Genomic DNA, 72,089 nt, shown 5'->3' with positions numbered 1-72,089 from the left:
TGCCATTGCATGATCATGTAGTTGACATCGTATTTGTGGCAAAGCCACCATGCATTATTTTTCATACATGTCACTCTTGATTCATTGCACCATCCCGGTACACCGCCGGAGGCATTCATATAGAGTCATATCTTGTTCTAAGTTTCGAGTTGTAATCCTTATGTTGTAATCAATAGAAGTGTGATGATCATCATTATTAGAGCATTGTCCAAACAAAAAAAGGCCAAAATAAAAAAAGAAAGGCCCAAAAGAAAAAAAAGGAAAAAAAAGAAAATAAAAAGGGCAATGATACTATCTCTTTTTCCACACTTGTGCTTCAAAGTAGCACCTTGTTCTTCATATAGTGAGTCTCATATATTGTGCTTCAAAGTAGCACCTTGTTCTTCATGTAGTGAGTCTCATAAGTTGTCTTTTTATACTAGTGGGAATTTTTCATTATAGAACTTGGCTTGTATATTCCTACGATGGGATTCCTCAAATGCCCTAGGTCTTCATGAGCAAGCGAGTTGGATGCACACCCACTAGTGTTCTTTTGTTGAGCATTCATACCTCTAGTGCATCCGTTGCATGGCAATCCCTACTCCTCATGTTGACATCAATTGATGGGCATCTCCATAGCCCATTGATTATCCTCGTCAATGTGAGACTTTCTCCTTTTTTGTCTTCTCCACACAATCCCCATCATCATATTCTATTCCACCCATAGTGCTATATCCATGGCTCACGCTCATGTATTGCGTGAAAGTTGAAAAGGTTGAGATTATTTAAGTATGAAACAATTGCTTGGCTTGTCATCGGGGGTATAGAAGTTGGGAACATCTTTATGTGACGAAAATGAAGCATAGCCTGACTATATGATTTTGTAGGGATGAACTTGCTTCTGCCATGTTATTTTGAGAAGACATGATTACTTTGATTAGTATGCTTGAAGTATTATTATTTTTATGTCAATATGAACTTTTGTCTTGAATCTTTCGGATCTGAATATTCATGCCACAATTAAGAAGATTTACATTGAAATTATGCCAAAGTATCACTCCGCATCAAAAATTCTTTTTTATCATTTACCTACTCGAGGACGAGCAGGAATTAAGCTTGGGGATGCTTGATACGTCTCCAACATATCTATAATTTTTGATTGCTCCATGCTACTTTATCTACTGTTTTAGGCAATATTGGGCTTTATTATCCACTTTTATATTATTTTTGGGACTAACCTATTAACCGGAGGCCCAGCCCAGATTTGTTGTTTTATGCCTATTTTAGTGTTTCGAGGAAAAGGAATATCAGACGGAGTCAAAACGGAACCAAATCAACTAGAGAAGTTATTTTTGGAAGGAAACCCACCTGATGGACTTGGACCCCACGTCAGAAGATACGAGAGGTGCTCACAAGGGTGGGGGCGCGCCCACCCCCAGACGCGCCCCCCTGCCTCGTGGGGCCCCCGTAGCTCCTCCGACGTACCCCCTGCACCCTTATATACCTACGTACCCTAAAACTTCCAGAACAGAAGATAGATCGGGAGTTCCGCTACCGCAAGCCTCTGTAGCCACCAAAAACCTCTCGGGAACCCATTCCGGCACCCTGCCGGAGGGGGAACCCATCACCGGTGGCCATCTTCATCATCCCGGCGATATCCATGACGAGGAGGGAGTAGTTCACCCTCGGGGCTGAGGGTATGTACCAGTAGCTATGTGTTTGATCTCTCTCTCTCGTGTTCTCTCTCGTGTTCCCTCGATGGCACGATCTTGATGTATCCCGAGCTTTGCTATTGTAGTTGGATCTTATGATGTTTTCCCCCTCTACTCTCTTGTGATGAATTGAGTTTCCCCTTTGAAGTTATCTTATCGGATTGAGTCTTTATGAGAACACTTGATGTATGTCTTGCCGTGATTATCTATGGTGACAATGGGATATCATGTGCCACTTGATGTATGTTTTGGTGATCAACTTGCGGGTTTCGTGACATTGGGAACCTATGCATAGGGGTTGGCACACTTTCTTGACTCTCCGATAGAAACTTTGGGGCACTCTTTGAAGTACTTTGTGTTGGTTGGATGAATCTGAGATTGTGTGATGCATATCATATAATCATGCCCACGGATACTTGAGGTGACAATGGAGTATCTAGGTGACATTAGGGTTTTTGGTTGATTTGTGTCTTAAGGTGTCATTCTAGTACGAACTCTTTTGTAGATTGATCCGAAAGAATAACTTTGAGGTGGTTTCGTACCCTACCATAATCTCTATGTTAGTTCTCCGCTATTAGTGGCTTTGGAGTGACTCTTTGTTGCATGTTGAGGGCTTGTTATATGATCTATCTATGTTATTATTGTTGAGAGAACTTGCACTAGTGAAAGTATGAACCCTAGGCCTTGTTTCCTACCATTGCAATATCGTTTACGCTCACTTTTACCACTTGTTACCTTGCTTTTTTTATATTTTCAGTTTACAAAAACCTATATCTACTATCTATTTTGCACTTGTATCACCATCTCTTCGCCGAACTAGTGCACCTATACAATTTACCATTGTATTGGGTGTGTTGGGGACACAAGAGACTCTTTGTTATTTGGTTGCAGGGTTGCTTGAGAGAGACCATCTTCATCCTACGCCTCCCACGGATTGATAAACCTTAGGTCATCCACTTGAGGGAAATTTGCTACTGTCCTACAAACCTGTGCACTTGCAGGCTCAACAACGTCTACAAGAAGAAGGTTGTGTAGTAGACATCAAGGCTCAGCGTTCCTTTGCTAGGGTTTTGTTATATTCACAGTCTCTCACCCTCTTCACCAGATCTAAATAAGACCGCGTTGGCCTCTGTCTCTCTCTCCCCCCTCACAGCTGATGAAGGAGCCGTCTGGATCCCGTCGCACCGGGAAGGGGAGAAGGTGCAGCGTTCACTCTATCACCTTCGACGAGGGAGGCAATCCACTACCAGCTGCGCTATTCTCTTTCACCCAGCGCCTGTGCGGGAGGGCCACCAACCCCTTCTTCCTCATTGTCGTATGTAGTGTGGGAAGATCCGGCCTCCTGCCGCACACCTAGCCACATCTCGATGACCCAAAGGTATAACTTTCTTTGAAACCGTCATTGCTCTAGCTGCATGCGGATCTTTTTCGATTCTGTGGTCGAATCTAGGTCTTGGTTCAAAGAGGAAAGAAGGGGTGGGGTGGGTGGAGCATGAATCTAGGACGTGGTTCAATGAGGAAAGGAGGGAGGGAAAGTAGCATAGATTGGCTATCCAGCCACTTTGTTGGTCGAAAAGGGAAAAAGGGGTAACCCAGTACACACATCTACAAGGAACTGATCTCTTTGTTGAAAAGAGAAAGAAACCGGGGGGTTGGGGAGTTTGTGCGGGACTAGATTTGCTGCCCTCGCATAGGAAAAAGGTTCAAAGAGAAGAAATATGGGACCAACATAGATATGTTGCTTGGCAACATACTCTGCATCACCCATTTATACGTGTGAAGGCACATGGTGTTAGCATGTCCCATGTTCCATATAACTATTTTGCTATTGTAAATCTAAGAATGCCACTGGAAAATTGAAGCAATGCCACTCTTAAAAGTAAATTACATTTTTAAAAAATGTTATTTTAAGAGAATTTCTCTATTAATATGAATGAATGCAACCATTTTAGAAATGCTATTGTCCTATACTTTGCTTTCCATCAAGATAAGGTAGATGCTTCTTTTTGTGGCCGCATGTTTCATCCTCCTTTATTGGCCAGTAATAGATTCCTTTTTTTCTCTGTTAAAACAGGGATATCTATTCAACTTGTTGCTGTTGTGACATTTTGCTTCACTACGCGAAACACTATTGTTTTAAGAGTGTTTTGTGTAGTTCAACTTGAATGTCACACCGGCGACTTTGCTTAATTTTGGTGGAACTACACAAATGGAGATCGGATTTCCATATATGTGTTGAGATTTCTTTCAAGTCATCCTCGCGAGTTGTTTCAAATCTTGGTCAAGCAAGGTCAGTACCGACTTTCATCTACATGATGGTGCAATGTGCTTTGAGATGTTGTGCTACTTGTATTGGTACTGTTTTGGATAAATGTTGAATTGAAGCTATTGAACTATTGTCTTTTACCATTAAGTGAGCAAAAATTGTTCCAACCCAGACATGATGCTTGTTTCTTTGTTACAACAAAACTCTACATCACCCCCTTTATTAGTAGATGGAAGCACATGGTGTTGTTGCGCCCACTCTCCCCTGGAACTGTTTATGCTTTTTGTTAATCTAATGCCGCTGGTAAAATTAAGCAATGCCACTCTTAGAATTAACTACTAAATCTTAGTTCAAAACTACAACACTTGTTAGGGATCGACGGGAGTACCATTTCTATTAGGGATCGGTCGGAGTACATGTTTAAGAAATGTGTTGTTGAGATAATGTCTCTATTATTATATATTAGTTACAGTGTTTTACGAATGGTACTATCCTGCTTTGTATTTCTTTCTACATGTTTAACCAAGGTATTGTTAAGATGATATCTCTGTTAATATGAATCAGTCGCATTGTTTTAGGAATGGTACTTTTCTGCTTTGTCGTTCTTTATACATGTTGAAACAATGCATTGTTAAGATAATGTCTCAATTAATATGAATGAATCACACTGATTGAGAATTGCTACTCTCTTGCTTTGTTTCCCATTAAGAAAAGGTAGATCAGTAGATGTTTTTCTTCTGGGAGTATAAGTCATCCACCGTTATTTCTCAGTAATTGTTTCCCTTATACCTATTGTTGCATACAGGGATATCAAAACTTCTGCTCGGTTTTATTTAGACTTTGATTTTAGTTGAACTGCACAAAAGGAGCCAATGTGTTTAAGGCAAATTGTTGCATTAGTGGGTCCAGTTGGTCTTACCACTTTGCAGAGAGAAGCAGTCACTGTTCGCGCTACATTACATAAGGAATGATCGAGAAGCTTTAGAGTATTGTAGACACTAGTGACATGACTAGTCTGCAGACCAAGGAAAACTCAAGTCAACAACACATGGGGTGCAAAATTCACTCCACAAGGAAAGGTATGACAAAGTCAGTCGCCGGCGCAGCTGTAACGAACGTGGACAGTATCAGCCTTCATCCACATGATCATGCTTTGTCATGTTGTGTTGATTTTATTTTTGTATTGTTTTGAATAAATGTTTAATTCAAGCTATTGTATTGTTATCTTTTCCTGTTAAGATAATGAAGATGATTATAGTTGTAAGTGTATGTTTAATCAACTAATACCACTATTATATTCATCGCGCTTTTTCTGTATTTATGCAGACAGGGATGCTCAGCTTGATTTTAGTGGAACTGCACAAAATGTTTGGATGGTTCGTGTCCTCCATAATACTTCATCATGCACAATACATCGAATGATTCTCTAATCATTCGTAATCACCTTGAGCCACCGGACTATCTGTTCTGCCAACGTGTTTAATGCTTTGCAACATATAAATACGAAATCCACCATGCTAATCAAGACATTGTTTGATTTCAGTGGAACTGCACAAAAAGATACGCTGGTTAATCCAGCTCCATGTGCCATTTCAATGTGCAAACTGATGTCAAACCATGCCCGTCTGAATGGAGCTACCAACGTCTTCAAGGCAGAAGAATTCCCACAAGTTCAAGGGAAAGAACTTTGTCCAACAGAATACTACCTTTAAGGAGGGTAAGAAGAAAGATAAAAAGAGAGATGACTGCTTTACTTGTGGTTCAGAGGAACACCGGGCAAACAAGTGCCCAAACAAGTACAAGAAGCCAGGAGAGGACTCTAAGTCTGTCAATGTCACTTTAAGCAACAATGATGGGGCATCTGGGTATGGTAATCTGTTTACCGTACATTCAGTTTGTCAGTCCACCGATTGGTGGGTTGACACTGGGGCCAATATTCATGTGTGTGCTGATGTGTCTTTGTTTTTTTTGCAGCATATAAATACGAAATACACAAGGATGCTCAGCTTGATTTTAGTGGAACTACACAAAATGTTCAGATGGTTCGTGTCCTTCATAATACTTAATCATGCACAATACATTGAATGGTTCTCTAATCATTCGTCGTCACCTTGAGCCACCGGACTATCAAAAGACAAACTGATGACAAACCCTGTCCGTTCCACAATCATAGGCATTACATCTTTTGAATGGGAAAAGCTTGTCAACGTTTAATCATTGATGTTAGCAAGAAGACATTAGTTTAATATATTGGATCGGAAAACCTTGTCAAATTTTGCTCACTGATGTTAGCGAGAAGACATGCATTTGATATTTTTGAGTGGGATGCCCTTTGCTGTGAGCAGCGTCGATCATTTTTTCCTATTCCTGTCTTCAGTTCAGAAGTAAATATTTACTCTGATGAGATGCATAGTCACATGAATGTTGACTTATGTAAGGTATTTTAAGAGTTTGTTCTGAATGTTGTCTATGTAATGCCAGGCCTTGTGAGTTTGATTGCAAAGTTGAGCTTGGAATGATGTGGCATGCGGCATCACGAGCTGTTCACCGTGCCTCCTGAGAATAATGCTTCATATTGTTTTGCATGTTGATCTAATGCATGTGATTTGCATGTTAAGAAGATCATCCTCTTCTATTATTTCTGTGCTTAAGAAGTTCATTGTCTTATGTTTCATTCATAGCCTATACGACAACTTGGGTTGGTTAGAGGTGAAACCGTATGATCTTCCGACCAACTCATCATCTTAGGCGAGATTGGATCGTCGTTTTCCAACCAAAACTGCTTGTAAAACTGACGCTTGTAAATAAAAGCAGATCGCCTTTGGCAAAGCGCTTGGTTGGTCGATTTCGACTAGTAAAATATACACTAGTCTCTCAAATTACATGCGTAACTCGCCGGTTTTCGTTATAGACCTTGGGCCCTCAGTTTCATTACGCCTATATTTTACGCGTTGTTTCCGACGATGAGTAAATTACACTTGTATCTTAATACATGTGTGAAACAATCCTAAGCTCCCAAGTGCGGCCTTAGCATTTGATGTCGTCTCAGTCTCTCAAAGGTGCTCATAGGTGTCCGATGATCCTAGCTTCCTGAATGAGCAGCGGCCGCTGTATCAGACAATCCATAGGGCCCGCGAGGCCCTCTCCATCGTCCTTTGAGTTGTTGCGCTCGCCGTGGCGCCGAGCATTGTCCACATGGTTAACGAAAATGAGGAATCAGGAGATGACTTTGTTTGGAGAGGATGATAGTAGGGACCCACTAGGGCCATAGCCGTACGTAAGGAAGTTCCTCCGTATTATATACAACTATATTTTTTTTGCTTCCTCCTGGTTTCCTGACATCATGGTCCCACACCATCGTCAACCTATATAGTCAATAAACGAGAGAATTGCACAAGGAGCGACCGACAGTAGGGACCCAGTAGCTCGAGCAGTATTTGTTTTTTAGGTGTAAGCGGAGTTTTTCTTGAGTGGTGTTTTTGTTGTTGTTCAGAGGAGCAGGGTATCAACTGGGCGGGTTGTGCCCCGTCTAGCCCAGGCTATTGTTTTATGTCGACCAAATATACAGCCCAGAAATTATTTTTTCAAGGTGAAAATGGCTAGCCCAGTTATACTTTTTTTACGGCATACACAACCCATGTCAACTTGTTATTCTCTGTCCCGCTGGGCTGTAAATCTTTCCTATGAGGGATGCATTAGGCTTAACAAGAAAATGGGCATTAAGAAATAATAAATGGGATATAATTATAAAAAATGGGCTATAAATATAAAAAAACACACCAAACAGGTAATTAGTTTCAAAAATATCATTGTTTGAATTTGGAAATTTTAATTTCATTACTTATTGCACGCACAATATTTCTTTAGATTTTTACCTAATACAAATTCATTTTGAAATTATATTTAATCTGACTCGGAATTTGGGATAAAAATATTTCGGATCCCATCCAAATGTGGGATTTTTGGTTGAATTCTGTTTTGAGAGGTTGGTTGAAATTATTAATCGTTGTCCTGGTTAGAAAATGGATTGTAATTTTAACAGACTATAAATGGGTTATAGTAAATTCCATTAGAATTCAGAAATGGGTTGTACATTATTACAAATCGCAAATGGGCTATATGTTATCTGCCATAGATGTGATGCTTACTTGTGGGCCTACTATTTTTTTTAGAATTATAGTCAGTGACGCGTACGGAAAGCTTGTGGGCCTACTAAGGCGTACGGAAGGCTTTGTAAACTTATAGTCAAGACATGATTCTAGCAGCAGTGAACGTTGGATGTCCATCCAACGGCTGTAGTGCTTCTTCAATCTCGGATATTCTTACTTCAGCCGCCCAAACCACCGCCGGCGGTACCGCCTGCTACCGCCTCCTGTGGCCGGCTGTGCTGCTGCGCAGGCTTCCCTAGCACACTCTACTCCCAAATGTCGTCCAGGCCATTCCCCTACTCGCCAACACCTCTTGTTCTTCTCCGGTAACGGCAGCCTCACACCGCAGCCGAACCAGTGAACCCTCATACTCCCCTCTGCGTGGGCATCCACTGCTGTGTCTTCGCCGGCTCCGGGTCGTTCCATTCGTAATACTCACCATTGTTCACTGCGTTGGTTCTCTCGGCGTGGTGTGGTCAACTTTGTCAACAAACGACAGCCATCGAATGAGGCATGTACGTGGATTGGCTGACAGTAGGGACCCACATGGCCCATGGCCGCACACAGCAAGTGCCCCCGTATTATGTGAAAACAAATAATTTCTCCCCATGACAGGTTTGACCCACCAGCTACATCTTCGCACGCAAGGAAGTGCTTCCTTTATTACGTAGAAATAAAAGGTTTCCTCTCCCTGACAGTTGGGACTCACCAGCTTTACTATGATCCTTTTCGTGAAAATATAGATTGTACCGAAGATGCTAAATTGTTTTCTTTTTATTCTAACTCAAAAAAGAAGAAATAAAAAAAAGAAAACATCTTCGCACGCAAGGAAGTGCCATCTTATTACGCGAAAAAAATATTGATTCCCCCAGCTAGCTAGGACCCACCAGATTTGGAGGCTGACTTGTGGGCCTACTAAGTTAACCCGTACGCAGGGCTTTGTCAACTTAGTCAATAAACAATTCTAGCTGCACTGATCGTTGGATGTTAATCCAACGGCCAAGCTGCGTCTTCAACCTCTGGTCTTGTTGCTCCAACCGCCCAACCCTGCGCCCGCCGTACCGCCTGCTCCAGCCTCTCGTGGCCGGCTGTGCTGCCGCGCAGGCCTCACCGGCCGACCATACTACTACTGGCCAGGCCTTCCCTCTACTCACCCACACCCTCTATTATTCTCCAGAGACGGCAGCCTCAAACCGTAGCCGAAGCAGTCAACCCTCGTACTCCCCTCTGTGTGGGCATCTACTCCTGCGTATTCCCTGGCTCCGGGTCGTTCCCTTCCTAGGTCGCGCCATCATCCACCACCTTGGTGCTCTTGGGCGATACGGCATCGTCAACATGGTCAACGAACGACAGCCATCAGAAGAGGACTGTAAGTGGAGTGGCTGACAATTGGGTCCATGGCCGCACACAAGGAAGTGCCTCCTTATTACGCGCAAAGTAATGATTCCTCCACCTAACACCTCGGACCTACCGGAAGGGCATCTGTATTTCACAAAAAAAATGTCCCCCTGACAACTGGGACCCACTGGCTTTATTTTGGCACAGAAGGAACTGCCTTCTTACCCCCTGACAGCTGGGACCCACCAGGTTGAAGCAAAGGTAGCGTTATCTGTCCGGCCGCGAACGTGTATGTACATAGCGGTCGATCGGTGTCTCTTCAGCAATGTATCGTGGCCGAGTAAGGAGCGGCACGTGTTGAAGTAGAGGCGCTGATGTAACATGTCATGCAGTCCCATCTATATCGTGTACTCGTACGTACGGCCATGCTGCAAGATAGTAAATATGGCTACGTACGTACATACGGGTAGGGTCTCTAACGCGTACAGCAACTAATCCTGTTCATCGGAAGCCAACCAGCCGGGTCGGAAGGGAGAAACCGCGTCGTGTTCATGGGGAGGCAACGGAATGCGTCGTGTTCATCGAGAGGCAACGGAATACGCCATGTTCATGGGGAGCTAACCGGCTTGGACGGAACAGCTGAAACTAGGTCCGGCGTATCACAGAACGGAGGAAAAGGGCCTTCTGTTCGACCGCGTACGGTCGAAACAGAGTCCTATTCATTGGGAAGGGTCTGGCATACCGCAAAACGGAGGAAATGGACTTGTGTTCGACCGCGTACGGTCGAAACAGGGTCATGTTGATCGGGAGGGGTGTGGCGTACAGCAAAACGGAGGAAACGGATTTGTGTTGGAGCGCCTATGGTCGAAACGGGGTCCTGTTCATCGGGAGGGGTGTGGCGTACCGCAAAAGGGACTCCACAGGCTACTGTTCATCTCCACCATCGACCTCCCCCAGCCTCCACCTGCGACTGTTCATCCACGGGGTCCTGTTCATCCAGCCTCCACCGGCTACTGTTCATCCAGCCCTCCATGGGGTCCTGCTCATCCAGCCTCCACCGGCTCCTGTTCAACCAGCCCTCCACGGGGTCCTGTTCAACCAGCCCTCCACGGGGTCCCTCCAACAACTACTGTTCATCCACCCCCACCTCCTCGTTCGAGGTCCTGTTCATCCAGCAGCAACGGCATCTACTACCACGGGATCCTGTTTATCCAACCCCCACCGGGAACTGTTCATCCAACCCCCACCAGGAACTGTTCATCAAGAGGCAGCTTCGATCGGCTTCAGTTAGCAGCAGTAGCGAAGGAATCACTCTGGTTCAGTTAATGGCAAGGGTTTGATCTGGGTTTAGTAACGTAGCTAGTGCAATCGCTCGGGTTCAGTTAGAGCCCAACGCCTCGCTCGGGTTCAGTTAGAGCGCAACCCCTCGCACACACGTGTGTAACGTGTATGAGATAAACGTGCAAACCTTCGTGCATCGCTCGGCCCCGACCACCCACCATAACCGGGAACTCCCCGATATTTTCCTCGCCCTTGCTTCTACCATGATTTTTTCCGTCATGGACAGCCCAAAGAATGACATGCAGGTGCATCTCTAGCCCGCCCAGGACGAAAAGCCCATTTTTTCTCATGATTTTTTGTCATGGAAGTCGGAGCCCACCACATCTATGATGATACCGGATTTTGTCACAATTATCGTCATAGAAGTGTCATAAGCATGACAGGAAAAAAAATTGTTCGGCCCAAAATGTCACGGATGTGTCTTTTTTTGTAGTGTCATCAGTGTTGATATTACTTGTTCGAACATATCATACATGTCCTTGGTGAGGGCAATGTACTTTGCTGGGACTTTCTGTTTCTCCAAGACCCGCCACATGACATTTCGTGGTATCTTATCATAGGCCTTCTCCAAGTCAATGAACACCATATGCAAGTCCTTCTTTTGCTCCCTGTATCTCTCCATAACTTGTCATACCAAGAAAATGGCTTCCATGGTAGACCTCTCACGTATGAAACTAAAGTGATTTTTGGTCACGCTCGCCATTCTTCTTAAGCGGTGCTCAATGACTCTCTCCCATAGCTTCATTGCATGGCTCATCAGTTTAATTCCACGGTAATTAGTACAACTCTGAACACCCCCTTGTTCTTGAAGAGGTTGAAAAGCTTGGTTAGCCATACTATCGCTATGTCCCCGAGGCCTTTCCACACCTCAATGGGGATACAATCAGGGCCCATCGCCTTCCCTCATTTCATCCTTTTTAAAGCCTCCTTGACCTTAGATTCCTAGATTCGCCGCACAAAACGCATGCTGGTCTCATAAAAGGAGTCGTCTAGTTCAATGGTAGAACTCTCAATCTGTTCATTGAACAACTTGTTGAAGTACTCATGCCATCTCTGCTTAATCTCCTAGTCCTTCACCAGGAGTTGGTCTGCTCCGTCCTTGATGCATTTGACTTGGCCAACATCCCTCGTCTTCCTCTCGCGAATCTTGGCCATCTTATAGATGTCCCTTTTGCCTTCCTTCATGCCTAACCGTTGGTAGAAGTCCTCATATGCCCGACCCATTGCTTCACTGACAGCTCGCTTTGCAGCCTTCTTCGCCATCTTGTACTTCTCTATGTTGTCTGCACTCCTATCCATATACAGGCATCTGAAACAATCTTTCTTCTCCTTAATCGCCTACTTAGACATCTTCATTGCACCGCCAGGTATCCTTAGCTTTGCTTCTCCTTCCCCTAGACACTCCAAACTCCTCCGAGGCCACCTTACGAATGCAAGTCGCCATCTTCATCCACACATTGTCCGCATCCCCTCCTTCCTCCCAAGGGGCCTCCTTAATGACCCTCTCCTTGAACGCCCGAGCTACCTCCCCCTTGAGCTTCCACCACTTCGTTCTAGCGTATTTGGCATGCTTATCCCACTAGACACGAATTCGAAAGTGGAAGTTGGCAACCACCAGCTTATGCTGAGAGACAACACTCTCTCTTGGTATCACCTTACAATCTAGGCACGCACGCCTATCTTCTCTTCCCGAGAGGATGAAATCAATCTGGCTAGAGTGTTGGCCACTACTAAAATGCACCAGGTGTGATTCTCTCTTTTTAAAGAGGGCGTTAGCTATGATCATGTCGTAGGCTAGAGCAAAGATTAAGACATCTTCTCCTTCTTGCTTCTTGATGTCATAGCCAAAGCCCCCATGCACCCCTTCAAGACCTGTGTTAGATGTACCCACGTGACCATTGAGGTCTCCTCCTATGAAGAGCTTCTCGCCAATCGGTACACTCCTAACCATGTCCTCCAGGCCTTGCCAGAACTCCCTATTGGTGATCTCATTGTGGCTTACTTGTGGGGCATACGCGCTAATAACATTGAGAACTAAGTCCCCAACTACCAGCTTGACTAGGATAATCTGGTCCCCATGTCTCTTGACGTCTACCACTCCATACTTGAGGCTCTTGTTGATCAAGATGCCTACAGCATTTTTGTTTGCAGCCGTCCCCGTGTACCATAGCTTGAAGCTGGTATCCTCCACCTCCTTCACCTTTTGGCCCCTCCATTTGGTTTCTTGGATGCAAAGGATATCAACAACTCTCCTCACCGTTGCATCAACTAGCTCCTGAAGCTTCCATGTTAGAGACCCTATGTTCTAGCTACCTATGTGAATCCTCCTAGGCTCGGCTAGCTTCCTTACCCTTCACACTCGTCGAGTCAAATGCAAAGACCCTTGCTCATTTTCCACTACACTTGGGCGCCGATGTAGCGCGCCACTAGGGACGCAATGAGCCGATCCTCGCTCACTTGGCACAGTATCCAGATCAAGATACGGCGCGCCACCTGGGGAGTAACGGCCTGACCCTTGCCCATTTGACACCACACTCGGGTTTAGATGTGGCGCGTCGCTGAGAGGGTTACGCCCCAATGAAAATCTTTTGGGGTTCATCTCCATAAGAGTGGCTGAGTTTTTACGTTAGCTCGCCAAGCCTATCACAACCCTCCTCCTTTACCCGGGCTTGGGACCAGCTATGTTGAGACAACATAGACGGAGTTGTGTGCTAAATCACCAAGTGTTGAAATTTCAGAGCCTAGCAAGCAAAAGGGGAAGAGTACTAGTGTTGAAGATATTATAGGCACTAAAGAATTAATGATCAAGGAGTCGATTATTGTTGACTAATTCCAATAAAGATGTGGTTGTTGTCCAGCAAGGTCCCATAGCTAATGATAATGAAGCTAGCACAAGCAAGGCCAAGCCGAGGGATCCAAAATATAATCATCCTAAGTGGTGTCCTCCCGGTCTGACCAAGGCACAAAAAGGAGATTGCAGCGCATGAGGAGCCACGAGAAAATAGAACTAGAAGCAGAAAAGCAAAGGGATAAATTGTTCAATGAAACCCTTCCCATGATGCCCGCAAAACAAGTGTGGAAGCCTAAGCAAAAGTAAAACATAGTAGCTTGTGCATTGATCATAGCAGCACCTACACCACCAATGGAGGACGATGTGGCCGCTATTACATCGTCCACTTCACCTATTACTTCATCTTCACTTGGAGATATTTCGGAGTCGGTGGACACGCTTGAGGATGGAGATGATATGCTGGATTATGGGTCTACACCGGTTCATGAAGGTATGGATATTAATATGGTGTATTACTTACTCGCTGAATTTCGTGCTATGGACGAAGAAGAGGAAGTAGCTCAGCTGGATTTTGGCTCTAAAAATGCTATATTCGAGAAGCCAAAATAACAGTGACACACTTGAAGCCATTATTCTTTAAAGGTCATATTAACAGATCACCGGTTGCTAGAATACTTGTTGATGGTGGTGCTGTGGTGAATCTTATGCCACATTCGGTCTTCAAAAAATTGGGACTGTGCGATGAAGAGTTGATAAAGACCAACATGGTGCTTAATGGATTTGAAGGCAAAGAGAAAACTGAAGCCAAAGGAGTTATATATGTGGAGCTTACAGTGGGAAGCAAAACTTTGGCTACCACGTTCTTTATCGCGAGGTGCAAGGTAATTACAATGTGATATTAGGTCGTGATTGCGTTCATGCAAACCAATGTGTGCCGTCTACTATGCACCCATTTTTAATTCAATGGGTTGATGATGAGGTGGAACTCATTGATGTGGATAATTCGGCTCGTGTTGCTTTGGCTAATGCATCGGTGGATCAGCAACATGCCAATGCTACTTGCTTGACGGGGCACGACTTATCAGAATTTGATTTTCTCGACGCTACAAAAAGTGGTTTCATGCATGTTTCTTTAAAGCCGGTTGGTGGTAATCGGCTCCAAGGTATGATGTATTTAAATGGATTCTAACTCAGAGTGGTTACAAAAGTGTCTTTAGAATATTGGTCCAATGAGAACGATATGTATGAGTTTATAGAAGAATTAGATGATATGGATAACTTAGGACAAGGTTTTACATCAGACGATCCATTAGACGAGATAGATATTGGAGATGGTTCAATTACTAGGCCGACGTTTGTAAACAAAAATTTGAGAGCCGGTTATAAAGCTAAGTTAATCGAGCTATTGAAAGAATATGTTTGTTGCTTTGCACGGGAATATCATGAGATGTCGGGTTTAAGCCGAGAGCTAGTGGAGCATCGGTTGCCTATAAAGGCTAGTTTTAGACCTTCCAAACAAATGACCAGAAGATTTAATCCTAAAATATATGACCAGATCAAGGAAGAGATCGGTCTTTTGCTTAAAGCTAATTTTATTATACCTTGCAGGTATGCCGAATGGATTTCTAATATTGTGCCTATGGAGAAAAAGGGATCCAGGTTCCGAAGCTTATATAAGCAAGATGCTATCCTATAGAGCGATCTTTGGAGGAACACACCTATATTTTCCCGACTACTGGTCACAGTCTATGAGATTGGGGTGATCTCTATCAAGCTCATGAATAGGCGAGTAGTATGACTAATATGCTCCACCCGAGGGGTCAGCCGTCGACAAGCTAGTACTAGTAAGACATTTGGTGAAACTTCTTTATGCCAAACTGACAATTCAAGGCATAGTCCATTGTTCAGTTGTGAAGGAGTGTGGCTACTTGCTCTAGGTGGAGTTCAACCTTAACAGGTATCCACTGAAATACTGGTATATCAAAACAGTGTTTGAAACAAAGGATAGAATGGGCCCTTGAGATTTGGTGGGGGGTTGTTGCAATATAGGGTGGGCCTTGGGCCCATCTACCAATTTCAAAAAATATACAAGGGCCCATGGGGTTTTTATGCCAATGGGTATGGTGGGAAGTTTAGTCCCATATTGCTAGTTGGAGAGGAGTTTGACCTCCTTATAAGGGATTATCTTTCACATGCTATTGGAGCTTGAGAAGAGAAGTGGTTCCCACGGGCTCCTCCTCCGCCGCTCGTCGCGCCGCGCCGCGGGTCGCGGAAATGAGCCGAGCCGAGCTCACACCTATGCACTTATTTTTTCCGGTCAGGAATGAAGAATCCCTAACAGCAGACCCACGATCTGAGATATTGGATCGTGGGCTATTACTGACTCAGACGTGGGTCCAACCCACCTCTCTCCATGCAGTCGTGCCTATATATGTGAGACGTTGGCCAACCCTAGCTGCCACGAGAAACAGATCACATCTTCTACCTCCACGTCCACTGTCGTTCCTTTTGTTGTGGCTGCCGCCGGTGATCCCATCCCGTCCATCGCGTACCCGGTCGACGGGAGAGCAGGCCTCTGAAACCCCGCTCTTCAGATAGTGTACAGGAGAAGGGAAATTAGGTTTTTGGGGAGCGTTTCCTATGTGACTTCTCGCCACCGTTCGTCTGCATCCACTACGCCCGCATTGTTGGGGAACGTAGCAGAAATTCAAAATTTTCCTACGTGTCACCAAGATCTATCTATGGAGAAACCAGCAACGAGGGGAAGGAGAGTGCATCTACATACCCTTGTAGATCGCTAAGCGGAAGCGTTCAAGAGAACGGGGTTGAAGGAGTCGTACTCGTCGTGATCCAAATCACCGGAGATCCTAGTGCCGAACGGACGGCACCTCCGCGTTCAACACACGTACAGCCCGGTGAAGTCTCCCATGCCTTGATCCAGCAAGGAGAGAGGGAGAGGTTGAGGAAGACTCCATCTAGCAGCAGCACAACGGCGTGGTGGTGGTGGAGGAGCGTGGCAATCCTGCAGGGCTTCGCCAAGCACCTGCGGGAGAGGAGGAGGTGTCACGGGAGGGAGGGAGGCGCCAGGGCTTCAGGTTCGGCTGCCCTCCCTCCCCTCCACTATATATAGGGGCAAGGGAGAGGGGGAGGGCGCAGCCTTGCCCCTTCCTCCAAGGAAGGGGTGCGGCCAAGGGGGGGAGGAGTCCATCCTCCCCAAGGCACCTCGGAGGTGCCTTCCCCTTTTAGGACTCTCCCCTCCCCAAGTCTCCTTGGCGCATGGGCCTCTTGGGGCTGGTGCCCTTGGCCCATATAGGCCAAGGCGCACACCCTACAGCCCATGTGGCCCCCCGGGGCAGGTGGACCCCCCGGTGGACCCCCGGACCCCTTTCGGCACTCCCGGTACAATACCGATAAAGTGTGAAACTTTTCCGGCGACCAAAATAAGACTTCCCATATATAAATCTTTACCTCCGGACCATTCCGGAACTCCTCGTGACGTCCGGGATCTCATCCGGGACTCCGAACAACATTCGGTAACCATATACAAACTTCCTTTATAACCCTAGCGTCATCGAACCTTAAGTGTGTAGACCCTACGGGTTCGGGAACCATGCAGACATGACCGAGACGTTCTCCGGTCAATAACCAATAGCGGGATCTGGATACCCATGTTGGCTCCCACATGTTCCACGATGATCTCATCGGATGAACCACGATGTCAAGGACTCAATCGATCCCATATACAATTCCCTTTGTCTAGTGGTATAGTACTTGCCCGAGATTCGATCGTCGGTATCCCGATACCTTGTTCAATCTCGTTACCGGCAAGTCTCTTTACTCGTTTCGTAACACATCATCCCATTGTGCACATTATGACGATGTCCTACCGAGTGGGCCCAGAGATACCTCTCCGTCACACGGAGTGACAAATCCCAGTCTTGATTCATGCCAACCCAACAGACACTTTTGGAGATACCTATAGTGCACCTTTATAGCCACCCAGTTACGTTGTGGCGTTTGGTACACCCAAAGCATTCCTACGGTATCCGGGAGTTGCACAATCTCATGGTCTAAGGAAATGATACTTGACATTAGAAAAGCTTTAGCATACGAACTACACGATCTTTGTGCTAGGCTTAGGATTGGGTCTTGTCCATCACATCATTCTCCTAATGATGTGATCCCGTTATCAATGACATCCAATGTCCATGGTTAGGAAACCGTAACCATCTATTGATCAACGAGCTAGTCAATTAGAGGCTTACTAGGGACATGGTGTTGTCTATGTATCCACACATGTATCTGAGTTTCCTATCAATACAATTATAGCATGGATAATAAACAATTATCATGAACAAGGAAATATAATAATAACTTATTTATTATTGCCTCTAGGGCATATTTCCAACAGTCTCCCACTTGCACTAGAGTCAATAATCTAGTTCACATCGCTATGTGATTAACATTCACAGGTCACATCGCCATGTGACCAACATCCAAAGAGTTTACTAGTGTCACTAAACTAGTTCACATCATCATGTGATTAAGACTCAATGAGTTCTGGGGTTTGATCATGTTTTGCTTGTGAGAGAAGTTTTAGTCAACGGGTCTGCAACATTCAGATCCGTATGTACTTCGCAAATCTCTAGGTCATATTGTAAATGTTGCTTCCACGCTCCACTTGGAGCTTTTCCAAATGGTCGCTCCACTATACGTATCCGGTTTGCTACTCAGAGTCATTCGGATATGTGTTAAAGCTTGCATCGTCGTAACCCTTTACGCCGAACTCTTTATCACCTCCATAATCGAGAAACAAATCCTTATTCCTCTAAGGATAATTTTGACCGCTATCTGGTGATCCACTCCTTGATCACCTTTGTACCCTTTTGCCAGACATGTGGCAAGGCACACATCAGGTGCGGTACTTAGCATAGCATACTGTAGAGCCTACGTCTGAAGCATAGGGGACGACATTCGTCCTTTCTCTCTCTTCTGCCGTGGTCGAGCTTTAACTCTTAACTTCATACCTTACATCTCAGGCAAGAACTCCTTCTTTGACTGATCCATCTTGAACACCTTCAAGATCATGTCAAGGTATATGCTCATTTGAAAGTACCATTAAGTGTTTTTTATCTATCCTCATAGATCTTGATGCTCAATGTTCAAGTAGCTTAATCCAGGTTTTCTATTGAAAAACACTTTTCAAATAACCCTATATGCTTTACAGAAAATTCTACATCATTTCTGATCATCAACATGTCAACAACATATACTCATCATAAATTCTATAGTGCTCCCACTCACTTCTTTGGAAATACAAGTTTCTCATAAACTTTGTATAAGCCCAAAATCTTTGATCATCTCATCAAAGCGTACATTCCAACTCCGAGATGCTTACTCCAGTCCTTAGAAGGATCGCTGGAGCTAGCATACCTTTTAGCATCTTTAGGATCGGCAAAACCTTTCTGATTGTATCACATACAACCTTTCCCTACGAAAACTGGTAAGGAAACTCGTTTTGACATCCATCTGCCAGATTTCATAAATGCAGCTTGTGCTAACATGATTCCGACGGACTTTAAGCATCGCTACGGATGAGAAAATCTCATCGTAGTCAACTCCTTGAACTTGTGAAAAACTCTTCGCCACAAGTCGAGCTTCATAGACGGTGACATTATCGTCCACGTCCGTCTTATTCTTAAAGATCCATTTATCTCAATGGCTTGCCGATCAACGGGTAAGTCCACCAAAGTCCATGCTTTGTTCTGATACATGGATCCTCTCTCGGATTTCATGGCTCCTAACCATTTGTCGGAATTTGGGCCCACCATCGCTTCTCCATAGCTCGTAGGTTCATTGTTTTCTAGAAACATGACCTTCAAGACAGGATCACCGTACCACTCCGAAGCAGTACGCGTCCTTGTCGTCCTACGAGGTTCGGTAGTGACTTGATCCGAAGCTTCATGATCAATATCATAAGCTTCCACTTCAATTGGTGTAGGTGCCACGGGAACAACTTCCTGTGCCCTGCTACACACTGGTTGAAGTGATGGTTCAATAACCTCATCAAGTCACCACTATCCTCCCACTCAATTCTTGAGACAAACCTTTCCTCGAGAAAGGACCCGATTCAAGAAACAATCCCTATTGCTTTTGGATCTGAATTAGGAGGTATACCCAACTGTTTTGGGTGTCCTATGGAGATGCATTTTATCCGCTTTGGGTTCGAGCTTATCAACCTGAAACTTTTTCACATAAGCGCCGCAGCCCCAAACCTTTCAAGAAACGACAACTTAAGTTTCTCCAAACGGTGTCGTCTCAACGGAATTACGTGGTACCCTATTAAAGTGAGTGCGGTTGTCTCTAATGCCTAACCCATGAACGATAGTGGTAATTCGATAAGAGACATCATGGTACGCACCATATCCAATAGGGTGCAACTATGATGTTCGGACACACCATCACACTATGGTGTTCCAGGTGGTATTGGTTGTGAAATAATCTCCACAATGTCTTAATTGTGTGCCAAACTCGTAACTCAGATACTCATCTCTATGATCATATCATAGACATTTTATCCTCTTGTCACAATGATCTTCAACTTCACTCTGAAATTACTTGAACCATTCAATAATTCAGACTTGTGTTTCATCAAGTAAATATACTCAACATCTACTCGAATCATCTGTGAAGTAAGAACATAACGATATTCACTGCATGCCTTAGCACTCATTGGACTGCACATATCAAAAAGTGTTACTTCCAACAAGTTTCTTTCTTGTTCCATTTTACTGAAAACAAGGCTTTCAGTCATCTTGCCCACGTGGTATGATTTGCATGTCTCAAGTGATTCAAAATCAAGAGAGTCCAAACGATCCATCTGCATGGAGTTTCTTCATGCGTATACACCAATAGACATGGTTCGCATGTCCCAAACTTTTAAAAAACGAGTGAGTCCAAAGATCCATCAACATGGAGCTTCTTCATGCGTTTTATACCAATATGACTTACATGGCAGTGCCACAAGTAACTGGTACTATCATTACTATCTTATATCTTTTGGCATGAAAATGTGTGTCACTACGATCGAGATTCAATAAACCATTCCTTTAGGTGCAAGACCATTGAAGGTATTATTCAAATAAATAGAGTAACCATTATTCTCCTTAAATGAATAACCGTATTGCGATAGACATAATTCAATCATGTCTATGCTCAACACAAACACCAAATGACAATTATTCAGGTTTAATACTAATCTTGATGGTAGAGGGAGCGTGCGATGTTTGATCACATCAAACTTGGAAACACTTCCAACACATATCGTTAGCTCACCTTTAGCTAGTCTCCATTTATTCTGTAGCTCTTTTATTTCGAGTTACTAACACTTAGCAACCGAACCGGTATCTTAATACCCTGGTGCTACTAGGAGTACTAGTAAAGTACACATTAACATAATGTATATCCAATATACTTTTATCGACCTTGCCTGCCTTCTCATCTACCAAGTATCTAGGGTAATGCTACTCCAGTGGTTGTTCCCCTTATTACAGAAGCACTTAGTCTCGGGTTTGGGTTCAACCTTGGGTTTCTTCACTAGAGCAGCAGCTGATTTGCCGTTTCATGAAGTATCCCTTCTTGCCCTTGCCCTTCTTGAAACTAGTGGTTTCACCAACCATCAACAATTGATGCTCCTTCTTGATTTCTACTTTCACGGTGTCAAACATCGCGAATACCTCAAGGATCATCATATCTATCCCTGATATGTTATAGTTCATCACGAAGCTCTAGTAGCTTGGTGGCAATGACTTTGGAGAAACATCACTATCTCATCTGGAAGATCAACTCCCACTCGATTCAAGTGATTGTTGCACTCAAACAATCTGAGCACAAGCTCAACGATTGATCTTTTCTCCCTTAGTTTGCCGGCTAAGAAAATCGTCGGAGGTCTTATACCTCTTGACGTGGGCACGAGCTTGAAATCCCAATTTCATCCCTCGAAACATCTCATATGTTCCGCGACATTTCGAAAAACGTCTTTGGTGCCTCAACTCTAAACTGTTTGACTGAACTATCACGTAGTTATCAAAACGTGTATGTCCGATGTTCGCAACATCCACAGACGACGTTTGGGGTTCTGCACACTAAGCGGTGCATTAAGGACATAAGCTTTCTACTATCCGCATAATCTCTACTGTCAACTTCCAACTATATTTTCTCTAGGGACATATCTAAACAGTGGAACTAAAGCGCGAGCTTACGACATAATTTGCAAACATCTTTTGACTATGTTCAGGATAATTAAGTTCATCTCATGAACTCCCACTCAGATAGACATCCCTCTAGTCATCTAAGTGATTACATGATCCGAGTCAACTAGGCCGTGTCCGATCATCACGTGAGACGGACTAGTCATCATCGGTGAACATCTTCATGTTGATCGTATCTACTATACGACTCATGCTCGACCTTTCGGTCTCTTGTGTTCCGAGGCCATGTCTGTACATGCTAGGCTCGTCAAGTTAACCTAAGTGTTTCGCGTGTGTAAATCTGGTTTACACCCGTTGTATGTAAACGTAAGAATCTATCACACCCGATCATCACGTGGTGCGTCGAAACGACGAACTTTCGCAACCGTGCACAGTTAGGGGGAACACTTTCTTGAAATTTTAATACGGGATCATCTTATTTACTACCGTTGTTCTAAGCAAATAAGATGCATAAACATGATAAACATCACATGCAATCAAAAAGTGACGTGATATGGCCAATATCATTTTGCTCCTTTTGATCTCCATCTTCGGGGCTCCATGATCATCGTCGTCACCGGCATGACACCATGATCTCCATCATCATGATCTCCATCATCGTGTCTCCATGAAGTTGTCTCGCCAACTTATTACTTCTACTACTATGGCTACCGGTTAGCAATAAAGTAAAGTAATTACATGGCGTTGTTCGATGACACGCAGGTCATACAATAAATTAAGACAACTCCTATGGCTCCTGCCGGTTGTCATACTCATCGACATGCAAGTCGTGATTCCTATTACAAGAACATGATCAATCTCATACATCACATATCATTCATCACATTCTTCTTGGCCATATCACATCACATAGCATACCCTGCAAAAACAAGTTAGACGTCCTCTAATTGTTGTTTGCATGTTTTACGTGGCTGCTATGGGTTTCTTGCACGAACGTTTCTTACCTACGCAAAACCACAACGTGATATGCCAATTGCTATTTACCCTTCATAAGGACCCTTTTCATCGAATCCGTTCCGACTAAAGTGGGAGAGACTGGCACCCGCTAGCCACCTTATGCACAAAGTGCATGTCACATCCCTAGCTGCTGGTAGTGCTCTAGGCTAGCTCATGTGTGCATCATGTTTAAATTCTGAAAATTTGAACTGAGGGAATTTTGGAAGCCTCAAAAACTTAAATAAAAGAGGGGCAAAAACCCTAGAAATCTCATTCATTGCTCCAAAATGCTCTTCTTAAATGTTTGATAATTTTTGGTAAGGGTTCTGGTCCCAACCAAAATATTGAACATTTTTAAGGAATTATTTTTGGGACTTTGGATTTAATTCATTAGCTATTTGAATTTGAGTTATATTCATATAATTAGAATATAATTTCAAATACCCCTGATATATTTTATAAGCTTTTGGAAAAGTCCATCTAGCAATATAAAATATCCAGAGGAGTTTTTGGCATTGTTTGAATTATTTTAAATTCAAAACAGTGGCAAAATAAATTAAATAAAAATAAATAGAACAGAAAATAAAAGAGCAGAAGCCTACCTGGCGCTTACCTGTCCAGCCCAGCCGGCCCAGCTCCTCCCGCTGGCCCAGCCCACCGCCGCCTCCCTCCCCTGTCGTCTTCCTCCCTGCCAGGAGGACGGGCACGCGCCCGGCGCGCGCGGCCACGCGCCCCGGCCACCTCCTGCTTCCCCCCGGCCTCCCTAGCGACGCCACGACGAGGCCTCGTGTCCCCTCGCCCCTCTTCCTCCCCCGCTGCATCCCCTCTCTCCTCTGCTCCCTCTCTCTCGCCCGAACCCGAACGCAGCCATCGCCGCCGACTGAACCACCGTGGCCACAGGCCCTCCCTCGCCTCGCCGACGTGTCCATGGCCTCCGCCTCGACGCCCTCATCCTCCCCGTCGACTCACTCGACGCCGGACGCCCCAAAACACCGTCAGCGGTCTCTTCTTCATCGCCGGCCGCCGCGGATCCCCATCGTCGACTCGTCGCCGTCCGGCCTTCCCCGAGCCCGCTTCGACATCTGCTGCAACCGCCGTGAGCCACCGAACCTTTTCCCCCTCTCCGTTCTCGCTCTCGTGCGCCGTAGCCGCCACACCTTGCTCGCCCGTACGCGCCGCCGCCTGTGACCACCACCGACGAGTCTCCGGCCACCTAGTGGTCCGGCCGTCGTGCTCAACTCCCTTCCCGCGCCACGTAGAGCACATAGGTGCCCCGCACGAGTCTCCCCGGCCACCGTAGCGTCGACCCCGAGCTCACCCGAGCTCCGGCGACCGCCAAGGTCGACGCCGGCGACAACTCCGGCCACCCCCGCACCCAACGCCTGCACCACTCGACGCGCGAGTCCACCAGCGTCACGTAGATGCCCTCCGCCGGCCGTTTGGTCGCCGGAGATGCAAACCCGAGGCTCGCCGCCGCGGTTGGCCTCGCCGGCGTCAAGTCGCCGGTGGGGTTGACCCCGTTGACAGTTGACTTGCTGGGCCCAGTTTGACCCTGGGTCACTGACGTGTGGGCCTCTGGCCACTAACTAAATTAAGATTAGCACTAATCGGATTAGTTAAACTAATTACCCCCTGCTGACACTGACATGTGGGCCCTAGTGCCCTAATCTTTAATTAAACTAAACTAAACCCCCCTGTTTAACCCGTGTCACTGACGTGTGGACCCCACACGTCAGGTTTGACCTGGACCCGCCCTGTTGACCTGATGACGTCAGGGTGAGGTCATGCTGACGCCATATTCCTTTTCTGGAATTTAGTTTATTTTATAATAATCAGGAAATTCCAGAAATAGCTAAAACTTCAATAAATCATAGAAAATTAACCGTAACTCCAAATTAAATAATTTATATATGAAAAATTATCAGAAAAATCCAATCTATCCATCTGTACCATTTTCATGCATGTTAGAACAACTTATCACTACTGTCTAGGACAAATGAAGTGAATGACATTTAAATAACCACATATGGAGTTTGAATTTGAATCTTGGATTCAAACCAACTTCATTTAATCTGGTTTTAGGTGCATTAGCCCAAAACACATTCATATTGCCATGTCATAGCATGCATCATATTGTGCATTGCATTGATCGTGTCTTTTCTGTATTTGCCGGTATTTGTCCCCTCTCGATAGACGTGTACCGACAATGTGATCGATGACACCAATGAAGAGCTATATTATCTTCAGAAGTGCCAGGCAAGCAAAACCCCCTTGTTCATTCCGATACAATCCCACTCTCTCGCTCCTTCTCTCTTTTACTGCATTAGGACAACATCGATTCATCTGTTACTTGCTGCGGTAGCTGAACCCTTTATCCTCTGCATGACCTGTCATTCCACAGTAATTAGATGAAACCCACTAGCATGAGTAGGAGTTGTTTGAGCCCTGTTGTGCCTACTCATTCATGTTTGTTTGTCATGCCTGCTACTGCTTAGAGTTGAGTCAGGTATGATTCATCGGGGATGAATTAGAGGCGTGCGAACATGTCCTACTGTGTGTGAGCTAAGTGTGTGAACACGATTTGGTAAAGGTAGCGGTGAGAGGCCATGTAGGAGTACATGGTGGGTTGTCTCATTGCAGCCGTCCTCAGGAACTGAGTTCTGTGTTTGTGATCCATGATTCAGCTACTACCACGCATTGGGCCCGAAACCAATGGACCCTCTCGGCTTCTTGATCACCCTTGTCCTCTGTCCAAGAGTTGCAAGTAGTTTCTGGTGTTTGTAGTATGCTGGAGGCCGTGCGCAGCGCTGACCGTAGGGGTGGGCTGTGATGCGGTAGGCACGTGGCCGGGTAAACCGGGCGCCCGTTTGGTGTCACGGAACCCTGTTCACATCGTTTGGGGCTGTGAGCGAAACTCCGGCCGGATCTCCTCATGGATGGAACCCGAATAGGCGATAAACCTGGACTAGAGACTTGAGTGTTTAGGCAGGCCGTGGCCGACACCCACGTTGGGCTTCCGCTTGAAGGTTGCCGAGTACATGTCGTGTAAATGGCGGTAAGTGGTGAGAGCGTGTGTGAAGAAGTACACCCCTGCAGGGTTAACATCATCTATTCGAATAGCCGTGTCCGCGGAAAAGGACTTCTGGGTTGCTTATATCAGTTCATAGACAAGTGAAAGTGGATACTCTAAAATATGCAAGATAAGCGTGAGTGCTATGGATGGCGTTCTCGTAGGGAGACGGGAGCGGATCCATAGTGGTGTATTGATATGGTGAATATGTGGACTCGTGTGCGCCACCTCAAAGAGTCGCTTGCAGTCGTAGTTTAGGATAGCCACCGAGTTAAAGCTGGCTTGCTGCAGTTAAACCCCACCACCCCTTTGTTGATAATGATGCATATGTAGTTAGCTCTGATGTAAGTCTTGCTGGGTACATTTGTACTCACGTTTGCCTATTTTATGTTTTGCAGAGAGACTTCGGTCTCGCTAGTAGTTCCACGTGGACCTCGACGTTTAGCTTGATACCTCAGCTACGATCTTGTGCCCTCGGCAGGATCTGATAGATAGTCAGGCTTCTCAGCCTTTTTCATTTATAGATGTCTGTACTCAGACATGATAGCTTCCGCTTGTGCTTTGACTTGTATGCTCTGATTGTTGGGTCGTGAGACCCATGTTTGTAATGTCTCGCTCCTCAGAGCCTATTGAATAAACTACTTGAGTCGTAGAGTCATTTTGTGATGCCATGTTGTATTGCACATATCGAGCATATTGTGTGTATGTTATTGAAATGCTTGGTATGTGTGGGATCTGACTATCTAGTTGTTTATCTTTAGTAGCCTCTCTTACCGGGAAATGTCTCCTAGTGTTTCCACCGAGCCATGGTAGCTTGCTACTGCTCCGGAACACTTAGGCTGGCCGGCATGTGTCCTTCTTCGTTCCTGTGTCTGTCCCTTCGGGGAAATGTCACACGATGAATACCGGAGTCCTGTTAGCCTGCTACAGCCCGGTTCATCGGAGTCCTGCTAGCCCAGTGCTACAGCCTGGATTCACTCGCTGATGACCGACACGTTCGATGCTGGGTCATGGATGCATGTCCCTGTAAGTCTGTGTCACTTTGGGTTTACGACTAGCCATGTCAGCCCGGGCTCCTTATCATATGGATGCTAGCGACACTATCATATACGTGTGCCAAAAGGCGCAAACGGTCCCGGGCAAAAGTAAGGCGACACCCATGGGACTACCGTGCGTGAGGCCGCAAAGTGATATGAGGTGTTACATGCTAGATCGATGTGGCATTGAGTCGGGGTCCTGATAGCGCTGGTATCAGAGCTTGACTGCCTGTAGGATTACCAAGCCAAACTGGTCGAAGTTGAGTCTAGATATTCTTTAGTTATGTAAGGGAATTGATTGTGGGATGGAACGTAAGGCTCTTTTTACTCCTTATACCTCATGGCCTTCTGATCTGAGTCATCATCTTCTCTTCTACGGGGATTAAGAACTAGGCTATCTCTTCTTTCTATTAGGATCACGTGTTACTAATCAGTAGACTTATAAGATTGTTGGATTTAAGTCTCAGTTCAGTTCCTACTACTTCCCTATGTTAATTGTTGATCTCGAAACCTTGATATTGTGCTTCTGAGTGGTTATGCCACCATTTTTGTGAATGTCTCAAATCTTTTCTGAGCATTTACAGCCGTTATGCTGTCCGAGTCATCCCAGGTTTCTAAACAGTCTGATGCACTTGCAAATTCCTTCCTCCCATTTCAATGTTCCTTTGGGCCAGATTAACCACACTAATCAGTGAGTTGAGGTACTCTGTTACCTTGACATATATGTTGGAGATATTATTATGACCCTAGGTATTTAGGGAGTCACCTAGTAATCTAGCAACGTTTTGTGTTCCCAGTGTGATGATTCTGGTTTTTATTCTCGGAAGCATCCCGTGATGCTACTCAGTAGTAGGTATTCTACTCCTGGGTTTTGAACCCGAGATTCACTCTACCTACTTCATGTTGATAGTAATTGCTAGTGCCTTTAGGATATTATTAACCTTTGCGATAGTCCTTGAAGTCCGTGGTATCTTCTTCTTCCAAATACCATGAACTACTTATGGCAGAAGTTCCTCGTTGAACTGAAATATCACAACAGGATTATTCTTGAGGAGTTCTCCATTCATAAATCGTGACTCTGCCAGTTCTACCTTTCTGCATGGGTTATCCGGAAGAAATATGTCGAACTTGGTTCGACATACTAATCTATGCATCCACAACTCAGAAAATTATATGTTCCTTTGAGTTGTTCTCTTTAGTTGCATTCTGACCCTCGTCTATCAATTGATAGTCCAGAGTATGCGTGTGATCGTTTATCGATGCTATTACTCTTGTGGTCTGTCAAGCCATTCTATCGCAGAATGACTAGGAGAAACAAACTCCAGTACCTCTTCCATATCCAGGATTGGGTCAAAGAAGTTGTGCTCCGCAGATCAAATTGCTAATCCAGCTTTTGCTCTGTTCTACCTTGGAGTATTACATATTTTATATCGAGATTGTTATAGGAATTGCACACCATCCTATGAACTCTTGGTACAGTGATACTCCTTGCCATCATTGTTCATTCCTCGGTTCCTGTGTTATTGTAACCGGAATGCCGACAAATGAATCATGGCGTGTGAAATCAATATTGCTAGCAACTCTGTTGCTTGGTAGTTAAATGGACGATAACCTCATTCTTAGCGTGTTGATTATTGAATCGTCACCCTAAGGTTGATTGTGCTACCTAGTCCTTATTTCTGGTGCACTCTCCGATCAGTGAGTTAGGATAGTGCCAATCCTTGCTTATTTGATCATGTCGTCTTGCCCTCAAAAGCAAGATTGTTCTCGAGCTTAGTAACATACCGATGGTTCGTGACTTTCCAAATATCTTCTTGGAAGTGTTACCGGGTTGTTACCTGACTGTTATGTTGAGCTCGTGATCAAGTCGGTTTATCCTGTAAACCACCCCTTCTCCAAGAATCCATGTTAGATATCTCTGAGCTAGTTGGTTAAGCTAGACAACAACTTGGAGAGTTGGAGGATAAAAGCTTGCCTGACTTAGTTCGTTCCAAAGGGATAATCTTGTGTAGTGTGTGTTGAAGAAAGATGATATCTTCATCGATTGGTCCCTGTGATCAGTTGCTGGACCTATTGTCTTATCAATCCTTTGATTTGAGTGTGGGCTATCGTCAAATCAAATCAGTACCAATGATGCTCGTAATGTTGTCTTATTCGTGGTTGATCCCTCGAGCATACACCATTACATCTTTGGCCTGACCAATGCTATCACCGTGTTCACTTAACTATGGAATTCCTTTTAAAAGGAAACCTAGAAGAATTGTTGTTGAGCTCATTGACAACATCCTTATCTCCTCCATGATTTTGTTGAACATTAAGCTAGTGTTGGAAATTTTTGAAAGCATTTGTTCATGCTAGCTCATGAAGCATATGTTTGGATGAAGGTAGTGACTTCCTTTAATTCATGTGCATCTGTTGCAATTTGCCGCCGTGGATTCGAGAAAGTCAATGTTGCTTTCTTGGAATCATTCCAAATCAGTCATGCACACGTGCGAAGTATTCTGTAGTCTGGAGACTTGCAACCTTCATTCTATATGTGTCCCTAGCATACTAAGCCACTGATTGACTTGTTCAAGGAAAAGAAGTCTATGCTTGGGATCTAATCCATGGACTTGTGTAAAGACTTCGATATCCTCGATGATGGTTCCCCACCTGAACTCGGTAGTGTTTAATTATAAGACTACTACGTGGCCATGCTTGTCTGGGACAACGTGTTCACATGTTTGTAGCAGAACCAGCTCATGTTTTGGAGCTTGCTATCGTAGTTCATTTCCTGAGAATCTCGCAACGTCATCTCGTCGATTTGTGTTGCAAACTTTCATTTTTCTTCCTAGACTCGATGAGTCTGGAATATCCTGACACCAACCAGATCTGAGTCTCAGGCAGATATGATGGTTGGAACATTTCCCAAGAACTATAATATTGGTCCCTCGATAACCGGTAAAGTGGATGTCATGGCCAACACACCAGCCGGAAGACCTATTATTGTATTATCTTGTTGAGGAAGTTGGCCACCTCCCCATAGGGATTTCGTAGGATTACTCCCTAGTTGCCCCTATGGATTTCTGTGTTCCGAAGTCCGACCTTTTTACTTGATGTTCTAGATATCAACCATATCTATGAATGGGTTACACTAGCACATCAAGGAGAACATTAGAAGCGGAGTGCTAAATGTCTCTCGGTCGATCGTCCAGATTTTGTTCCTTGGCTCGCTAAGGTGAAATCTGAGAAAGTGTTATCCTCCTTTGCATCTGCATCGTCCATCGCTATTCATCATGGTAGTAAGTTGTGTTGCCAGGATCCTTGACACGGATATTGGTAAAATCTTGATGATTATGGAAATGCTCAAGTTCTTGAGAGCACGCGCAAGTGCTAGGTTTGATCGTCGACATTAACTGTATAGTGCTCTCAGTTTCCTCGGTAATGCTATGACCTTCTCAAATAGTGAATTCACTCTCTATTGTTGAGCCTCTTCCCAGTTACTAGAATCATTCCCATCATTTGCATTTTGTTCCCAGTTTGCACCGCCAATGTGCCATTCTACCATGGGTCTCTTCCATTTCCGGTGATAAGCAAATTCATCCATTGCGTTGTCTTCAACAAGGTAATCCACATCATCCAAGTCCGAGTATGCCATTCTACTGACCCCCTCCAAACGATCGCTTGTGATTGCCTTAGGCTGGTATAAAGAGTTTCAATGATCTTTGAATCAAAGGTAATTCTTTTTGCCACTTAAGGCAATAATCTACGAATCACCCTCCTCCAGGATGTTTCGTCGTGGTATCATGGCAACTCAACTCCTCGCTACGTGGGCAATCGTTTACCACCTTCTTAAGCGTGAAATTGTTGTCCACCTAGTGAACCCTCGTCATCTGTTCTCTCCACCCCTCTTGATGTGTATCTCGTGTCTCAACCCGAGAGATGGTCCTATGTCTCATTCCGTGACTTGTTCGATCTTCGAGAAGATCGACCCTTCTAGAGTCTCCTTCTTCCCTCCATATCATGTTGACAGGATTTCTCAGAGCAAGACTTCGAGACAATGATGGTGATCGAATCAACGTTCATTTGAAGTGCACCCTGGATCATGAAGATTATACTAGTTTGCGTTTCCCCTTCATCTTACCCTACGCTTGAATCTCGAGACAAGATTCTTGTTTAGTGGGGGTGAGTTGTCACATCCCTAGCTGTTGGTAGTGCTCTAGGCTAGCTCATGTGTGCATCATGTTTAAATTCTGAAAATTTGAACTGAGGGAATTTTGGAAGCCTCAAAAACTTAAATAAAAGAGGGGCAAAAACCCTAGAAATCTCATTCATTGCTCCAAAATGCTCTTCTTAAATGTTTGATAATTTTTGGTAAGGGTTCTGGTCCCAACCAAAATATTGAACATTTTTAAGGAATTATTTTTGGGACTTTGGATTTAATTCATTAGCTATTTGAATTTGAGTTATATTCATATAATTAGAATATAATTTCAAATACCCCTGATATATTTTATAAGCTTTTGGAAAAGTCCATCTAGCAATATAAAATATCCAGAGGAGTTTTTGGCATTGTTTGAATTATTTTAAATTCAAAACAGTGGCAAAATAAATTAAATAAAAATAAACAGAACAGAAAATAAAAGAGCAGAAGCCTATCTGGCGCTTACCTGTCCAGCCCAGCCGGCCCAGCTCCTCCCGCTGGCCCAGCCCACCGCCGCCTACCTCCCCTGTCGTCTTCCTCCCTGCCAGGAGGACGGGCACGCGCCCGGCGCGCGCGGCCACGCGCCCCGGCCACCTCCTGCTTCCCCCCGGCCTCCCTAGCGACGCCACGACGAGGCCTCGTGTCCCCTCGCCCCTCTTCCTCCCCCACTGCATCCCCTCTCTCCTCTGCTCCCTCTCTCTCGCCCGAACCCGAACGCAGCCATCGCCGCCGACTAGAACCACCGCGGCCACAGGCCCTCCCTCGCCTCGCCGACGTGTCCATGGCCTCCGCCTCGACGCCCTCATCCTCCTCGTCGACTCACTCGACGCCGGACGCCCCAAAACACCGTCAGCGGTCTCTTCTTCATCGCCGGCCGCCGCGGATCCCCATCGTCGACTCGTCACCGTCCAGCCTTCCCCGAGCCCGCTTCGACATCTGCTGCAACCGCCGTGAGCCACCGAACCTTTTCCCCCTCTCCGTTCTCGCTCTCGTGCGCCGTAGCCGCCACACCTTGCTCGCCCGTACGCGCCGCCGCCTGTGACCGCCGCCGACGAGTCTCCGGCCACCTAGCGGTCCGGCCGTCGTGCTCAACTCCCTTCCCGCGCCACGTAGAGCACATAGGTGCCCCGCACGAGTCTCCCCGGCCACCGTAGCGTCGACCCCGAGCTCACCCGAGCTCCGGCGACCGCCAAGGTCAACGCCGGCGACAACTCCGGCCACCCCCGCACCCAACGCCTGCACCACTCGACGCGCGAGTCCACCAGCGTCACGTAGATGCCCTCCGCCGGCCGTTCGGTCGCCGGAGATGCAAACCCGAGGCTCGCCGCCGCGGTTGGCCTCGCCGGCGTCAAGTCGCCGGTGGGGTTGACCCCGTTGACAGTTGACTTGCTGGGCCCAGTTTGACCCTGGGTCACTGACGTGTGGGCCTCTGGCCACTAACTAAATTAAGATTAGCACTAATCGGATTAGTTAAACTAATTACCCCCTGCTGACACTGACATGTGGGCCCTAGTGCCCTAATCTTTAATTAAACTAAACTAAACCCCCCTGTTTAACCCGTGTCACTGACGTGTGGACCCCACACGTCAGGTTTGACCTGGACCCGCCCTGTTGACCTGATGACGTCAGGGTGAGGTCATGCTGACGCCATATTCCTTTTCTGGAATTTAGTTTATTTTATAATAATCAGGAAATTCCAGAAATAGCTAAAACTTCAATAAATCATAGAAAATTAACCGTAACTCCAAATTAAATAATTTATATATGAAAAATTATCAGAAAAATCCAATCTATCCATCTGTACCATTTTCATGCATGTTAGAACAACTTATCACTACTGTTTAGGACAAATGAAGTGAATGACATTTAAATAACCACATATGGAGTTTGAATTTGAATCTTGGATTCAAACCAACTTCATTTAATCTGGTTTTAGGTGCATTAGCCCAAAACACATTCATATTGCCATGTCATAGCATGCATCATATTGTGCATTGCATTGATCGTGTCTTTTCTGTATTTGCCGGTATTTGTCCCCTCTCGATAGACGTGTACCGACGATGTGATCGATGACACCAATGAAGAGCTATATTATCTTCAGAAGTGCCAGGCAAGCAAAACCCCCTTGTTCATTCCGATACAATCCCACTCTCTCGCTCCTGCTCTCTTTTACTGCATTAGGACAACATCGATTCATCTGTTACTTGCTGCGATAGCTGAACCCTTTATCCTCTGCATGACCTGTCATTCCACAGTAATTAGATGAAACCCACTAGCATGAGTAGGAGTTGTTTGAGCCCTGTTGTGCCTACTCATTCATGTTTGTTTGTCATGCCTGCTACTGCTTAGAGTTGAGTCAGGTCTGATTCATCGGGGATGAATCAGAGGCGTGCGAACATGTCCTACTGTGTGTGAGCTAAGTGTGTGAACACGATTTGGTAAAGGTAGCGGTGAGAGGCCATGTAGGAGTACATGGTGGGTTGTCTCATTGCAGCCGTCCTCAGGAACTGAGTTCTGTGTTTGTGATCCATGATTCAGCTACTACCACGCATTGGGCCCGAAACCAATGGACCCTCTCGGCTTCTTGATCACCCTTGTCCTCTGTCCAGGAGTTGCAAGTAGTTTCTGGTGTTTGTAGTATGCTGGAGGCCGTGCGCAGCGCTGACCGTAGGGGTGGGCTGTGATGCGGTAGGCACGTGGCCGGGTAAACCGGGCGCCCGTTTGGTGTCACAGAACCCTGTTCACATCGTTTGGGGCTGTGAGCGAAACTCCGGCCGGATCTCCTCATGGATGGAACCCGAATAGGCGATAAACCTGGACTAGAGACTTGAGTGTTTAGGCAGGCCGTGGCCGACACCCACGTTGGGCTTCCGCTTGAAGGTTGTCGAGTACATGTCGTGTAAACGGCGGTAAGTGGTGAGAGCGTGTGTGAAGAAGTACACCCCTGCAGGGTTAACATCATCTATTCGAATAGCCGTGTCCGCGGAAAAGGACTTCTGGGTTGCTTATATCAGTTCATAGACAAGTGAAAGTGGATACTCTAAAATACGCAAGATAAGCGTGAGTGCTATGGATGGCGTTCTCGTAGGGAGACGGGAGCGGATCCATAGTGGTGTATTGATATGGTGAATATGTGGACTCGTGTGCGCCACCTCAAAGAGTCGCTTGCAGTCGTAGTTTAGGATAGCCACCAAGTTAAAGCTGGCTTGCTGCAGTTAAACCCCACCACCCCTTTGTTGATAATGATGCATATGTAGTTAGCTCTGATGTAAGTCTTGCTGGGTACATTTGTACTCACGTTTGCCTATTTTATGTTTTGCAGAGAGACTTCGGTCTCGCTAGTAGTTCCACGTGGACTTCGACGTTTAGCTTGATACCTCAGCTACGATCTTGTGTCCTCGGCAGGATCTGATAGATAGTCAGGCTTCTCAGCCTTTTTCATTTATAGATGTCTGTACTCAGACATGATAGCTTCCGCTTGTGCTTTGACTTGTATGCTCTGATTGTTGGGTCGTGAGACCCATGTTTGTAATGTCTCGCTCCTCGGAGCCTATTGAATAAACTACTTGAGTCGTAGAGTCATTTTGTGATGCCATGTTGTATTGCACATATCGAGCATATTGTGTGTATGTTATTGAAATGCTTGGTATGTGTGGGATCTGACTATCTAGTTGTTTATCTTTAGTAGCCTCTCTTACCGGGAAATGTCTCCTAGTGTTTCCACCGAGCCATGGTAGCTTGCTACTGCTCCGGAACACTTAGGCTGGCCGGCATGTGTCCTTCTTCGTTCCTGTGTCTGTCCCTTCGGGGAAATGTCACGCGATGAATACCGGAGTCCTGTTAGCCCGCTACAGCCTGGTTCACCGGAGTCCTGCTAGCCCAGTGCTACAGCCTGGATTCACTCGCTGATGACCGACACGTTCGATGCTGGGTCATGGATGCCTGTCCCTGTAAGTCTGTGTCACTTTGGGTTTACGACTAGCCATGTCAGCCCGGGCTCCTTATCATATGGATGCTAGCGACACTATCATATACGTGTGCCAAAAGGCGCAAACGGTCCCGGGCAAAAGTAAGGCGACACCCGTGGGACTACCGTGCGTGAGGCCGCAAAGTGATATGAGGTGTTACATGCTAGATCGATGTGGCATTGAGTCGGGGTCCTGACAGTGCATGTCAGTCGGTGGAACCTGTCTCACGTAAGTGTACGTGTAAAGTCGGTCCGGGCCGCTTCATCCCACAATACCGTCAAAACAAGATTGGACTAGTAACAGTAAGCATATTGAACAAAATCAACGCCCACAACTACTTTGTGTTCTACTCGTGCAAAGAATCTACGCAATACACCTAGCTCATGATGCCATTGTTGGGGAACGTAGCAGAAATTCAAAATTTTCCTACGTGTCACCAAGATCTATCTATGGAGAAACCAGCAATGAGGGGAAGGAGAGTGCATCTACATATCCTTGTAGATTGCTAAGCGGAAGCGTTCAAGAGAACGGGGTTGAAGGAGTCGTACTCGTCGTGATCCAAATCATCGGAGATCCTAGTGCCGAACGGACGGCACCTCCGCGTTCAACACACGTACAGCCCGGTGACGTCTCCCATGCCTTGATCCAGCAAGGAGAGAGGGAGAGGTTGAGGAAGACTCCATCCAGCAGCAGCACAACGGCGTGGTGGTGGTGGAGCAGCGTGGCAATCCTGCAGGGCTTCGCCAAGCACCTGCGGGAGAGGAGGAGGTGTCACGGGAGGGAGGGAGGGAGGCGCCGGGGCTTCAGGTGCGGCTGCCCTCCCTCCCCTCCACTATATATAGGGGCAAGGGAGAGGGGGAGGGCGCAGCCTTGCCCCTTCCTCCAAGGAAGGGGTGCGGCCAAGGGGGGGAGGAGTCCATCCTCCCCAAGGCACCTCGAAGGTGCCTTCCCCTTTTAGGACTCTCCCCTCCCCAAGTCTCCTTGGCGCATGGGCCTCTTGGGGCTGGTTCCCTTGGCCCATATAGGCCAAGGCGCACCCCCTACAGCCCATGTGGCCCCCCGGGGCAGGTGGACCCCCCCGGTGGACCCCCGGACCCCTTTCGGCACTCCCGGTACAATACCGATAAAGTGCGAAACTTTTCCGTCGACCAAAATAAGACTTCCCATATATAAATCTTTACCTCCGGACCATTTCGAAACTCCTCGTGACGTCCGGGATCTCATCCGGGACTCTGAACAACATTCGGTAACCACATACAAACTTCCTTTATAACCCTAGCGTCATCGAACCTTAAGTGTGTAGACCCTACGGGTTCGGGAACCAAGCAGACATGACCGAGACGTTCTCCGGTCAATAACCAACAGCGGGATCTGGATACCCATGTTGGCTCCCACATGTTCCACGATGATCTCATCGGATGAACCACGATGTCAAGGACTCAATCGATCCCGTATACAATTCCCTTTGTCTAGCGGTATAGTACTTGCCCGAGATTCGATCGTCGGTATCCCGATACCTTGTTCAATCTCGTTACCGGCAAGTCTCTTTACTCGTTCCGTAACACATCATCCCCTGATCAACCCCTTGGTCACATTGTGCACATTATGATGATGTCCTACCGAGTGGGCCCAGAGATACCTCTCCGTCACACGGAGTGACAAATCCCAGTCTCGATTCGTGCCAACCCAACAGACACTTTCGGAGATACCTGTAGTGCACCTTTATAGCCACCCAGTTACGTTGTGACGTTTGGTACATCCAAAGCATTCCTACGGTATCCGGGAGTTGCACAATCTCATGGTCTAAGGAAATGATACTTGACATTAGAAAAGCTTTAGCATACGAACTACACGATCTTTGTGCTAGGCTTAGGATTGGGTCTTGTCCATCACATCATTCTCCTAATGATGTGATCCCATTATCAATGGCATCCAATGTCCATGGTCAGGAAACCGTAATCATCTGTTGATCAACGAGCTAGTCAATTAGAGGCTTACTAGGGACATGGTGTTATCTATGTATCCACACATGTATCTGAGTTTCCTATCAATACAATTATAGCATGGATAATAAACGATTATCATGAACAAGGAAATATAATAATAACTTATTTATTATTGCCTCTAGGGCATATTTCCAACACGCATTGCCTTTGTCATCATCATGTCCATCGACATCGAGAGAATCACCGTGGAGAAGGCTGCCACTGACAAGAAGGTGGCCGAGGAGGCCACCGCTGCTGCTATTGCCAACTGGCCTACTGGAGGGTATAATACGTTCGACAGAAGTACAAAGCATCTCGAACATAATGAAAATTACATTAAGATTATAAGACCCCGTAACAACCACTACTGCCGCCAGAACGAGCCGTCGATGCGCCGTTGTCGCTGCTCCCCTATCGGAGCCGGCTTGACCTTGTCGATGACGACCAGGAAGTCTTCGTGCATGTGCCCCTAAGAGCCAGCGCCCTGGAGCCGCAGTCATCGCCGTTGAACCCTTGCATAGATCTGAAGTATCTGACACCCAATCTCGCCACAAGACGAGAAACCCTAACCTCACCGCCCCAAAGAGACGGCAGAAATCAACGTCGGAGCTCCGTCGACTACATCCAGACGGACGAACTCGAGGAGGATCGGAGCCCGGAAGAAAAACTCAAAGAAGTAGCGCCACCATCCGCCCGAGCACCGCACCTCCGAGGACTAAAAAAACCTAACCTAAACTACTAACCGGAGCGGAGGCACCGGGATTCCCCTCCCCACCACTGGCCACCGGAGTGGCAGGTAGAGGGGAGGCGAATCCACGGGCTTGCCAGCGAAGTTTTTGTAGGGGACAGTTTGCCCTGTCCATCTAGGTTTAGGGAAGAAAACTTGAGAGAGCACACAAAAGGAGGGTCTCAACAGGTTCTTTCTGTCTTAGCGCTTCATGCGTAGATGTTTCTACTGTATCTTTCTAAAAAAAAGATATTTCTACTATATGCGTAGCACATGCTTATCTAGATCGTAATCAGCATGTCATTAATTCTATCAATTCATGTTCATGATTATTTATGGATTAAATTAATCAAAAAATTGCTAATATACTCAACATTTTTTCCTTTTTCCTTTTCCCCTTCTTTTTTCTCTCTACAATGGCAATGACATGCATAAATATTGTGACATTGCTCGGTACGAGTTCACGTCAAACATCGGGCATCCTAGATTCCTGCATCCGCCCATTCACACTATGCTCGCGTTGACAAGTTGACACGCGTGATCGCGAAAACATGTCACTGGCGGCGTCGAACATGGGGTGGTGCGTGTGCAGTATGGGATGAGCTTGTGGCATACTCCAAGGTGCGGAGCATGATCCAAACGGCACTCCTTGACGTGCGACCCCGTCGTGCGTGTACGTCAGCCGTCACAACCAATGTACTTAATCACCATTGGAAAATATGCATGGAAATGCCAGGCTGCTTACGACGTCGACTTCATCTCCGCGACCAAGTAAAAAACTTTTTTTATTCGCAAAAAAACTTTTTCTTACCGTTCTTGTTTGCCACGCCTATGACCCCGTCCACGCTTGAAGGCCTGAACTCGAACCAGTCATTTTTGCCATCCGTCACCGATTTCATAAACTGATTTTGGACATCCCAATCCTGTAGGGTCCAGGTGTATGCTAAACATGAAATATAAGAACCACTGACCAAAGTAAAAATTGACGTCACAATCATCACTGCCGTACCGCCATAAACACGCCGAAGCTGGGTAAGCTCGTATTCTAAGGGCATGTACAACGGGAGCAGCACTTGGTGCTGCCCCAGTACATCCACGACAGCAAAAAAAAATGAGACCATCGTCCTTACTCTAGCCACCCAACGGGAACCACCATCTGTGGAACCTAGTGACGCATACAAAGAAGGATGAGTGCTCGTCCTTTTCTCAAGCAAGGACAGCATGAGCACAGCAAGCAAGCGGGGGTCATTTCGCTTGCTTTTTCTTCTTAATCTAGCTTTTGGCAGCGAGGAGACGAGTTCTTCTGCAAGAGTCCGCTTTCATCTGCAAGCAGCAGGTAGATGTGAGCTGGACTGTAGAATCCAACTTGGAGACCTGGGGCATCTGTCCAGCCTGGCCCGTTGGCCATGCCCTAATGTATCAGCGATGGTGACCGATTTGTGTGTGTGTGTGTGTTTAGCTGTAAAGTATCAGTAATTATTTTTTTGTCCTCCTTTGCCCCATTTTGGTTTTTGAGATCCCGAATATACAAAAAATTGGTAGTACTTTAATTTTGCCCTGTCTTTTTTTTTTTTTTTTGAGGATTAGCATAATTTTGCCCTGTAGATTCAAAGCCTACGCGAGACTGGCGTAGACTAGGAGTGGAGAGATGCAACTTTTCCAAGCACATTTCGTCAAAGTACGCTGCGTGGGTATATGGAAGTTTTAGACACGTCGAAGCTAACATACACGACGTAACAATCCAGGTGAGGCAGGGGCGGCGCTAGGGGTATTCTTGTGTCTTCATGTGAATACCCATGATTTTTACAAAACAGTGTTGATTTTGGTAAAAGAGTCACAATTTTTAAAAAACAGCAATGATTTTAGTAAAATGAATACACATGAATATCCGGTTGCAAATTCGTGGAGCCGCCACTGAGGTGAGGTGAGGTACAGCTCCCGCGACGCCCCATCATTTTTGTTGGTGAAGCGCGTCCCATCCTCGGATCGTGGCCCGCGCGCTTCCCTCTTTAAAGCCGGCGCCTCGCCGCGTAGTGTATTGTGTCCTCCCCAAGTGCGCGCGTTCGCTCGATCCATGGCCATGGAGGACGACGAGACCGCGACCCAGAAGAGCCGCTTCTTCCGCGACGCGCGCGTGGAGGCCATGCAGCGGCGCGTCGACGAGGTGCACGCGGAGTCCGAGGACCCCTACACCATCTTCCGCCTCCCCGCGGCGGTGCGCGAGCGCCACCCCGACCTGTACGAGCCCAAGCTCGTGTCCGTGGGGCCCTACTACCACGGCCGCGCCGGGCTCGCCGCCGCGCAGCAGCACAAGTGGCGCCTCCTGCGCGACTTCCTGTCGCGGACAAACGGGAAGGGGCTGGGCGCCTACTTGCGCTGCGCGAGCGCGCTCGAGGCCGACGCGCGCCGGTGCTACGCGGAGGGGTTCGACGCCGTGGGAGCCGACGACTTCGCGGAGATGCTGGTGCTCGACGGCTGCTTCCTGCTCGAGTTCTTCCTGCGGAAGGGCGAGGGCCAGCTCGCCGCGCCCGGGGGCGCCAAGTGGGCGTGGCAGCACATGTACCACGACGTCCTCCTGCTCGAGAACCAGATCCCCTTCTTCGTCGTCGAGAAGCTGCACGCCATCGCCTTCCCCGGCGAGGACGGCGGGCCCGACAGCGAGGGGCTCCTCGACATCTTCTGCAAGGCCCTGGCCGGCGACCTGCCGTCGAGCCGCGCCATCCGGCCGCGGAGCGGCAAGACGATACACCACCTCCTGCACCTGCACTACGAGTGCAACGTCCGCAGCGCGTCCGCGGACGCCAGCGACGCCAAGGGGCGCAACAACGGCAAGGCCGACGCCAACGTCGCGTCGTCGCTGGCCGTGTGGAAGCAGTCGCCGGTCCCGTCCCCGCGCTCCAGCGACGGCGCCGTGAAGGGCCGGCTGACGTCGATGGTCCCGCAGGCGGCCAAGATGGAGGAGGCCGGCGTTACGTTCAAGAGGAAGGCGACCCCGCGCGACATGTTCGACGTGAGCTTCCGGTACGGCGTGCTGCACATGCCGGCGTTCGTGGTGGACGAGGCCGCCAAGGTGCTGCTGGCCAACCTGGTGGCGTTCGAGCAGGGCGGCGGCCGCGCCGCCAGGCAGCTGGACGGGGGCAACCTGGTGACGGGTTTCGTGGCGCTGGTGGGGTCCCTGGTGAACACGACGAGGGACGTGGAGGTGCTCCGGCGGTGTGGCGTCATGCACTGCATGGTCAGTTGGTCACCCACGACGAGGCCGTCAGGTACTTCAGCCACGTGGTGCAGTACACGACCATGGACTACGACCGCCACCTGCTCGCCTGCTTGTTCCGAGACATCCGAGAGCACTGCCAGTGGAGAGCCGATGACCGATCGTGCGCACGTAGCTGATTCTTTGCTCGACTATTATAAGTCGATCTCCACCACTTTGTTTGTTCTCTACATGCCAATACGTTTCCTTCTTTCTTTTCTACTATCTTTTTTTTTCCAATGGCTACTCTACTCTCTCTTGTCACAAAATATAAGATGTACTCCCTTCATTGTAAGGTGTATTTATTTTTGGCACGGTAACCAAGACAAATAATTATGCATAAGTTAGAATGAAATTAACCTTGGTCAAATCATTGATTAGTGGCAAGTAAATCATTTAGTTTAGGAAATGAAGAGATGCACGCAATCAGGAGAGAGACAGTTTTCTTTTCTCTCTAAGGAAAGATATATGCAATCGGGAGAGAGATACTTTTCTTTTTTAGAGGGTTGAAAACAGAATTTCAAAAAGTAGATAAAATGCACCTTACATTGTGGAATTTTATAGAAAACAAATGCATCTTATATAAAGGAACGGAGAGAGTGCTCCACTGTCGTGGTATGTTGCTCCACTGGATGGGTGTGATTAATAAGCTCTTTTAGGACACTTCTAAATTGATCGATACAGGCCATTTATTTTTGTTAATCCAGTGACTAATATTAGGAGCATTAGGTAAGATGCTACCAAAGATTTTGTAGTGCTGAGAGTAACTCCTACGGATCCCGTATCCATAAAATAACTATCATTTAGGAAAAGTTTGGGTAAAAAACGTCGCCAACAGATCCCATAAACATGGAATAAATTTGGAGCTTGTAAACTTGACCTCAACTTTCCTTTGGTACATGTGAAATTTTGCTTCCCATAAACTTTTGACAGCATGGTAACCACCTGAAACTTGACAACGCGCTGCCGGTAAGCCGGCGCGCCATCGCGGAAGCCACCACGCCGCCGGAAAGCCGACGCATCGATGTGCCCCGACGGCCTGCCGAAATGCCGTCATGCGTGTCACTGACTGGCGGGGACCCTAGACCATTATCTAGTTTTGTCTAATGAAAAATAAAAAGATTTAGGGGAAGAGTTTACGAGATCTGGAAAAAATAGGTCTCAAGAAACTTCTCCTAGAATTTCCAGACATCCTATAAAAGCACTTTTACATAAAGTTTTTTAGGGGAACTGTGTGAGTTGCTCTAATATAGACGTTGCACTTCTTTAAATAAGAACACAACTTACATAATCGGATTATTATTTTTCATCTTGCCCGCAGCCTTTAGATGAAGCGTGAGACAGCCATCTGATCTCACTACTGAGGTGTGCCAACATTTGTAAAAAAAAAAGGCTCATGTTACACTTGCTGCTTTGCAACATGAGCTCGATTGCACTCCATGCTGGTTTTTCTCCGTTTTAGTGTTGATGCCTTTGCAACAACACTCATGTTATGTTCAGCGCTTTACAACATGAGCCTTGGTGGGCTCCCTGCTGAACCATTTTTTTCTTCCTTCTTTTTTCCTACTGAGGTGTGTCATCCTTTGCAACGACCAACAAGGCTTCTATTGCGCTCAGCATATTGCAACGGGAGCCTTGTTGCGGCCAGAGGCCGTCCTATCAAACTTAAATCCGATGGCCACAAAGGCAATCGACGCAAACTCAAATCCGATGGCCGCAGAGTCAATCGACACGCAAAGAGTTATCAGCCCGCTGAATCTAAGCTTTTTTTAGAGAGAAATTACATGGTCATTAAAGTAATACAAAAAGGAAGTTCTAACTATGCATATCAAGCTAATGATTGTTAAATAAGGATGTAAATTTGTGTCCCTAATGGTTGTGTTCATGTTTCTGAGTAATCACTAATGCTCTCTTTTACCCCACAAAAATGCTCTCCTTTCCTTGAAGAAAAGAAAAAAAAAGGTATTTCATTGACAGGTGGACCAGGAGATCAGTGTCAACTCCCCAATAAGAAAAAATAATCAAAATATTCCACTCCAGGGTTCACTGTGATCTAAGATAGTTGCAGTCCACGGAATGAACTAAGAGCAACGCTAGCAGATTAACCACCATAGGACCGTTTTGGAGCTAGCAAAATCGCCATCCAACGCTCCATCGCCATATTTACATATAGTCTCTGCCCTAAATATATAGCGACCATGTGTTTGCAGCTTTGCGCACAACCACCACAGCCTAAAAAAAGGAGTATCCTCCAAAAACAAAAACGTTTTGGAGGCTGCAGATGTAAGAACTCCGCTATAGTTGCTCTACGCACAATAGGCGGGAAACTCTCTCCACCAAAAAAAAAAAGAAAAACGAGGGGGACATGAGTGAACGTCCAATGTTTTTGATAAAAGAGAAGAGAAAGCGTTTACTCACACCATGAAAGGCGGTTGTGATATAGTCTTGTACAGTATCTCCATATATACTACGCGGTAGCAAAGTTGCAGGGGGGACGATCAAAATCGTTGCGTACTGACAAGTGAGCCGATAATCGGATATTACCTCCGTAGCAAAAAGTAAGACGTTTTTGAATGCTAGTTTAGCCCACAAAAACGTATTCTATTTTGATACGGAGGTAGTACATGCCATGGAGATTCCTACGGCTCAAGTGCTGAAAAATAACAATCTCATAGACAAAATTGTGCTACAATCCGACAGCCCCTAATATTTCTTTTCTTTTCTTTTTGAAGACACAAGCCCTAACTAATAGTCTACCACACAACGTTAGTTCATGGCTTCAACCAGACGTCGTCCTTGACATACCCATCTTGTCATCATAGAGAAAATCCTTAACCGCCTTCATCCAGTGGTTGTGCGAGTTATCGAACTGGTGAAGAGAAGAAAATAACCAATGAGTAGACAAGAAATCCAGCCAGAAGGATCCCTCCATAGACAAAAGCCTGGGATGACTGTTTCGGGTGACTATATTCAATGCTGCAGCACTCCATCTTGTCTCTCTCCGCAGAAAGAACACGTTCTACATACCTGCCCAACCAAAAAATTGTAAAAATGATTCCAAAGAAAGGGTAAATATGGAGCAAATAAATCACCAAAAAAACGATTAAATGTTCTTTTCTATACAAGGTTTAACGGTACAAGGAGTAAAGGCAGAATAGCTAGTTGGGGACTGGCGACATGGAGATAAAGTTAACATACTGTTCTGTAAATATAGTGCTCTGAAGGATGTCGGTACTGTTTTGAGAAGCATCAACCAGACGGTGGTCATAGAGCAATGAAGATAGATCCACAAGTTGTTCCTCAAGCCTCTGAAATGGTGCGAACAGAAAAGCAAATCAGGTTCAGACAGAACTTCCACACTGAAGTAGACTGATGCAGTGTATGAAACATGTACTTACATCCAGGTACTCTTCTAAACGTTCAACAAGGCCATGGGGGAAAGGCTTCGGCATTGTGGTCACCTTCTTATAGAATTTCTCTACCCATAACTCAGTGCTAGACTTGTTTTTATTACCTTTGACAGGTTCTCCTAATGGCGTCTTAAGATGGTCTGACGCAAATGATTGGACGGACTGCAACAAACATCAAACCACAGTTTTAGTTTATCGTGCACGTCAAGAAAATAACCAAATGATGAGAGGTTCAACTGAATGTCAAAGGACCTCTGATGTGTCCCTTATTTTGCGAAGAGCTGCATCAACCCGGGCATAGATTGTAGTTCTCTGCACATTAAAAAATAAAAATTGTCACAAATGATATGACAACAGCTGACCATAATAATTGCACTACCAATGCATTTTGATGTCTATGCTAGGCATGTATGTTGACACAGGTCGAGAAACCCGTGCTTGAACCAGAATTTATATTGGTTAAAATGGAAACCTGGTAATGGTGATTACAGAATCGTGACAATGATTTACGCACATACCCAGCTTTTGTGGACATAAATGGCAACGGAACAGCAGAGAAAATAAATACCGAACCTAGCATGCTCCCAACACACGTGGAATAATTATCAGAAACTGGCCTATGGAGGGGAAGAAACAATGGGTGTAGCGGGCCTGAGCTCGAGGTTTCACAGTTTCTGTTCCAGTGCAATGTACAGACCATAGAAAGCATGAACAAGTATTCTGACAGTGCCTCACTATTACATATGAGCATTTATCTCCCTCCCCTACTCCTCTCGTTGTACATTATTTAAGGGAAATAAAAAAGGTGGTGTTGGTTAACATTACCAGTGCAACGTCCTGAAGGATTTGACTGATCTGAGAGGAGTTTGAGAATGGTCCAAAAGGATGACATCCAGCAGACCATAGCCAGTTCACAATTGGTCTTTCATGAATACGTGATGCCCGTTCATACGGTGTACTCAGACCTCCAACTGCGGAAGCCAAACCAGCCAAAATGTGACGCTGCGCTAGAGATGGATACGCAAACTGCCTAGTTGTTTCTGACACATAGCTGCAACATAGGGGAGGCTTAAACACAGCAGCAACTTGAACTCATGCTGTACAGGAATCGGTAGAACATTTTTTTCTTTACAGAAAAGTTTAACATACCTTAGAGGAATCATTTTATTGTTATGCTCCAATACAATGACAACATCTTTACTTGTCCAAACAAGGCTTTCTTCTTCCATCATAAGCTCAGCATCAAAATCAGCCAATGATAATACAAAGCTGTTGAAAAACAAATCAGCAAAAGTAGCAGTGTACCATCTGCCTCAACAATGCATTCTTAGGACCCCAGTTCTTAAAATATCTTGTGAATAGTTCTACTTCTATGCACAAATGATACTTTACATTTGTTGAGTGCATAATTTGAGGCGACGCCATATTTTAACTTCCAAATTTTACAATAAAACGGTAGGACAAAATCCATGTGAACAGTGAACATTGTCTTCTTATTGTTCTTAATTTATCACTTGCAGTTCTATCCTTTTTTTATTTGCAGGAGCACAATATGAGTTTGAAATATTATACTTGCTCTCTTTGTGTGTAGTAGCTTACACTGGAATTACTCTGGTTCCATAAGTTCTGTACATGGCTCCATGTTTCTTTTTTCCAGCTCCTCGCTTTTCTTTCTTATTTCTGGGCATGTAAGATTCCCAAATAGGCTTGTGCTTGATAGAATCTTGTACATTATCTTGCTCATCCATCCAATGCTGTTGTTGACAAAAATTGTTTGTCATAGATAACACCCGTAATGAAAAAAACAGGTATTGTGATTCATGAAATTGACGTAAAATTCCAGTGTATTTCATACAGCAAATATTACATACCTGCTTCAGGAAGAATCTACTTGAGAGGGAAGGATCCGAGACTTCCAATAAACCAGCCGACAGCACATCGGCAGAACGTTCCATTTCCTGTACCAGTTGGTATAGCCACCTCAGAATATTGCAGTTGAAATGTAAGAAATAAGCATTCTGGATCCATCTATATATTCATCCCTCTAATTAGTCTGCTTTGTAGTGCTTCAGGTTTCACCATTTCATAAAAGCTATGGGACACGTTCAGTACGGTCTTCTACACCTGGTGCCAAAAATGTCTATAATTTTCACTTGATTCAGCCTTTTCCCAGCACAAGCAGAAGATCCATGAAGATTACGAATTATACAGTTGTGTTTTTTTATCCTTACGATATTAGGAAGACATGGCTAACAGGCCAGGTAAATTTAGTGTATAGTTCTCCATGTGACAAGCTCTCATGCACCTATATTTACTAAACGTGGAAAATGGATAAATATATTTTATGATATATAATTAGATGAAGATGTTTTAGTAATTTTTCCAGAAGTGCCTCTTCAACCCAAGAAGCATACATCGAAGATATGTAGGTGAGTAGGTCTATTAAGCTACCGTAACAGAAATAATATCCTTGCAATTACAACATAATGCATTTGAATGAAGCTAAGATCTAACATACCTCTTTGAGTATTGCTCCATCCAAGTATGTTTTCGTACGGACGTGAAATCGACCATCACTCTTTGTTTCATGAAGAGAATGACTACGCATTGCTTTGGAGACCGCAACAGATAACTTTTCGTGCTCATGCAGTGCATGCGAACCAGAAATTACTATAACCTCCTGCCCAGCATGGACCATCTTTTTTACCTGAAAGAGTATGCACGGTGGTACTAACAATTCAGGTCACAAGGTTAAAAAATATAGACTTATATATGCCCCGTAGATCGCTGATCAATAACCATGTGTACTTCATACTGCACAAAACAGGCACAGCATACTTTTTTCACTAATAAATCAGCCAGGCTAGTAAATTGCTGATCAATAACCATGTGTACTTCATATTGATTGGACTACTATTCATTTTCAACCAATATTGAATCATGATGATCTTGAGCTTCCTAAATTGGACAATGTGACAAGACAGATCTTCATTTCATGCTTGCAATTTCCTTTTCTCCTACCAGGATCTAGGTAAAAAAAACTATTCACATGGATTTTCCACAGGCAATTAATATCAGTACAATTACCACAAAAGGACTTTTCGAACTAATACTGATTGAGAAAGCTTTGCTCGCAACCTCAATGTACTGCATATTATTATATTACAAGCACTCAAGGAAACATCCAAGCGCTAGACCAATAGGAAAGGACCAAGGAAAGGAACTAATACCCCTGACATCACTGTAATTGTATATATTTAGCGTTCTATTTTTGCCTTATTCTATTTCTAGAAGTGGACAATTTCTCCCAACAAATGAAACAAGGTACAATGGAGTAACCATAACTTTGTATCTTACTTTTAGCATGGTCATTCTTCCATATGCAAAATTGCATTTGCTAATGTTTTTGGCACTCTTGAAATTTGCAATGCTATTTCATGTAAATGACAAACATATGATTTTGCCCAATATAATAATATGCAGTCGGAATGCTGCTCCTACATATTAGTTGACTAGTACATGAACACAAAACACAAACTAGTGAGTTGACTACAGAATACTGTGGCTTCAGCCACCTAACGATTAAATTCATAATTCATGCAAGAAAGTCAACTAACCTCTCTTTCAATAGCTTTAACATCTATACTGTTGTTGTGGCCGGCTTGAAGAATATTGTACCTATTGTGGTTCTGTAGCACAATGATAGGTACAAGCAACCTCAATGTCATGTCAACAGTTTCAAACCTGGATTTTTTTTAAAGGAGATATTAGAATAGCAGACAGATAGAACAGTTGGTGCTTGAAATGTTTGACATGCACTGCAGAGTGTCAGACTATACTCAATCTTAAAATAGCGCCCCCCCCCCCCCCCCAAAAAAAAAATGAAATCGTAAGCTAAGTATACGAATCAGAAGAACGGATTAACCAGCTGTACATGAACTATGGAGTACAACTGGTGTCAATTGATTATGTGCCATAGTTTGCCGTTTCAACTATAAACAGTTTAGTTTTGAAATGATTTTCGAATCTCCAGCACTCCATACAAACTTAGCTCGTATTAGAATAAGGCTCCATTTGGCATTGGGTGGATTATGATTTTATTTGATTGAGCCGCTTTATCATATGTTCAAAGAATCTATGAGCTCAAATTTATGAAGACCGCCATTGGATCACATGCCTTTATCTAATTTTAATATGATTTGCCAATCAAGGTAGTAGACTTTTGACAGATTCTTACTTCACAGCACCACTACAAATATGCAAAGCACAGCACAACAACAGCAAACTGAGCCTGTGAAACTGGGAATGGAAAACTAAATTTCTATTGTTTGTTCCATACTTCCACGCCTAGAGATGACAAAACAAACCAAATGAACATCTCTTTTGCAAGGATTGCGTGATAAAATGCAGAAACGAAAACAAGGTAACCTAGTTTATGCTACAGGCTCCAAGTGGGCAAGATGTGCGCAAGGAACTAAAGACACAGAAGACCGTACTCAGTTACTGACGTGATTTAACTTCTTCCTGATTCCTGAATGTAATTTCTGCTTTACTAAATACTCCCTCTATTACTAAACAGTAAAACTGAGCTACCTACGACCTCCTACAGCGATTTGGCGTTCTTAACCGTCGGATACCTCTTAAGAACGGTCCAGATCTCTTTGGTCCATCCCACCACTCACGTTTTCACCGCGTCACCCGCTCGGCCCACCATAACCGGGCCGCTGCTCCGCAGGTTGACCTGCATGCTCTCTCCTTAATCGGGCTGACCTGAGAACTGCAGATAGCCCCAGAACATCAGAACATAGTAAACGAGGCCTGCCACGTGCTCTCTCTCGATCCATCGATATGTCCCGATGCTGCGCGTGCTCATCCTCTGGCGGCGGCGGAATAATGGCGAGGCAGTCCAGCCATCTGGGAGGTGTGTTACTCCACGTTTGCTTGCTTTCTCTTGGTTACTCTATATATGGGTTATGATTCTCCTTCCCTGCCCCCGTAGCCATTTCTTGTTGCATATAGGTTGGCTCTCCTTTGTTTCCTCGGCCTGGTAGCAGCTTACCCCTAATGTAATTTTAGTACTGTTATTGTTTGCAGAAACTATTGGAAATTGCTGGAGGCAAACTAGCTGGATGGGTTCGGGGTGGCGATGGAGGCACCGCGTTCCTTCTTGTCGCTTTTGCTCTTTCGAGTGGAGCGGACAGCGGACGCGGGTAAATACCAGGATCGAGTCCCACCCTCTCTCCATCTGATTGTTCCTTGGTATTTCATGTTCAGTTTTTATTGATGGAACAGTGAGTTCGGTTTTAGTCCCTATGTGAGAAGATCCTTCCGAGGAAGGCCAAGAATTCTAATTGTTCCTTCTTATTTCATGTTCAGTTTTTATTGATGGAACAGCGAGTTCGGTTTTAGTCCCTATGTGAGAAGATCCTTCCGAGGAAGGCCAAGAATCGCTACAGAAATTATGAATAATACAATTCTACATAGCTATAATTATTATCTTGGATTCGTAGAAAGCACACGTGTTTTTGTTTTTCAATCTCATGTTACCTTGAATTTGTCGAAGTGAGGATTATATTTGATTCTGGTTGCATGAGATTTGTGTCTAATTTAGACCATCTTGGTATTTTTATTGTGTGATTCAAGTGTTGATCAAGCGAGTTAAGGATTTAATTTTTTGATAACCATGCCAATGGTAGATGTGTGCCATGCTATGAGGAATAACATCTTTGTCTTATCAATCAGATTCTCACAAATGAAAAGTTCACTTGCAGAGTGCTCTATGTTTACAGTTCTGAGTTAAGGATTTAGTTTTTTCATGACCATGCTAATGGTAGATTTATGGCATAATATTAGGAATAACATCTTGTTTTATCCATCAAACTCTGACAAATGAAATGTTCAGTTGCAGAGTGCTCCTTGTTTACAGTTGTGAGTAAAACAAGTTCTGTGTTTCATATTATAATTTATTTTTTCAGATTTTGGTGTATTATTCACGAAAAAATTATGGGCACAATTTATTACAGCAAGTATTTTTCTTTTCTTTTCTGTAGAGTCCATATTCACTATTAATTCCTGAAAGTCAATGTACATATTGCTGAGCCCATTGCTCCTGAATGTGTTACATAGTACGCTGAGTGCGGGGTGAGTGCCTATGTTTTATCAATCTTGTTTTCCATTTTCAAGATTTAGGAATTAGTTGGTTAAGAAGCTCATCTTTCCCCGCAAAAAAAGCTCATCTTAACAGCAGTGTATTAACACTGCTTGATCTATGCTTCTTCTTTTTTAGCTTTCAAGACCTAGATTCTCTCTTCGGCAAGTATTGCAGGCAATTGTTGAAGCCGGAGACGTTTTTTGCTAGTTTGGTAATTGTAAGGCAGGCAGTTAAGTATGTTTTGTGATTTTATGGGATGTCTGTAATTTTTAGCTGAACAAGTAGCCCAAGATTAAAAATCTGAATCTAATCTTACTTTACTCCTCCGGATGACATGAAATTGGTAAAGATATATCTCCCTTCCTAGAAGGATTAATTTGACAAGGCCCATGTTGACGATCTATGCACCATCTCCATGCACCCCAGGATGACTCCGAAAAATAGTCCATCGGTTGTGAGGTTCTTACTTCTCAAATCATGATCACTACAACATAAATAAATCCATAGCATGGCATTTGGATTTAGCTTTTTCTGTGTGTAACTGATGCATCGTGAGCGACGTGAGGTTTAAAGTGGCGCTCGGCGTAAATGCACAATAGGCCCACCCCCCTCCCCCCTCCCCTCTCTCCTCCTCCCACCCCCCCCGCGGCGCGCCCGCGCGCGCCGGGGGGAACCGCTCCTGTTGCGCCTCGGTCACTCCTTCCTCCCCTTCCCCCCGCCGTTGCCGGTGAGCTCCGTCGGGCAAAGCCCGGTGGGCGCGGCGGCGGCGGGGCCCTTCTCCCCCTGCTCGTGGGACGCCGGCGCGGGGCGGCCTCCTCGAGCTGCGGTGCTGGACTTCGCGGGATTCAGCAGCTCGGCGGCGGGCTCGCGGGGCAGCCGGTTGGTGGCGGCGCGCCGGTGCCCTGGGTCTCGTGCGTGGCGGGGCGGCTGCGGCGCTCCCATCTCGGGAGGTGGCGCGCGGTCGGCCCCCTGCTGGATCCAGCCGGATCTGGTAGTGGGGGTCGGCCGGCGGCGCGTGGTGGCGGTGGTGCGTGCCCGGCGGCTCCGGCGCTTTGAGCTCGCTGGGCGACGCGGGTAGGGCAGCGGCCGGGCGTGGCCGTTGCTCCGGCCGTGGGCGGCGACCTGTGGAGGTCCGGCGGTGATGGACTCCCGGTGTCGTGGCGGTTCCATGGTGGCTTGGCGGATCTGCTTGCGGCGGCGGCTAGCTTCTCCGGCGTCGGCTTGTCTGCGATCGGACCGTTTCGGCCTTCACTCCATATCCTCGGCGCTCGGTCGCTACTCCCTTCAAAGGGCTGGCCCTTTCCCAGCTACGGTCCATCGCTCGTCTCGCGCCCGGTGCAGCAGGACCGATCTCATCTCGCGCATAGTGCCACCGGACCGAGCTCGTCTCGCGCACGGTGCAGCAGGACTGACCTCGTCCCCGCCCCACGGTGCTGCAGGACCGATCTCGTCTCGCGCTCCGGGCTGCAGGATGGGTCGATGGATGCCAGTGTTGGCCGACCTATTGGGTCTCGATGCTGGGGGTGGGCCAGGGGTGCAAAGGCGGATTCTTTTTTGCTCGTCTCTTTGGTTGGGGTAGCGGCGGGTCTCGGGTGTGGTGGTGTCAAGGTCTTGGATGCCTGGGCGGCGGCCCTGGTGGCGGTGCACGGTGCTCTTGAGCAAAGCCCGTGTCTTGCCGCTGCCCGGTGACCATGGCCGTGTGGGCGGCGTGGTTGCCGGGTGTAGCATTCGGCGGCGGTGAATGTTGGCCGGGGTGAAAACCTGCTCTTTCTTCGGACGGACCGGCGACGGCGAAACTCGTTCCCTTCTTGAAGGCGTCGTCGCGGCTCTCACCGCCCGTCATGCGGCTCCGGGGGAAACTCTGATCCTCGGATCGGGCGGTGGCGGCGCTCCGGTGTCGTATCCTTCCTGAAGGCACCGCCTTGGAGTCCACGGTTCGTTGTATGCGGCTTCATCTCTTCGTGGTAGTGTGCTAGGGGTGGTGTTGCTGCACTCAGCGCTTTTGTATCCTGCCTTGGGTGTGTGTGGTGTTGGCGTGCGTTTGTATCGGATGATGTGGATCTTTGCTTTATATATAAAGCGGGGCGAAAGCCTTTTTCGGTAAAGTGGCGCTCAAGTCAACTCAAAATATTGTTTAAAGTGATTATCCAAAAACTTAAGGTTTGTGTGATAGAATTCAACTGAATCATACATCTGTATTGCGGTTCATTTTGTCATTTGTTATGGTCCTCGCGCACCACTGTGATGCACCTTGCAACCATTGCTTGTGATTATTTTGTTATTTACCTGTAAAAGGTTAACACTTCGAACAACTATCACGGAAGTATCTCACATATATTTGTACCCATACAAACTATTCAAATTTTCCAAATATTTGTACTGTTTGGGTTTTCTAAATAATTTTATTATTCGATGTAAATATGGACGGGCGTGGCAACGCACGCCATCATGTTCTAGTAAACAATTATTAGACGTTTACTTCTGTGAATATGCTGAGAAGTGAATTTATTTTAGAAAGAGAACTTTTTTTGAGATCTAGAGAGACAACTGAATTATTTTTTTGGAGAGAGAACATGACATACTTCAGACAAAAAAATAGTTATTGTAATCGAATATCCATTTCTGAGCCCAGGCTCATCTGCACCCGGTGAAGAGAAAATTCACAAAAAAACAAACAAAAAAATCTGGGTTTTTTTTTGCATGCAAGATAATTTGGTGCGTGAGATGCACTCCAAAATTTCAGATCATTTGGACATATGAGTAGCTCTCAGCAAAAAAGACAAATTGGGTCAGAACAATACATGAACAGTAAACTTTTTCACAGACCCCAAATTTGTCTTTTTTTGCCAAGAGCTACTCAGTTGTCCAAATGATCTGAAATTTGGAGCGCACCTCACACACCAAATTATCTTCCATGAAAAAAATCAGAATGTTTTGAATTTTTCTAGTTTCTTTTTGTATTTTCCATCCCGGGTGCAGCTGAGCTTGGGCACCGAATCGCCTCGTCTGTATTGTGATTGTCTATTAACTTTGTCAATCTCTCCTACTTAAAAAATACGTAAGGTTCTGTTTTACGGTATTTTCTTTTGTCCTCCCTCCTCACCCCACCTCTGTTTCCGGTTTTGCCTTTTTCCCACCGTTTTTTTAAACCACCTCAGCTGTCCGCATGTCCCAAACTCCGCCTATGTTGTCTCAACATAGCCGGTCCCAAGCCCGGGTAAAGGAGGGTTGTGATAGGCTTGGCGAGCCAACGTAAAAACTCAGCCACTCTTATGGAGATGAAACCCAAAAGATTTTCGTTGGGGCGTAACCCTCTCAGCGACGCGCCACATCGGAACCCGGGTGTGGTGGCAAATGGGCAAGGGCCAGGCCGTCACCCCCCTGGTGGGGTGTCATATCTTGATCCGGATAAGGTGGCAAGTGAGCGAGGATCGGGTCGTCGCATCCTTAGTGGCACGCTACATCGGCGCCTGGATGTAGTGGAAAATGAGCAAGGGTCTTCGCATTTGACTCGACGAGTGTGAAGGGTAAGGAAGCTAGCCGAGCCTAGGAGGATTCGCTTAGGTAGTTGGAACGTAGGGTCTCTGACAGGGAAGCTTCGGGAGCTAGTTGATGCAGCGGTGAGGAGAGGTGTTGATATCCTTTGCGTCCAAGAAACTAAATGGAGGGGACAGAAGGCGAAGGTGGAGGATACTGGCTTCAAGCTGGTACACGGGGATGGCTGCAAACAGAAATGGCGTAGGCATCTTGATCAACAAGAGCATCAAGTATGGAGTGGTAGACATCAAGAGACATGGGGGCCGGATTATCCTGGTCAAGCTGGTAGTTGGGGACTTAGTTCTCAATGTTATCAGCGCGTATGCCCCGCAAGTAGGCCACAATGAGAACACCAAGAGGGAGTTTTGGGAAGGCCTGGAAGACATGGTTAGGAGTGTACCGATTGGCGAGAAGCTCTTCATAGGAGGAGACCTCGATGGCCACGTGGGTACATCTAACACAGGTTTTGAAGGGGCGCATGGGGGCTTTGGCTATGGCATCAGGAATCAAGGAGGAGAAGATGTCTTAAGCTTTGCTCTAGCCTACGTCATGATTGTAGCTAACACCCTCTTTAGAAAGAGAATCGCATCTGGTGACTTTTAGTAGTGGCCAACACTCTAGCCAGATTGATTTCATCCTCTCGAGAAGAGAAGATAGGCGTGCGTGCCTAGACTGTAAGGTGATAACTGGAGAGAGTGTTGTACCCCAGCATAAGCTGGTGGTTGCTGACTTTCGCTTTCGGATTCGTGTCCAGCGGGATAAGCGTGCCACGAAGTGGTGGAAGCTCAAGGGGGAGGTAGCTCGGGCGTTCAAGGAGAGGGTCATTAAGGAGGGCCCTTGGGAGGAAGGAGGGGATGCGGCAATGTGTGGATGAAGATGGCGACTTGCATTCGTAAGGTGGCCTCGAAGGAGTTTGGAGTGTCCAGGGGAAGAAGCGAAGATAAGAATACCTGGTGGTGGAATGATGATGTCCATAAGGCGATTAAAGAGAAAAAAGATTGCTTCAGATGCCTATACCTGGATAGGAGTGCAGACAACATAGAGAAGTACAAGATGGCGAAGAAGGCTGCAAAGCGAGCTGTCGGTGAAGCAAGGGGTTAGGCATATGAGGACCTCTACCAACGGTTAGGCACGAAGGAAGGGGAAAGGGACATCTATAAGATGGCCAAGATCCCAGAGAGGAAGACCAGGGATATTGGGCAAGTCAAATGCATCAAGGACGGAGCAGGCCAACTCTTGGTGAAGGACGAGGAGATTAAGCATAGATGGCGGGAGTACTTCGACAAGTTGTTCAATGGGGAGAATGAGAGTTCTACCATTGAACTGGACGACTCCTTTGATGAGACAAGCATGCGTTTTGTGCGGCGAAACCAGGAGTCTGAGGTCAAGGAGGCTTTAAAAGGGATGAAAGGAGGCAAGGCGATGGGCCCTGATTGTATCCCCATTGAGGTGTGGAAAGGCCTCGGGGACATAGCGATAGTATGGCTAACCAAACTTTTCAACCTCATTTTTCGGGCAAACAAGATGCCAAAAGAATGGAGACGGAGTATATTAGTACCAATCTTCAAGAACAAGGGGGATGTTCAGAGTTGTACTAATTACCGTGGAATTAAGCTGATGAGCCAGACAATGAAGCTATGGGAGAGAGTCATTGAGCACTGCTTAAGAAGAATGACAAGCGTGACCAAAAATCAGTTTGGTTTCATGCCTGGGAGGTCGACCATGGAAGCCATTTTCTTGGTACGACAACTTATGGAGAGATACAGGGAGCAAAAGGACTTGCATATGGTGTTCATTGACTTGGAGAAGGCCTATGATAAGATACCGCGGAATGTCATGTGGTGGGCCTTGGAGAAACACAAAGTCCCAGCAAAGTACATTTCCCTCATCAAGGACATGTACGATAATGTTGTGACAAGTGTTCGAACAAGTGATGTCGACACTGATGACTTCCCAATTAAGATAGGACTGCATCAGGGGTCAGCTTTGAGCCCTTATCTTTTTGACTTGGTGATGGATGAGGTCATAAGGGACATACAAGGAGATATCCCATGGTGCATGCTCTTTGCAGATGATGTGGTCCTAGTTGACGATAGTCGGACGGGGGTAAATAGGAAGCTAGAGTTATGGAGACAAACCTTGGAATCGAAAGAATTTAGGCTTAGTAGAACTAAAACCGAGTACATGATGTGCGGTTTCAATACTACTAGGTGTGAGGAGGAGGAGGTTAGCCTTGATGAGCAGGTGGTACCTCAGAAGGACACCTTTCGATATTTGGGGTCAATGCTGCAGGAGGATGGGGGCATTGATGAAGATGTGAACCATCGAATCAAAGCCGGATGGATGAAGTGGCGCCAAGCTTCTGGCATTCTCTGTGACAAGAGAGTGCCACAAAAGCTAAAAGGCAAGTTCTACAGGACGACGGTTCGACCCGCAACGTTGTATGGGGCTAAGTGTTGGCCGACTAAAAGGCGACATGTTCAACAGTTAGGTGTGGCGGAGATGCGTATGTTGAGATGGATGTGTGGCCACACGAGGAAGGATCGAGTCCGGAATGATGATATACGAGATAGAGTTGGGGTAGCAGCAATTGAAGAGAAGCTTGTCCAACATCGTCTGAGATGGTTTGGGCATATTCGGCGCAGGCCTCCAGAAGCTCCCGTGCATAGCGGACGGCTAAAGCGTGCGGAGAATGTCAAGAGAGGACGGGGTAGACCGAATTTGACATGGGAGGAGTCCGTTAAGAGAGACCTGAAGGATTGGGGTATCACCAAAGAACTACTCCCTCCGTTCCCAAATAATTGTCTTTCTAGCCATCTCAAATGAACTACAACATACGGATGTATGTAGACATGTTTTAGAGTGTAGATTCACTCATTTTGCTCCGTATGTAGTCACCTGTTGAAATCTCTAGAAAGACAATTATTTAGGAACGGAGGGAGTAGATATGGATAGGGGTGTGTGGAACATTGCTATCCATGTGCCAGAGCCATGAGTTGGTCGCGAGATCTTATGGGTTTCACCACTAGCCTACCCCAACTTGTTTCGGGCTAAAGGCTTTATTGTTGTTGTTATGGTTGTAGCTGTCCACATGTCCCACATCTTACTAGTTTACCAAATAAAATCATTTCTTTTGGTAAGTCAATAAGTACTGATTCAACTGGTAGCTAAAGTCTATTTTTAGCACTTAATCACCTTAACAATAAATGGCAGGTAAATCATGGTGATTGTGTATAAATATTTGTGCCCCTGTTGCAATGCATGGGCAATTATCTAGCCTACATAAAATATATGATATCTCAGTTATTCATCACTGATTTTTTCTATAACTAACATGAGCTATTACTGGGAGCAGAAATTCGATTCATATATAATGTTTTATGAATAACAGAAATTTTCAGTAAATACCTGATATCAGGAGCTATTACGTGCTCAATGGTGGTTGAAATTAAACCTGCAAGCTGCCCAACAAAAATATCTTGTGTTGAACTGGCACTTGGAGCAGCAAGTCCTCTTGGGAAGATTATATTTGACAGCCGCGGCATTGACCTATAACTAACACTGCCTTCTTCACTTTCTATTTTCCCATATGTACAAGGGCCTGCTGACAGATCTATTACAACAAATCTGCAAGGAGCAGCAAGTTGTCATTTAGAGGATTCATTACTTAGCTGCAATCTGTTAAACTATTCTAGGGCATGATAAAAGACAATAGCTCTAACATGTACTCCCTCCATCCCAAAGTGTCGCTGATTTAGTAAAGCTGTACTAAATCAGCGACACTTATTTTGGGACGGAGGGAGTAACAGTTAATAGTACAGCATGACACTCTTTCTATTAAACGATTTTAGGGCATGATAAAATAAAATAGCTCTACCATGTAACAGTTAATACTACAGCATGAAACTCTTAAGTCTTGGCGGAAAAAAATTATGCACATAAAATAATCTATGATATGTAATTCAACGAGTCATGGTAACCAGAGTACAAACTTCTGTTTTTGTTTAACCCTTGACCCTGCTAGTACATCAGAGACCAATTATTTCCTGGCCTAGTCGTTGTATCAGTTTTTTTCTCTTTGTATATATTCCGTAAGTGGTGTTCCTTCATATCCCATAATCACTCCTGTATGCTTACCTCCAAAGTAGCATATAGTTAATCCAAATTTCAGTTAGTTTACAAATACCTGGTCAAGTTGGGGTCACCTAAAATGATGGGAAATGGACGATTCCTGCCAGGATTTGCAGCCCTGATAGCTAGCTTACTAACAACCAAGCAACAAGAAAAAAGTGAATATGATTTATCTTTTTAAGTGAAGCTCAGTAAATGTCGGGGCCTCCCCTACAGTTTCCATTAAGAAAAAGTGATGCTGAGTAAAGATGGTCTGGCATTATTTCCACTACAAAGCACATCCTTGACCCTTTGGGCAAACTACCTCCTTTGGAAAACGGATGTCAGGTTCAGTAGGGTGCTATTTTTTGACTGAAAGATCCAATAGGGCCTTTTACAGCTTAGTTGTTTTCAAAAACAGAAAACAAGGGGATAAAACTTTTTGTAATCCCCGCTACTTGGGCAGAAAGATCATTGCCATTAAAAACTAACGTGCTACAATATAGGGTGCACTTTAATCCATCAAGACAAGCCTTTGACAATGATTAGTAAGTTAATATGTAGTTTATGTGATGCAGAATAAAAGTTATAAATAAATATATATTGTTGAAAATAAATCTAGTGACAATAATCTCATGTCACATAAACCACATACTAACGAAGCAATTGTTGGTCAAAACCTTGTCTTAAAAAGACAAAATATGCCTTATATCTTGGAATGGAAGGTGTACACATTAAGGAAGAAAGTGACAGCACATAAATCTAATGGTATAAATAACGAAACAGAAAGGATCGTGAAAACAAAAAAGGAATCATCTGGCAGGACAAGTGCAATGCAATGAAGCAGCAAGTAGAATAGGAATATTGGTTTGGACACTTCATATCGCTCTTGCAATCATGTACTGGGTGAAGGGGTTGTCACATTTAGTGAGTTAAAAATGTAAATTCTTGACCGTCAAGGTTTCTTGCAAGTCGTAACGAAAAAATAGTGTAATAACTATTACCTTCCAGAACTCAGCCAAACTTGAGTTGCTCCACCTCCATTGTACCGGTAACGGTAGATGTAATCCGCTTCTTGCTTTTTTAGCTCTTGTTCTGTCAGTCCATTAATTTTACTATACATTAAACTGTCAAGATCAACTCCTTTGTTCCGAGGATCCGTTCTGGCCTGCCAAGGAATAGCTTTGTCAATGTTGATTACTATTCTCCAAGTATAATTGTATAAGATACAAGGATGGACATTGAATCCCATGTTTTCTTTCTGGACAGTTCACTAATGATTGCTGGGCTCTTATCAATATCTTTTGGGAGTCCTTTTGCATATTTTCCTATTGTTACAGAAGGCTAAGGATGCTGCCTGAGCATGACTATCTTTATCTTAAATGTTGTTCGAGGTGCTGATAACCATTGGCTGCTGGCATATATAATTACAAATAAACGATATATTTTATAATATCCATCAAACAAATTGAGATGGATAAATCGTTCGACCTGAATCTGTTAGAACTTGTGAAAATGTGAGGGTAATGTTCTTCTAAGCAAAGTGAATATAGTTCAGGATGAAAGTCATGAAACTCCCACTTGTTGAATCAACTTATTTTCCTTTGTAATACCTTCTGTGCAGTCTCCTTTATATTTCAGCAGGGTCCCCTACATTCTAAAAGAATAATTGTATGCATATTTTGTCTCTGGCCAGTTTACTAAGGATTGTTGGGCTCTTATCAATGTCTTTTGGGACTCATCTATGCATATGCTCCAATTTTTAGAGAAGGCTAAGGATGTTGCACGAGCATGACTATCTCTATCTAAAATACTGTTCAAAGTTTTGATAACCGCAGATTACCTGCATATGTAGTTACAAAGAAACACATTAATTATTTATTATACCATCAAACAAATTTAGATGGAGGAAATTGTTTGGCTTGGATCTATTAAAAGTGAGAGTGTGTTTTTTTTAAGGACAGTGAGTATAATTCACATTCAGAATGCAACTCCCACTGGTTACCTTCTTTTCCTTTATCTTCTTATGTATTATCTTTTGTATAATAACTTTTAAATAATTTCAGTAGGGTTCTTCTCTTCTGTTTCCCTCAAATAGTAATAGGAAAATAAACAACCAGAAGAATTAGGCTGTTTACTCAATATTCCCAAAAGACTACAAGTCTACACACGAATAATAGCTATAATTTGCATGCAGGTGGGAAAGGAGTTAGAAAAGCATTTTATATAGAACAATATATAAGTGTACGTACCTTATCAAAATTAACAACAAATATAGCAACAGGTACAGGCCTATCCATTTCAGTTGCAGAGCGACCAGGCTCCATATCAAAAATAAATGAGTATAGCCTCTCGAATATAGGTTCTACTACAGTTGCTTCTACCTCAAAGAGAGGGAATTCCCTACCATATTCACTCTGTGGGGGACAAAATAATTAGTGTCATGTCTTGTGTCAATCAAGATCAGAACAGCGTTTAAAGATACTTTTATAGGGAAATAACATATTTCTACCTCTCTCGCAGTTCCTGCAGAAACCATAGCCTCCTTCAGTGACTTCTCAAGCGAAATAAGCTCTGGTTGTCCAGCCTAATGAAGCAATAATTTCAGTAATATCACTGGATGAAAACAAGACCTCCATTGTGGCGAAAAATAATCTACATGACCATCGTAAATGAAGCCTTACCGCTATGACATTATACATGATATGGTGCTCAATATCAATTGGCTCCCCTGTCTCGAAACAAGAGGGCCTATGGAGTGGAAAGCTCATCTTTAGGAATTGCTCAAGCTTGTGCCCATCCAAAGGGTATCTATATCCTCCATCACCATTGAAACCAATCAGAACAACGTTAACCTCGAGGGGCACTTGAAATGGAACCTGCAAAATTCCCCAAATGTGTTTATAGAAGTTCAATCTTAATAAGGTAACACCACACATGTTTTGGAACACACAGAGATTTGAGCAGAGAAATAGGGAATGATTACAGATACATCACTACTGTTTGCTCAGTTCTCCTGGTTATACGAGCACCAGTATGACCATGGCAACCGATTAACTAATGTCAGGCTCAATTTAATCTACGGTGCCCCAAGTCCCAGGCATAATTCATAACGCGAACCCATGTGAACACTCTCACACATCTTCGCAGCCAGAGTCTACATGTATATATTAAAAGTTCAAAATTGGGAAATTTTGACACGTCCCACAATAAAAATTGCTCTCGATGTCACTGACGGAGAGAACCGAAATCCGGTGGCAGGCGCGGATCCCATACACGCGGGAGTAGTATTCACCGCACCGCCAACCGAGATCGGATCCATTCGAGCTCAATTACTCTGCGCAGATCGCGTCTGCAGAGGCCACGCGCGAGGGGGATCGGAGAGGTTTAGCGAGGGAGTGGCGAGAGGGGGGGGGGGGGGGGGGGGGGCAGTGGAGTACCTCTGCGCGGGTGTGGAGCATGCGGCGAACGTCGGCGCGGACGCTTTCCTCGACGTCGTGGAAGGCGCCGTGGTGCCAGTGCTCGTGCCCGGGGTCCCGACGGAACGCCTCTCGCCGCGCCGCTGCCGACGCGGCGGCGGTGACTGCGAGGAGGAAGAGGATGCGGAGGAGGAGGGGAGGCGCCATGGGAGGCGGGGAAAGAGAAGCGCGGGAAACCGCCTGGACTGGGGGAGCTTCGCCGTGGCCGGCTACGAGGCAGTAGTGGGCAGGCGGAGGAGGGGGCAGAGCGGTCGGCGGCACCACACGGTCCACGGCGAGTGCATGCGGGCGTTTCCTCTCTCGGCTAGGCCGTCGTCGCTTTGAGATTAGTGGTGTTTGACTTGTGTGGACTCGGGGGGATCGATGGATCAAAAAATCTGTTTTTCTTTTCGAAAAACTACTAGGCTTTATTCATTAAGAGGTATAAATACAGGTATTAGAGCATGGTTAATAGTATAGCCAACTATTCCATCCGTTCCTAAATATTTGTCTTTTTAGAGATTTCAACAAGTGACTACATACGAAGTAAAATGAGTGAATCTACACTCAAATATGTCTATATACATCCATATGTGCTGGTTCATTTGAATCTCAAAAAGACAAATATTTAGGAACAGATGGAGTATATGATATTGCCATGTCATATATAATCACTGACGGAGTCCTAGATTAGGGGATACTCGGCATGTCCGTTGCGTGACCTATGGGTTGGGCCGAGGACCCCCCCCCCCCCAAGCTTATCATCGGTGGGCTTCGCTCATCTGGGCCAGGAACATCGGGAAGGAATGGCGTGAAGACTTACGTATACTCCAAGAGTAGAGATAGTCCTCGGCACGATTGCCCTTTAAATGCAATCGACATTATGTAAACCCTAGATACCCCGGTGTCTATATAAACCAAGGTGTTAGGGCCTTCGAGGGACAGATTCACATCCGATTTCGTGGTACATCACCTATACTTTGCACCTCAGCCGCAATCAATAGAACAAAGCAGGACATATGGTTTTACCTCTTCGAGAGGGTCCGAGCCTAGGTAAACATCATGTCCCTTGTGTCCTTGTTACCATCTAGCCAAGCCTACCAGATTGGGGGGCCCTACCCGAGATCCGTCGGACTTAGCTCCGACATTGGTGACCCATACAAGTCCCTCTAGGAAATCGAAACGGCTCGATGGCTCGCAGATTGACGACAGCGTCGGTTGTGGTATGGCTTTCTTCTCGGGACAACTCTTTGTCTTTGGCAGCATTACTCTTTATGCAGATTAGACTGGTCACCTCGGTCAGATCGAAAATTACGCTCCAGGCCATATCATCAAATTTAGGAACCTCAAGTACGCCATAGATTCCCGCGGCGCTATCGCGTTTTCGGGCTGGGTGTCAGACCAAGCTAAGGACTGCCCTGACGCCTCCATCCAGATCTCGGATTCAATCTCGGATCAGGACCATAACATGGATCACACCTCGGGCCTGGCTTTGAGCTCGGAGCCGAGTACTACATCAACGGGTCAGGCATCTATCTTGACCAACGAAGACCCTGAGGCCATGTTAGATCGAACCTCAAGTAAACTTTAGTTGAGCCCCACTTTTGATCGGGATATGGGCGAGGCAGACAAGGCACTTCTGAACAACGTTAAATCGGATTCAGAGCCTGGTCATCTCGGACGACTGGACCTTGTTGTATGATCAGGTCTGGGAAAACCAGGGAAGGCTGGAATTTTTACCCACCCTCCACCCACCTAGTCGCTATCATAAAAAACTTACCGATGTTTTAGACAATGCCTCCGAGGAGGCCACCGACGTAGATGAGACGTCGGTGAGATGTCAGATATCGCTCCACCACCAGCCATCAACCATACCGGCAGGTGGACCGCGACCTCCACCTTCGATGTCTACATGGTAGACACTTCCAAGGATGAAGGAGGAGGAGGAGAAAACTCCATACGCTGACACAAGGGCGCCGTAATGGGGGGGCATGCAATGGAGATACAAGCAAGGGGACCGAAAGCGGTGATACTACCAATGGTGACGCAACTAATGATGGAACCATTAACAGTGGCAGCGACAATATCAACGCCGATGACATGATCAACGGGGATTAAGACGACCCCAACGACAGCGACTACAATCCAGAGGCCGAGGAAGAAGAAAGCCTTGGCCTCGTGAAAGTGCAACTAATCCCTGAGTGGTTTTGATAATTAATAACAACATATATGTCATTGAACTAATGCCTATTCTAAAATAGATTTCAGGAAAGTTCAATGTTGGCATACCAGGGACATGTGGAAGTGGAACCCCCCCAAATGCTATCATAACATATTGGCACAAAGCTTCAAGATTCTTCCATTTTGGTTAAGTGCTCCAAGATCACATTGAGTCCATACGAAAGCCATTACTATTAAAAGGGGATGAGGTTTTGATCATGACTTAGTTGCTCAAGTGCTTGAAGATATTGCTCCAAAACCAGCCACTTCCCCACATTTAAATATGTCCAAAACTGATACGTCCATTTTGCATCATGTTTTCCTACTGTTATTTATGATGTTTTTATACATAATAATGCTTTATGGAGTAATTCTAATGTTTTTTCTCTCATAATATGCAAGGTTCACACAAAGAGGGAGAATACCGACACCTGGAATTATGGACCTGAAAAAGCTACGCCAGGCCACCTATTCTGCACAACTCCAAATGAGCTGAAACTTCACAGAGAATTTTTATGGAATATTTAAGAATTATTGGAGCAAATAACTACCAGAGGGGGGGCACCAGGTGTGCACAACCCATCTGGGCGCGCCAGGGGCCCCAGGACGCGCCCTGGTGGGTTGTGCCCTCCTCGACCCACCTACGGTGCCCCTATTCTGGTATATAAGTCATTTTGACCTAGAAAAAAAATCAGAAGAGGACTTTCGGGACGAAGCGCCACCATCTTGGGGTGGAACATGGGCAGGAGCACTTTTGCCCTCCGGCGGAGCGATTCCGCTGGGGGAACTTCCCTCCCAGAGGGGGAAATCATCATCATCATCATCATCACCAACAACTCTCCTATCTTGAGGAAGGCAATCTCCATCAACATCTCCAACAACACCATCTCCTCGCAAACCCTAGTTCATCTCTTGTGTTCAATCTTTGTACCGGAACCTTAGATTGGTGCTTGTGGGTGACTAGTATTGTTAATTACATCTTGTAGTTGATTACTATATGGTTTATTTGGTCGAAGATTATATGTTCAGATCCATTATGCTATTTAATACCCCTCTGATCTTGAGCATGATTATTATTTGTGAGTAGTTACTTTTGTTCTTGTGGCCATGGGACAAATCTTGTTGTAAGTAATCATGTGAACTTGATATGTGTTCGATATTTTGATGATACTAGACCATGATGGCGCGCGTTGCAGCGCCCATCTATTTTTTTTATAGAATGGTAGGAATTTTCTTACATGAAACATTTAAGTTAAATGTGTATAAACTTTCCGCACATCACGTTTGTAAAGTTACCCAATATTTCGTGGGTGATATGCATAAAGTGCCCATCTTGCTCAAGCCCATCTCAAAAACAAAAGGTAGACATGTTTAAACCGTATAAATGAACAGTTGGAATTAAAATGCCTTGCTCTTAGCAGGATGCCACTACTTTCTTTATGGTATGACTTACATCCTAATAGCATTAAGCAAAGCACATTCACTCATGGCAATTAATCCAATATACAACACAACTGTCGGACAATCAAAATGACAAGTTTGAGCACATATCCTACTTTATATAGAGGCTGGTTGTTGATCTACCCACCTTTGGGTTGGGTGAAACTTAATTTTGATGGATCGTTATCTTCAGATGGAAGAACTGGAGCTGGCATGGTGTTATGAGTTGACACCGGACCTATTATTTTTTTCCTCTTGCATAGAGCTTTTCTCCTATTGGGATGATTTAGAATCAAAATGATGTGCTTGTTTGCAGGGCTTATCACTGGCCTTCAGAGGAGTGACCTTCCCGTGATAATTGAAGTGGACTCTCTTAAGTTACAAATATGATTCAATCCGGCGACATGGATAGATCGGTGTATTCCTCTTTGGTGAAAGAAATAAAGTACCTCTTGAGTCTTCGTATAATTAGTATTACACATGTTAGGCGCTCCCAAAATAAAGTTCGCAACTTTCTAGCAAACTCTGCTTGCTTAGAAAGTAGAAATATAAGTTGATTGTGCTCTGATCCCCCAGGCGTCGTTAGCTGAATCTTGTTGATTGTATACTGTTGTGATTGCATAATACAAGTGTTCTACCTGCACAAAAAAAGGTTTGTTGTCTTCAGTCAACTGGAATTACGCTGGTTAGAAAACATATTCCAAGATTTAGGAACAACTTCAAAAGGATAAAAACTAAAACATGATGGCTTCATATTTTCACATAATAGCATTAAAATATTCGGCTTACAAATTATGTTTCATTCGAGAAACAAGACAATAAATCTCCTAAATTTCATCACTATAAAGCACATCTTTTTGTTTGAAGCTTTAACTTTTGGTCAATGCCATCTCCTTTTTAGATCAATATATTGACTGCAGTCTTTTGTTGAACGACACTTGCATGATCATGAGTCAAGATTGCTGAATGAAATATCTGGATTGTTATGCCAGAAAATGTGCCTTGATAGATCAGAAATGAAAGTAGAGGTTACTAAGTAACAGAAATAAGAGCTACCTTTTGCATTTTTCTAGTGCCATATATGAATTTGAGAGCTCGAAGTATATAGCACCATAATTGGATTAACGGAAATAACATGGCTACTCGGCGCACTCTGCACTTTATCAAACAATACTGGAGCAGGGCATGAAGAGAGGGACACAAATAATGTGGAAACTTAGTGCATGAACAACTGCCTGTTTAGTGCTTTTGTATGAAAATAATCTCATAGTTTGACTATTAACACTCTCGACAATTGGAAGATGTGGGCGTTGGAACATTATACTCACATGCAACGAATCAATCAACTGAAAGCATTGCCTCAAATTGAATTATATTCTTTCTGGATAAGTGAATTGATAATCCTTTCCATGGCCATCTAACATGAAACAAATATGATAAAGGAGAGTATAGATGGAAGATCCTAACACATACATGTGGGTACAAGAAGAATTCAATTGCGGATTCCACTTCACAGTCTATTGAAGAATGAAAAAGGAAATACATGACACATTTAGAATATACGGGGGATGATAAATGTTAAAAAATAATAAGGGAAAGGTAGCTAGGTAAGACAAATGACTATCCTGGCTACATATTATATGCATGCTGCCGAGATTTTGTTATTTGCCAATATAAATACCAATAACAGGTGCTTTGCTCTAAGGCTTTTCTGTTCCCTCGTTTCGAACGCTGGGCTTATACTTCAGTTCTCATGAGTAATTAAATATTGAAAATCACTCGCTACAAGCAATCAAAATACAGTCACGAAATAAGAATTATGAAAAAGTATCATACCTTCACCTTTGCATCCCTAGAAAGCAAGGCATGCACCAATACAGAGGGGCTTCAAAATTAGGACAAATATGAATTGATCCTCACCGTCCTCATGCCGTTTATTTAGAATAGAAAAGCTGAAAAGAGCATGGTTAATCTAAGCCAACTCTGCACTTTGTGCAAGAATTTGGAACCCAAACAAATAATCTCACACTATAACTACACTTGGAAAAATACCATAGCTTCACCATTGCACATTCTAGAAAGTGAGGCTTGCCCAAATAGGGCTTCAAAATTGAAACATGTAAAGGAAAATACCTTCAAACAGGAAGACCCTGGTCCATACCGTCCTCATGTTGTTTATGTAGAATAGAAAAGCTGAAAAAAAACATGGTTACTCTTAAGTCATCTATGTACTTTGTGAAAGAATATTGGACCCGACCAAGTAATCTTAGGTTGTAACTATTAGCACTCTGAGCAATTGGAAGATGCTGCGTTTAAGCATGTATTATTCTCGTGCAAGAAATCATTAATGGTGAAAGCAGTGCCTCACCTTCCAATGCAGCAGAATCAGCCAACGGTGGAAGTGAGATCTAATCGACCAAGATCGGAGAACCTGCGTTTATTTAAAAGCACAAAGAACAGCATAAATAAATATAAAAAATTAACTCGATGCAGAATTGGGAGTAGGGTAGAAGTAGGAAGGAGAGACAATTCGCAAAAGAGGGAAGACGAATCAGCAACCTGAGTGTCAACCATGGCTGTTGTGCAACTAAGGAGGGGAATGGGCAAGGAGAAGATAGACAGTGCAGATTATATGGATGCGAGAGTAAAGGACGAGCGTGAATCGGCAATGTAACTGACCTGCAATTGTCCGCCGGCCTCCCACATCAATTGCCATGAATGGCTTCTTGTAATCATGATTCAATTACTGAATCGACGAAGTCGAATCGACAGCGGACGGTCCGCTGGCTCGAGCACCGCATCGTGCAATCGCCCGGAACGCAACCTCGTCGGGCGCCTGGGCCCCCATGCGAGGCACGCCCGCCCTGAACCTAGGCGCGGTCGCCATGGATCCTCCCTCCGGCATTGGTTGTCAGTCGTGACACAGGTCATGGGGGTTGTGAGAGTTCGCCAAACGAAATGACGGCTTCACGCTTTTTTTAGGGGAACCACGTAGGGGGCTGTTACAGGCCCGTAAGGGAGGCTTATAAAGGCCCATTAGGCCGAATGTTACGTGAGAAGTCAAAAAAAGCGACCAGAGTAGCGGCCTGAGAAGGTTAGCGCTCGTTAGGAAGCCTGTACTCGCGATTTGGGTGCGATTAAAAGCAAATCGGACGACCTACCAAGCTTAAGAGTGACGATCTAGCGGCTAAAAATGGTAATGGTCTGAGAGGGCAGGAAAAGTGCTCAGTTATAATGTATCTAAATGTATGTTGTGATTCCCTTAGTGGTGTCATGTGAACGTCGACTACATGGCACTTCACCTTATTAGGGCCTAAGGGAATGCATTGTGGGGTAGTTATTAGATGATGGGTTGCGAGACTGACAGAAGCTTAAACCCTAGTGTATCTGCTACTTTGTAAGGGACTGATTTGGATCCAAAAGTTTAATGCTATGGTTAGATTTTATCTTAATACTTTTCTCGTAGTTGCGGATGCTTGAGAGGGGGTTAATCATAAGTAGGAGATTTGTTCAAATAAGAACAACACCTAAGCACTGGTCCACCCACATATCAAATTATTAAAGTAGCGAACACGAATCAAACCAACATGATGAAAGTGACTAGATGAAATTCCCGTGTACCCTCAAGAATGCTTTGCTTATCATAAGTGACTGTTTTGGCATGTCCTTTGCCACAAAAGGATTGGGATACCTTGCTGCATATTATTTGCCATTACCGTTACTTGCTCATTACAAATTATCTTGCTATCAAACTACTCGTTACTTATAATTTCAGTGCTTGCAGAGAATACCTTGCTGAAAACCACTTGTCATTTCCTTCTGCTCCTCGTTGGGTTCGACACTCTTATTTATCGAAAGGACAACATTGATTCCCTATACTTGTGGGTCATCAAGGCTCTTTTCTGGCACCATTGCCCGGGAGTGAAGCGCTCTTGGTAAGTGGAATTCAGTAAGGAAAATTTATTACTACGTGCTGAAATTTATTGTCACTTGTTACTATGGAGAACAATCCTTTGAAGGATTTGTTCAGGGTATCTTCACCTCGACCGGAACCACAATTAGTTACCCCTCAACCTACTGCACCTACTGAAAATATTGGTTATGAAATTCCTTCGGGTATGATAGAACAACTGCTAGCTAATCCTTATGCAGGAGATGGAACCGAACATCCTGATATGCACTTAATATATGTGGATGAAATTTATGGGTTATTTATGCTTGCAGGTTTACCCAGAGATGAAGCTAAGAAGATGTTTTTCCCTTTATCTTTGAAGGGAAAAGCATTGGCATGGTATAGGCTATGCGATGATACTAAATATTGGAATTGGAATCGATTGAAATTGGAATTTCACCAAAAAATTATCCTATGCATCTAGTTCATTGTGATCGGAATTATATTATATAATTTTTGGCCTCGTGAAGGATAAACTATCGTTCTAGCTTGGGGAGGCTTAAGTCAATGTTATATTCACGCCCCAGTCATGAGCTCTCAAGAGAAATTATCATTCAGAATTTTTATGCTCGACTTTCTCGTGATGATCGATCCATGCTCGATACTTCTTGTACTGGTTCTTTTATGAAGAAGACTATTGAATTTAGGTGGGATCTTTTAGAGAGAATTAAACGCAACTTTGAAGATTGGGAACTCGACAAAGGTAAAGAGTCAGGTATTAATCTTGAGTTTGATTGTGTTAATTCTTTTATGAATACCGATGCTTTTCAAAAGTTTAGCACTAAATATGGACTTGACTCAGAGATAGTAGCTTCTTTTTGTGAATCATTTGCTACTCATGTTGATCTCCCCAACGAGAAGTGGTTTAAATATCACCCACCTATCAAAGAAGGAATTAAAGAACTGGTAATAGCTAAAGATGAAACTATCATTTATAATGTTGATCCAGTTGTTCCTGCTGCTTATATTGAAAAACCACCTTTCCCTGATAGGATAAAGGAACATGCTAAGGTTTCAACCGTGGTCAATAAAAGTAATATTAGAGCACCTAAACCTGCTGAACAAATCAAAATAGAACCTAGTGTTGCTATGGTTAAAGATCTCTTGGTAGAAAATATAGATGGGCATGTTATTTGATGTCTGCTAGAACTACGTCAATATTTCCTCAAAGAGGAAGAGATGATGCAGTATAGCAATGGTAGGTATTTCCCTCAGTGATGAGACCAAGGTTATCGAACCAGTAGGAGAACCTCCTCACACCACGTAAACAGCACCTGCACACAAATAACAAATACTTGCAACCTGATACGTCTCCAACGTATCTATAATTTATGAAGTATTCATGCTATTATATTATCCATCATAGATGTTTTATATGCATTTATATGCTATTTTATATGATTTTTGGGACTAACCTATTAACCTAGAGCCCAGTGCCAGTTTCTGTTTTTCCTTGTTTTTGAGTTTTACAGAAAAGGAATATCAAACGGAGTCCAATTGACGTGCCAATTTTTGATGATTTTTTATGGACCAAAAGAAGCCCCTGGAGTAAAAGAGTTGGGCCAGAAGAGTCCCGGGCTGTCCACGAGGGTGGGGGGCGCACCCACCCCCCTGGGCATGGCCCCTATGAAAGTGCGTTATATTGACTAGAGGGGGGGTGAATAGGCGATTTTTATGAATTCTTCACTGAGGAATTTGTTGGTGAGGAAATTCCTAAATGAAGAACTACTTGCAACGGAATAAGTACTCAAAAGAAAACATAGAAGAACACAAGCATAGTCATCATGATGAAATGAAGACAAGCACAGAGTACAGAAAGCGTAAGCACATGATAACACAGGATGAAGACGGACAGACTGAAGAAATTGAACTGAGGAAATTGAGAAAGTCAAAGTTAAAGTCTTCAAACAGATATGAACAAGCACACAACAACAGAAAGGAGGAAAGGAAAGAGTTGAGGGAATAGAACCAGTAAGCTTGGTGAAGACAATGATTTGGTAGACCAGTTCCAACTGCTGTCTCAGTTGTACGTTTGGTTGGAGCGGCTGAGTATTTAAACTCGAGGACACACAGTCTTCACCGTATTCTCCTTGATCTAAGGTCACACAGACCTCGCCCAATCACTCGTGGTAAGTCTTCAGGTGACTTCCAAACCTTCACAGACTAGGTCACTCGGCGATCCAATTCCTCTTGGATGCTCTAGACCTTGACGCCTAACCGTCTGGAAGAAGCACAATCTTCAAAGGTAACAAGCGTCGGATCCACGCAGGATCAATCTCTTTCAGTGATGCTCATTCACTTTGGGTTGGAAGGTGTTTGGGTTTGTATTTTCCTCACTTGATGATTTTCGCTCGAAGTCCTCGGAGGATGGGATGCTCTCAAATGACAAGTGTCGGTTTCTCTCGGAGCAGCCAACCAGCTAGTGGTTGTAGGGGGTGGCTATTTATAGCCTAGGGAGCAGCCTGACATGATAAGACATAAATGCCCTTCAATGATATGACCGTTAGGTGGGTAGATATTTTGGGACAGCTAGCGCATAGCATGACAACGGTCGGAATTTTGACTCTCAAATTCCTCAGGGCTATCATGTTCCTCACTGTGTAGGCAATCCGCACTGGCGAATTCCTAACTCCTGAGTCAGAACAAATTCCTCAGAGACCAGAAGAACTTCGTCTCTATCACTGAAGAATATGACTGAACTGTATGAAATTTCCAATGGCTTCACTCGAATGGATTGGTAGGTGTAGGATTTTGAGTTGAGCATCACATGGAAAATTTTCCTTAGTATTTCCTCGACCCCCTTTAAC

At 45.0% G+C, this 72,089-nt stretch overlaps 1 protein-coding gene and 1 pseudogene across 1 annotated transcript; one reads left to right on the top strand and one right to left on the bottom strand.

The window, feature by feature from the left end:
• Nucleotides 1-39,794: 39,794 nt before the first annotated feature.
• Nucleotides 39,795-41,475, top strand: LOC123094878 (UPF0481 protein At3g47200-like; annotated as a pseudogene).
• Nucleotides 41,476-43,650: 2,175 nt separating this feature from the next.
• On the bottom strand, nucleotides 43,651-62,006 carry LOC123092351 (uncharacterized). Its single transcript, XM_044514118.1, has 16 exons — nucleotides 61,653-62,006; nucleotides 60,897-61,091; nucleotides 60,725-60,799; nucleotides 60,465-60,629; nucleotides 59,217-59,380; nucleotides 57,511-57,729; nucleotides 48,032-48,158; nucleotides 46,933-47,121; nucleotides 46,286-46,372; nucleotides 46,014-46,168; nucleotides 45,564-45,683; nucleotides 45,240-45,465; nucleotides 44,667-44,726; nucleotides 44,403-44,576; nucleotides 44,203-44,312; nucleotides 43,651-44,031 (listed from the first exon to the last, which is right to left on the bottom strand). Exons 1-16 carry the CDS (start codon nucleotides 61,836-61,838, stop codon nucleotides 43,866-43,868), a joined length of 2,418 nt encoding a protein of 805 aa, XP_044370053.1. The 5' UTR covers nucleotides 61,839-62,006; the 3' UTR covers nucleotides 43,651-43,865.
• Nucleotides 62,007-72,089: the final 10,083 nt, after the last annotated feature.

The sequence above is a fragment of the Triticum aestivum genome, chromosome 4B, assembly GCF_018294505.1.
Source record: "Triticum aestivum cultivar Chinese Spring chromosome 4B, IWGSC CS RefSeq v2.1, whole genome shotgun sequence".
In the NCBI taxonomy this organism is placed as follows: domain Eukaryota; kingdom Viridiplantae; phylum Streptophyta; class Magnoliopsida; order Poales; family Poaceae; genus Triticum; species Triticum aestivum.
The sequence above is the reverse complement of the archived record's forward strand: the minus strand, read 5'-3'. Positions and strand labels throughout refer to the sequence as shown.

Excerpts from the sequence above, each read along its gene's own strand:
- LOC123092351 (XM_044514118.1), bottom strand. The coding sequence starts at position 61,838 with ATGGCGCCTCCCCTCCTCCTCCGCATCCTCTTCCTCCTCGCAGTCACC. Across the intron at positions 57,730-59,216 it reads GTTTGGCTGAGTTCTGGAAG|ATTTGTTGTAATAGATCTGT; the intron begins GTAATAGTTATT and ends TGCTCCTTGCAG. Across the intron at positions 44,032-44,202 it reads AGCACTATATTTACAGAACA|GTATGTAGAACGTGTTCTTT; the intron begins GTATGTTAACTT and ends TTGGTTGGGCAG.